This window comes from Cupressus sempervirens, chromosome 2 (genome assembly GCF_028749045.1).
Source record: "Cupressus sempervirens isolate cs-2001-9-10 chromosome 2, ASM2874904v1, whole genome shotgun sequence".
Taxonomy (NCBI): domain Eukaryota; kingdom Viridiplantae; phylum Streptophyta; class Pinopsida; order Cupressales; family Cupressaceae; genus Cupressus; species Cupressus sempervirens.
In genome coordinates this window covers 192,124,198-192,196,286 of record NC_143119.1, presented here as the reverse complement: position 1 = coordinate 192,196,286, position 72,089 = coordinate 192,124,198, and the positions used below count along the sequence as shown (strand labels likewise).

The window sequence follows — 72,089 nt, the reverse complement described above, 5'->3', positions numbered from 1 at the left end:
TAATTTCAAACTATCGGAATAGCCTTTGGATATACCATCATGTATTGTATGCAAGACATTGTTTGACTCTCGTGAATCAAGGCATCTAAGAATGTTTGTGTCAAAGGATTCTTTGTATATGATATCACTAATGATGATGTACTCAAAGGTTTTCTGGATAGAGATTTGATTTTTGGTGTTGGACAAGTTAGGTAGTAGGATTTGGGTATAAATAGTTGGATATAAGGAAGAGCTAGGATAATTGAGACCAATGACTTCCCACATGAAGGTTGATCAATAGAGCTCAAAAAGACTTCATGGCATCAGCTTTTACATTTTGTATCCTTGTGAGTTACTTAGATTTTTCTTTTTCACAGTCTAATGGTGCCTTTCTATTTTCACCAAGAGACCTATTCTTGTCTTGTTTTCCATATTTACTTTTGCTTTCAATTTTGTGACTATGAGATAGAGTTGATTCCCCAAAATATACCAATGTGTTTAATTTAGGAAAAACATATTCTATATGGTCATCAATTGTAATGCATTCATAGAGTTCAAAGACTTTTACAAGAGCACCATCATTATCAAATTGGTCAAAGATCGACAATCCATGCTGGTCCCAATCCAATAGCTCAAGATAACTTGAGGAAATGCCATCATCAATATTGAATAGGCTCTGGTTGAAGGTATATATATGAGTATTAGATTCAATAGTGTCATTGGGGTCATGTATAGAAGTTTAAGACTTGGATTCCAGAATGTTTTGATCCAAGGTGTAGAGTTGGTTTGAGAAATAGGTGGAGTTATAGTGATGTGTTTATTCTCCATATCTAGCCTATTAAGGTCAGCAAAGATAATTTAAAGTGTATAAGGGCTTTCAAAATTGTCAGTTGTAGGTTGGGTATACTTAGATGCCTTTTCATTGTTCAAAACATTCATAGTCTCACATGAGGGTACCTTAGTACTAAGAGGACCCATTTGCAATGGTTTGAATCCAATACCCAAACTAGGAGGTCATCCTTTTGTAGTGATAGGTTCAAATATTCCTTGTTTATGAGATCCAAGACCACTACATGCATAATAGCCTTATTTCTACATGATAGTAAACTTAGGTTCATACTTGTTAGGAGATATCAAAGTGGTTTCTTGTTCTACTTTTGCTTTCTCAATATAGACAAATGTATTCTCATAGATATGTTCTTCATGTAGGCTACCTCTACTAATGAAAATAATAGAAGTGGCATTTTGTGTACTGATCTTGGGTTGTTGTACTTGCAATAGTTGTGATTTACCAGAAGATTGGGGAGAAAGTGGTGACTCCCTAATGTGGAATATTTGAGACATAATGTATTCTCCACACCATTTGTCTTTAATCTTCATCTTTTCCTTGGTCTTACTAAGGAGTGTAATAGGGTCCACATATTTAGAGGAATCTATGGGTTATGTTTCATTGTTTGTTGGGACTTGGTATGCAGTAGCATCTATAAGACTAGCAAAAAATTGGAAGGGGTCTCAATCACCAGGAATAGTGACCTCTAAATTGTTATAGGAAAACTTGAGATATTGGTGATATGTAGAGGGCACCGCTTTCATAACATGAATCCAAGGACGTCTTAGTATCATGTTGTAATTTATTTTGATATCTAGGACCTGGAATAGTGTGTTCTTAGTAGTCAGACCCACTCGAATAGGTAATATGATAACACCTTTGGAGAAGCGATCACCATCATCATAGGATTTTATTGTGATTTTGTGAGAGGGATCCACATCCTCTTTAGAGTAACCAAGACCCTTGACAACTTTTAAGGTACAAATATTTAGTCCTACTCTACCATCTATCAAGACACATCTGACCTTGGAATTATGGATAAAGACCTTAAGATGAAGGGGATTTTTGTGATTAGATCTATCTTTAGGGACATCTTGAGGTGAAAAGGTGATATGTTGTGATGTGGATAAGTTCTCAACCATGGCCTAGAACTCGGCAACATCGATGTTATCTAGTACTATTGATTCTTTTAAGGCTTGGTCAATGATCTTTTGATCATGCTAGGGTGATGCACACATCAAATTTAGGATGGATATTTGTGCAAGAGTTTTGCCAATCTAGTCTACAAGCCTGTAATTAGAAGAATTATGAGCATTAGGTCTACTAGGGGATGTAGGTCTAGCAGGGGTAGTAGGTCTAGAAGGGGCTCCGGGCATGGTGATCTTGGTGCAATGTGTAGTGACAACATAATGAGGATCTTTGACTTTAAGGTGAATGTGGATATGTAGAAGTCAAACTCATGAAAACAATTGATGGTGTAGTCATATCCAATGCATGTGTAATTCACATTAGCTTGGGAATTTGAGTTTGAACTAGAGGCTTTCCCTTTGTCATGGTTTCCCAAAGGGTTTTTGAAAATAGTGTGAAAAGAATTGGATGCTAGTAGTGAAGGGTCGATAGTAATCACACCATCATTGATAAGGTCTTGGATTTCATGTTTAAGTTAGAAACATGAAGCAGTCTTGTGTCCTTTGGTGCGGTGGTAATCACAAAAATTTTTGTCATTCCACCAAGAGGGTTTATTTGATGGTTCATCCTTGACTATGGGTAAGTACAAGAAGTTATTGTTGAGTAATTTTTAAAGAGTAGTCTCGAGTGTTATCCCCTGGGGCATAAATTTTCTATCTTTATTTTTGGGTCGTCTTCATGGCCTTTCCTATGTGGAGTTCTCAGTTGTCTATTGTTGAGGTGGCATTTGGTTTGGAGTTTGTGAGTTTGTAGTAATTGCACCTTTAAGGGTCAGTTGAGGTTGTGTTGTGCTAATTGGTTGTGCATCCACAATACCATCATTGGTTACATTCTTATTCTTGGAGAAAAGCTTCACCTTGTCATTAGATGAGTTTATGTTGGTAGTTTCCTTGTTTGTTTTTAGGATGCCTTTACAAAAGAGGGCATCTTCAATACTACATCCCTTTTTCATTAACTTATAAATGGTGTTTGGACTTTTGATCTTAATTTCATACATTAAATTAGGGACTAGGTTTTTAATGCACAGATTGACTTGTTGTTCTTCGTGAATATCCAGTGAGCATTGGGTGACAAGGTTTCTCCAACACAATAAGAATATTATGAATGGTTCTCCTATCTTTTGTTTCATTGAGCATAAATTAGATAACACTAACTCATTTGTTATGTTGAAGTTAGAGTGGGATATGAATTTTTCTACTAATTCTAACCAAGATTTGATGTTACTAGGTAGTTTGGAGTACCATTCAAGTGTCGGCCCACCGAGAGAACAAGGGAATAGTCTCATAAGATATGTGGACTCATCACTGAGCTTGGTACAAGAGGCACATAGTTCTCTGATGTGATCAATTAGGTTGCCTTTTACTTGATATTTTCTGAATCTTGGTGCCTCAAAATGTTTTGGGAATGAAGACATATACAAACTTTTGTCAAAGGCATTAGGACATAAATCCTTTAAGTATATAGAACCTATTTCTTTTGGACTCCCAATGCCTCAACTTGTTTGGCCAATTGTTTGAATCGGTGTTGTAAATACTCATTAGGGTGTTGAGTGTTAATCCTTTCTTGGAGTCTTTTATATCTCCAAGTAGATCTTTTTCTATGGTGAGAATGATGTCTACTCAGTTCTGAAATTTATGTATCTAAACACTTAGGTGATGTGTTACTAGGGGGTGGGGGTATGTTGGCACCTCGAAGATAGAAAAGTCCTTGTTGTAGTACTTGTTGTGGCATTGATTGTGATTGTTGTACCATGGGTTGTGGTTGTTGTCATGCCATTTTTTGTGGTGGTTGTTGAAATACCTCTGTTGGTTGAATGAAAGGCCATGTATGCACATGTTGTTGTAGAGGTATTTGTTGATTTTGTTGCAGCACATGTTTTTGTTGTAACAATTATTGTTGATAGGAAATTTTTTTCTCTATTCATTTTTTATATTCCAATTCTTGTTTTAGTTGATCTTGTTGTTTAGAAAAAATTTCTTGAATTGTTGTTGTAATTTTTGTTGGTACATCACATGTAAGTCAAGTGAATTTAGACTATGTTGTGTATTAGAGATGTTGGATCCTTGTACCACTTGAGGTTCTTATTATTGTGAATGTTTGTAAGTTGTATGTGTGTTATGTGGATTTTGACTTGGTTGTGTGTTAGGGATGTTGGGTCCCTATACCACTTCAGGTTTTTGTTTTCTTGGAAGTTGATTATGTCCTTTGGAGGTGAACATTATGTTAGGATCCTTGTTTTGATATGTTTGGGAGTTGGATGCTTCACCTTGGGACATCGTATTAATTTGGCAATGGGCCATATTCCTTTGGAGAATGGGTGAAATACATAAGGAAACTCAGGTGTGGAAAAAACTTCCTACACTAATCCCTTAAGGAAAGTATTGTGCAAATTCCTATTAAATCCTTACAATTTCATATTCGATAGTATGTAGACAATAATATTGCAGTCAACCATGAATACAAAAAATAGACAGAAAGAAAATACATAAACACAAAGATATGCCAGTAGGGAAAAAAAATTCAATAAAATAACCCCACCCCTCCAAAACCTACACAATGTATTATCTTCAACACAAAAGTTATAACACACTTGCAATGCAAATTCTTTTAGGACACGAAAGTCTAATCCAGTAGCAACCAATAATAGACTTTTCACTCTCACCTATCTGTAACCCTAAAAATGCTTATATCATGTGCTTTCCATTTTAGGGAAACTTCCAAAGAATAATCATATTAGGGTTTTACCATTCTCTGGAAAAGTAGGAACCCAAATTTTTTTTTGGCATGATGCCTTGGACCCTGCATGCTAGATGAGGACTCTAGTGTACAATACTCAATGATCAATTGCCACATGTCTTCACGTCTTCACCCATCATCAAATCTTCAAAAGATAGCTCTTACGTGTCATAGGAATCCTTCATAACTATTTCAGTCATGATCTCCTTACACATAATTCAAGATGTTGACACATGCAAGTGGAGTGACACATCAACATGCCAACTAGACATGTGCACTCACACTTAATTACATTATTTGCAAAAAAAATACATATACAAAAAAAATAATAAGAATATGAATTATCCAAGGTTGAGACACCTTATTCCTAACAAAATATTGATAAGACTCTTCCTTTGTGTATCGATAGGGGTTCTTGTAATAAGTGTTGATGCTTCACATGATGTACTCATGGGGGCTTCATATTATTTGATGCCACAGTAGTTGGTAGAGTTAGGAGAAAGGGTTCACTTTTTTTATTTTACTCCAAATGAGGTATGTGTAGCATCCCTACAATGCAAGTCACCTTATATACTTCTTGTTGTTGTATCATTTTATTGAGTTCAATTCTTAGTGTCCTTTCGGGATACTTTGGAAGAGTCTTGTTGCTATTGATTATTGGGTGTTCATTGAACAAGGGGTTCATATTAATGTCTTCAAATGTACTTTGGAGAATCTCAATGGTTGATTCTTGGTGAGATCTCATAGGTTTTATCGTTGCCTTTGAAAATTCCAAAGGTTTTTCCCCTTGTCCAAGTCTAAATTAATCATAGGTTGTAGGTTTTTAAATGTGGGGTTATCTTGATATTTAGACTTAGGTCCTTCAAAATTTGGATTAAATTTGAAAATTTCTTGGACCCCAAGAGTTTAATATTTTTTCAAAAAGTTTTGTCTTGACAAGCCCTAGCCATTTCTTCATCAATGACACCATAGTTTGTGACAAAATTATCACTTAGGTGTAAAGTACCTTGTTGTATGTTTGAAACATTGAAGGTACTTGTGTTAGGTTTGTTGAATTCAAAGGAGTGGTTTTGTTCATCCTTAACTGTCATAGGTCAAATTCCACATCCAGGTGGTATAGGTACAAATATGGGTTCAAAATTGGAACTCCGCTCAACCATTATGTGTGTAGGGGAAGTGTTAAGAGGGAACTTCATGGAAGACATGTTATTAAGGGTTGGTTGTCTTGTGTCTTGAGGGTTTTTGTTTGGTGGATACATGTATTAGTTTGTGGTAACCGATTAGGAAAGTACTATACATACTTCATAAATTCTTTGGGGCTTGGGACATCTCCCTATTTTTTTTTTGGTACTATTTGTAGATTCACCATTCATAGATTCGCCACTAAAGTAATGGCTAATATTTGCCAATTTATGGCCAACATGTAGTAACCCTAAATTAGTTTAATACTTGTATAAAAGGGCTTAGAGTTAGGGATTGAATTAGTGTGGTGATGCAAAATAGGTTATTGTAGCGGTATTGAGCTGTAAGGGATTACAGATTGTAATCAAGTTGTAATCATTGGATTGTAATAATATTCGACTTGTTGTTTGGTGGACGTAGCCCAACGATTGGGTGAACCACATTAAATCTTGGTGCCTTGTGTTCTTTTTTGTGTGATTTATTATTTTCTGTTATTGGTTATATTTGCATGTAATTGTTATTTTCTGTCCGTGGTTTAATCCTAACAACATGTTTAGTGGGTCCATGAGTAAGGGTTGTGAAGTTTCAGTCTGATCCAACTCAAATGTTTGTGGAGGTTTCTTGATCTTCTTTTGTCTTGGATGTGCTTTAGGTTGTGTTTGTACTTTGAAAAACAAGGGTTGATATAGGTCTTCTAATCTCTAAGTTGATTATGTCCTTGTGAGTGCTAGCATGATACCTAAAGATGTAGATGCAATGGGCAAACCTCAAAATGGACTCTCTGTCTCCCAAATGCACACCTAAACTACCAACTATGCTCTAATAGTACCAAGTGCACCCTTGGGATGTGCACTTGGTAACCAAAAGGGTGCAGTTGGTAGAAGAGGTGTTTTGGGTGACAAAAATTTAGGGTATGAATGATCTAAGTATTTTTAGAGTTTTTTTAGGGTTTAGGGATGCAATGCAAGGTGTGAAAATATAGTTTTGGACTATGGAATCTAAGGTGAACTTTGTAGTTACCAAGTGCACTCTAAAACTACCAACTATGCTCTAAAATTACCAAGTGTGCACCTAAGGTGTGCAATTGGTAAAACATGGGTGTAGCTAATAAAATACGCCAAAACTTGATAATTTGGAAGTGGGTGTGCAAGATATGATTTTTTTTTTTGGATTTTTAGGGGTTTAGATGTGTTATGCAAGCTATGGAAGTGTAAGATGACCTAGGATTGTGATATGCAAGATGTAAATAACCTAAATTTATGGTGCACAAATGAAAATATGAGTGACATTTTGGACTTTGACTAAGGAGTATGAATATGATTCTAAGGTATGCAAAATGCAAATTGTGTTGGAGATGATGTTAAAGGTTGATGTATGCAAAGGTTGATGTATGCAACTTGAGGTTTTATTATGCAAGGGGTTATGCTAAGGTTAATAATTATGTTCAGGATATGCAAGATAGGAATGAGAGATCAAGAAAAGTGTTGGGTTTGACAAATGATTTGGACAAGTTGATTATTGGAGATGTTGATGGGATTTTGATATTTGGAAGAGATGCTATGGTTTTGGATAATGCAAGATGAAGTGATTATGTGACTAAGGTTAAGAAAAATAATGTTTAGGGAGACTAAGGATATGATAATGCCATGAAAAATATGTCGGCAATGTTTGAAATTAGGATAAAATATTTAAAAAGTAATAATCTAAGAGTTTAACCTTATGAAGATGGACTTTGGATCTTGACCAAAAGAGACAAAAATCAAAAATATCAAGTTGATAAAAATGGGAAGGTGAAATCCATTAAGACTTAGATAGATTTTGACCCAATAAAATGACAAAAAAATGACAAAAGGACTAAGGTCAAGATCCATCATCCATTGACATAAGGAGATACTCTAGGACTCATATTTTGTTATGATTTTTTACTAAGTTCAAAAGGGGTTTTAGGTTCAAAATGAGGTTTATAGAGGATCAAAATGATGAGTATTTGAATTGGATATGAAAGATGTAAGGATCCTAGGATGCAAAATGATGTTTAGGGTGCAAAATGATGTTCAAGGGTTATGATTAGAATGAGGAACGATACAGGCATCTAGAGGCAAAACTAGGGTCTCAATATGCAGTATGAAACCCAAAATTAATTGTTCTAGCAACCAAGTGCACTTAGAAAGCATGAAGTGCACTCTGTTAATACCAACTACACCTAGGGTATAGTTGGGTTTAGTTTAAGTGCAGTTGGTAGTTTCATAGCACAACTAGGAAGGTAGGTTGAAGGTTTGTTGATCCTGGACTAAGTGACTATCAAACTATTATGCCAGAGAGCTAGTTGACTAGGGATGATGTTGTGATCAGAATAGAGATGAAAAATGAGGGATAGGACATGAGAGATGAAGCCAAAGATATAAAAAATGAGGGTTAGGATTTACAAGAATGATGGTTAGGACATGATCAGAATGAGGGCCTATAGAAGAATCTAGTGGCATTCCTAGGGTCCCAAAATGCTATCTAGAAACCAAATTGGTTGTTCTGGCAACCAAGTGCACTCATACAAAGCCAACTATGCCTAGGGTATAGTTTGGGCTAGTTAGAGCGTAGTTGGTAGTTTTAGAGTGTAGTTGGTAAAGTGGGCTGAAACTTGAGTGATTGTAGACTTGGTGACTTCCAGACTATTATGCCAGAGAGTGATTTAACAAGGGATAATGCTATGATTAGAATGAGGATGAAAAGTGGGAGTTAGGACATGAGAAATGAAGACTATGACATGTAAAATAAGGATTAGGTCATGCAAGAATGCAAGTTGGGGGATGCAAGATAAAGATTAAGGGTTGAAAGTTGAAGACTATGAGAAGTAAAATGAAGCCTAAGGGATGCACTATGAAAGTTAAGGAATACAAAATAAAGACTAAAAGATGAAAAATGATGCCTAGAGGATGAAAGTGTGAGGCTCAAAAGATGACAATGTAGTGCTTTATTTAAACTAGTATGCAAAGAAACATTTAGAAATTTAACTAAACATGTATAGACTGGATAAAATTAAACATTACTTCATGATAAGTTGAAGGAAACATGTTTGAGGCAAGCAAACCAATAATGGTACGCTCCCCAAGTGTGATCTTGATCCTGTTGATGTGTCCTATGATTGAGGGATGTGTGCTCATGTATGCTCAAGCTCCAAGTGGTAAGCGATCATGTGTGGAGGTGGATGAAGTATTCAACAATGGAGGTGAGTATGGATTTTGACATGGTGAGGGTGTAAATGACTATGTTGTGGTGGTTGATGAGGCATTATAAGTTTTCATGGAAGTTGAGTATGAATTGTGAAGGGAAAGGGTTTCATTTAGAGGCTAAGGGGTGATGAGATGGAGGGTTAGGATGTGAGGATGGAGAAAAGGTGAGGGAAGGATAGGATGCAAGTAGAGGAGAGCACATGGATTGTGCTTCTTCAAATCCATAGCCTTGTGACACTGATTGGATAGTGGAAGAGGGTCAAGATGGGTGTTCAAAGAGATTTATGAGAGAGGATAAGGGAGGATGAGGAAGATGACTGTGGAAAATGGGTGTAAAAATAATTTAAGGATCCTTCAAGTCATGTAAGATCCTTTAAGGCTCTTGGATAGGAATGCAAGAGGGATGGGATAGAACTTTGGCTTTGGTTTGGTTTAGGACTTTCTTAACCCTTGGTTGAAGTTGTGCACATGCTTAGGGAAGGGATTAGGCTTAGCTTAGGAGGAAATTAAGGTGCAAGTGGCATGTTAGAGGGATGCAAGTGGGATAACACTTATGAGTTAGGTTAATTAGTTGGTTAAGTGGGGTTAACATGAGTCAATGGGTTGGATTTAGCTAATGCTGGGGATTTGGGTATAGTTAGGGGTTGGGAATTGGTTTAAAATTATTAATTAGATCAAAGGGGATTTTTGGGATTAAATTAAATAGTTTTATGCATTTATTTAATTTACTAGAAGAATATGGATTTAATTAATACTTAGACTTTGGACTTGTCATTTAATTTTATCAATTGGGCTATAATTGATTAATTGAATTAATTAACTAGGGGATGACAATAGATTAAATAAATATTAAATACTTAATTAATGATTCCTTAAAAGATGACTAAATAGGATTACTTAAGTGATATACTCAAATTTAGGTGTCTACAGACAAATGCAAGGGTATGCTATGCAAGGATGAAGCCTAAATCATGCCAAGGACTCCTAAGGTTATAAGTCTCCATATTTTCAAAGTCTCAAGTGTTTGACAAAAGGTTTGCAACGTTTTGTGATGAAGGGTACTCCCCTTAATACCATAAACTCATAGCAAAAATAAAGAAACAACAACAAATGCAAGAACAAAATATGGACTTCTTATTTGCACTACAAATGTGGTATTATAGAATTCACAAGTACAATATGCTAACCTACATGGGTGCCTTCATTACAATAATCTGCTAGAAAAGCTATAAACTCTCACTCAGAGTTGTCCTAGACAATGTTCAAACCTTTCTTAAATAGGCAATTTTATGCCACCTTAGAAGGTTCTAGACAATGAAACTTAATACCTAGGGCTGACAGACCCTAACAATACATATAGAGTTGGCCAAATACATTTTTGACAATTATTTTAGATATTTTGGGTAGCCCAACTTTGGAAGGCCATAAGTCTTGAACCGTTGGTCCGATTGGCTATTATAACCACTTTTTGAAAATACTAGCTCCTAATCTACATGCTTGGAACTATGCAAGCACCCTTCCATTGAGTTTTTGAACCTCCTCTGGGCACTCTAAGGCCTCCAATGGTGAGCCTAGAGATTTTTCTACAAAATTTTCCACCAAAAATCCACAATAACTTCTCTAATACTTAAGTTGGAGCAATGAGATTTTTATGGTAGGCTTATAACTCTAAAATGAACCTTCTTGTAGAAAATGAGAACATTCTGAGCTCATATGACAAACTTACTAAAAATAGCAAGTTCACATAAATAGTAACCACCCTATCTACTAGTCCTTGTTAAAATAGAAAAGACTAAAAAAAAATATTTTTGGGTGATGCGAGAATGCTCTTACACCCAGGATGCTCTTGCATCATTTTGGCAAGAGTTGTAATGTTTTGACAATAGTTGAAAGTGTCCAAGGTTCAAATGTGTTTGAGTAAATTTGGCATTATCTTGATTAATGTTATTCACACACACAAGATACAATAGACATGAATAGTTGTTGTTAAACTTGAAAGACACATCATAACCTAGGCTTCAAGTCTGTATCCATTAAATTCCCACTTGGACTGAAGTTCAACCATGCTTATCTAGAGTGGATAACCTACAATCTTGGAGCCACAGGCTCCCCCTTACAACACACTCACTTCTCGAGGCTACCAAGTTCTGCTTCCCAAGGGATTGTTGCCAATACTAAGGACCACGAGAATGTAGGATGTCTTCATAGGCATGGTTAGCCCCCTCAACTAGTGGATGAAAATGATTTTGGCAACTCAAACAAGGTGTTTAGTTTGGCCACTCTATTTGATAAGTGAATGATAAACTTCCTCAGAAGGTGTCCTAGTACCAGGAATCAAGGTTTGATGCACCACAAGGGTATTGGAGGAGAGCTATCATGTAGACATACCACTGATAGGGCATTAACTATATTAAGTTTGTTATAGCAACTAGAGTGTAGACCTGGCTTTGGCCCATTATTGCTTTGAGGTCGATCCATGGGATTCACCAAGTGGTGACTCTTCACTCCAAGGCAGGCCTCTCTAAAGGAATTGCACTTATTTCTTTTGCACCCAAGATCCACAAATGGTGAGGGGAGAGGATATTTCCATGCAAATCCTACAGCTCTAAACAATGTAGGGATGCCAAACAGAAAAGAAAGTTCATTTTATAGCACCAACCTAAGTGTTAGCTAATCTAAGAAAAACCACACACATAGTTTCAACAGACACATAAGTCTTGTCAGTGTCCTACACCAAATAATTAGTATTTTTTAATGGATATGTCTTCTCCCAATGAATGCCACATGTTGTAGATAGATTATCAGTAACATAAAAATCTCCACTCTAGGTCCTCGAATCAAAGTGAAACCCTAGATGTAGATTATGAATAAAACATGACCTTTTTGTGAACCAACAATGTCATGACAATGCAAACTATGCCACAAAAGGCTAGAAACACTTAGGAGGTTCCCAAGTGTGCTTAGATAGTGCCAACTATGCTCATAGTGTAGTTGGGGCCAGTTAGAGAATAGTTGGTAGTTTCATAGCATAGTTGGGAGGTTAGGTGTAGACTAGGGTGAAATGAGGTCAAAATGGCAAGCACATAATGTAAAGCTAAAATCTATACTACCAAGTGCACTATGACAGTGCCAAGTGTGCCCCTAGATTACTTGGGGCCCAAAAGGGTAGAATTGGTAGTTTTGGAGTACAATTGGTCGTGTGAGAACAACAAAAAAATGTTATATTGACTCCTAGGCCCTTAAAACAACTTCCTAAAGCCCCCAAGTGCACCCTAGTAGAGCCAAGTGGACACTTGAGATAGAGAGCTACAAAAATACATAAATGAAAGCCAAAAAACTTGTTACTAGGCCTCCTAATTAGACTAGGTGTGATAAAACTAATTAGACTAGGTGTCATAAAAATGATTAGACAAGCATTAAACTCCTTCAAATGAGCTCCTTCCTTGTACCTAAAAGCATTAAAAAAAGAAACCCAAGTTAGTAAGCATGATCTTTACGTCTGGTTCACCAATTGTAGGACTAGAAAATAGGTTAGAACCTAGAATACTATGAGCAACAACAAAAATCAATCAAAATACATTAAACCCTTATATTCTACCATGAAAATGAATCAAAATAAAGGAAGTAAACATAAGAAAAACCCCCTCTTCAATTGTAGTTCCCATGTCCTTGTTTCTTCTCCATTTGATGTAGCTCTAATTGACTATAGTACACACAATTGAAAGCAAAAGACTAATGATATGGTGATTCTATTGAGAGTACTAGAAGTGTGGCTTGGGTGTCATGCGAGAATAGAGATTCTAAGGATGTTCTTAAGGATAAAAAATGAGAGCAAGATGGCTCAATTTATAGACAAAGTGCAAGAGGTGAGACATGAATAAGGAGATGGACACTTTTAGACTCAAATGTGCAACTTGGAATGATATTCCTTAGAATATTTATGAAAAACATGACACAATATGCGAAATGTGGGATTCTATGACACACAAAAGTCAATATGGCTAAAAGTGGAGGAGAATTTGTGACATGCATATGACACCTCGAAGCCACTTGTAGACAAGAATCTATGATGAAGGTGGCTTATTATAGTCATGTGTAAGGATTCATATATGTGAAATATGACACATATTAGCCAAGTTTAGAGAGAGAATATATGATGTACGATGTCCATGTGTCAAGACTAGATAGAATATTTGAATTAAAAATCATAATTCCACATAAATGGGAATTAGTAAATAGAAATTAGAAGTGGAGAATAGGACTTAGGAATTGAGAATTCTCATGGTTTGTGAAGATGGATCAATTAATTAATAAACATCAATTAATTGAGAATGTAGGTTAGTAAGAATGATTAGTAATGTAGGATGAAAATGATTGAAAGGACATAGGAAATGATTATGGGTTATCTAATCCTATAGGAAAAATTAGTAAATGATTGGCCCATTTGATTAGATAATGCAAGATGAAATGTGATGATTATGCAGATTCATTAGGATGATGGTGGATAGATCAAAGTGATGATCAAATTGATTTATTGATTATAATTGATAACATGTCAAGGACACATGACATGGATTAAGAACATGTAACATATAACATGCATTATAAATATTATAGGATCGAAATTGATTGATAAGATCGATCATAATACCATTAACAGATATTGTCAGTGTCATTAAATTGATTGGATAAGGTCACAATTTGACACTGGGGGGCTCAAAAATGTTAATGATCGGATGAAGAGAATGACAAATTTGACCTAGCACTAAGGGACATGACAGTGCTAAGGTCAGAATTGATAGGTTTGATAGATTACCAAGGCACTTAGGGACATGACAATGCCTAGGGTTGGATACATGATGATTGATTTGAGATTTTTGACATGTTTTGGGTAGATTTAGGATGGTTCTGGGTTGATTTAGGATGGTTTTGGGTTGATGAGAGATGATTTTGAGTTGATTAGAAAGGATTATAATGATATTGAAATAGTTTTGGGTGGATCACATGAGATTTTGATAATGTTGAAATGATTTGGAGTCGATTTTGTAAAGTTTGGATGAAACAAGAACCAATTCTGAAATGATATGTAATTTTGCAAGTGGGTGTGAATAACGGAGGATATTGTCAAAATCTTCTCAAATGACAATCAAGTTGGCTAAAAGATCAAAATTAGTGCAATGAGAAAATGGGATCGATTAGTATGAAAATGTGATTAAATAATAGACATGAACCATTTTTGAGCATCTATAGGTTCATTTACCCAAAATGGTTTAGGAGAAAGAGTATTGTTTTTTACACTACAAGGATGCAAAATACCCAAGTCTAACAAACTATTATTCCCTTGTACTAATAACATGACTGATTATGAAGCATTTCTCATAGGACACAAAATGGTTGTATAATGGAAAATAATAGAGTTGAATATTTATGGAGACTTTGAATTGATCATTAATCATGTTAATGATGAATATCAAACCAAAGATGATAAGTTATTACCATATAAGTGCATGACAGATGAATTCAAACAATATTTCATAGTGATCACATTTAAGCAGATTCCTCGATAAGACAAAAAGTTGCAGATGCCATGGCAACAATTGCCTCTTTACTCGATATGGAAAACATACAAGCTCATTTTGTGTTCTTAGTAGAACCCTTATCTTATCCTTCTTATGATGATCCTTACTCTTCAATCATATGTCATTTTTTGAGTCAAGTTTTCCTAATTTATGGAAAAATCTATGCCTATCTAAAAGACAATATGCTACCAACTGATTTATCCCAAAACCAAAAGAGAAACTTCCTTTTCCAAACATCTTGTTACACCCTAGTTACTGATAAATTGTATTGATGAGGTCTTGATGGTACTCTCTTATGTTGTCTTGAATACGATGAGTCTCAAACTACTACACGAAAATTGCACAAGTGTATATGTGGGTCACACTTGACTGGTCTTCCTTTGACTAAGAAACTTGTGGTATGGGTTATTATTGGCCTACAATGGAGTCAGATTCCTTGCAATATGAAAAGTAATGAAAAAGTTCTTGATATGTGGGAATCTAATTCATGCACCATCTTAGGAGCTTCATCATTTCACAACAATATGTCCATTCAGCTAGTGGGGACTCGAACTCATTGGGGAAATTCATCTAGCTTCTTCCAATGGCCACTTATTTATCATTATAATAACCAAATATTTTACCAAATTGGTTGAGGCCATTCCACTCATAACCTCTGTAGGAAAACAAGTCTCCATGTCCATCCTTAACTATATCATTTGTCAATATGGGATTCCAATATCCATAATCACAGATCATGGTAAACAATTCCAAACTAAGGATATCAAAGAACTATGTGAGAAATTTTACATCACCCATCATTCTTCCTCCATATATTTACCACAAGGAAATGGTCAAGTTGAGGCATCTTAGAACAAAACTATTGTCAATGATGTTAATCATGACTATGTTCAACTCAATCCAGCAATGTTTCAAATCACACATTTATTTGCACACCCACTTGAGCCACTCCATATTCCCTTGTCTTTGACAATGAAGTGATACTTCCCCTTGAGGTTGAGTTACCATTTCTTAAAGTGTCATTAAGGGATCTTATTCTAGATGAATACTACATTATATCACACTTACAAGAATTGGAATTACTAGATGAAAAGAGATAAAATGTTTTTGATCATTTGAAAGCTTATCAATAGAGGATGTCTCGTTAATACAATAACAAAGTGAAACCTAGATAATTTCAAGTGGGTAACCTATTCCTAGGAGAAAATCCAAAAAATCAAGCTGACAGACAAAAGAAAGGAAAATTTGAAGCAGATTGGCTAGGTTCTTTTGTGATCACAACAATATTCAAATCTGAGGCATATCAATTATCAAGTTCTGATGGAGAGTTGTTGGATGAACCTATCAAAAACATATACCTTAAGAAATTATATGTCTAAAATCCTAGTGCAAGGGATGAAAGATAGCAAAAAAAAAAAAAAATGCAAAAATACAAAAAAAAAATTAAAAAAATGGTAAAAACTTGGCAATAGCCGTCATTTGTGATAAAACTAGCTCTTCGATCTATTAGGATTCTTTAGAGTTTTCTGTCACCTGGTATATATCCATCATCCATTTTATCCAAACTCATCATCTGTCATGTACATAACCATAATAAATTTTTGACCATTTACATATCCACAATAAAAGTTCCATCATAGCTTGGTTTTCTTTGATCTTCATCCATATCTCCTTTTGTGTCTTTCTTCATCAATAAGTCAGTGCAATACCTAACTAGCGGCATGCCCCCGACCTAGTTCTAGAAGTGGATCTTTGACAAAACCATGTCTCAAAAGAGGAAGAAAAAGGATTATGTTTTAACAATCTTTGGACAAACAAATGACAACCAAGTGGTCCTTATCAATTGATTCAAACTATTGACTCATAACTCATAATGCTTAATCAAACTATTACCTACATAAAAATCTTTGACTTATCCAAAAATCTACTCAAATCACATAAAAATAACATGATCTTTGGCAAGATATTTGCGCATCTAGTGACAATTTTGATTGATTATTATCTAGTAAATGCATTCATCAATTTGATTTCATTGTTATCATGCTCTTATGCTATTCCAAGATGTCTCACTCGTACAAGTTAATCACTCCCATTTACCACTGTGACTAGAATATCTAGGATAGAACATGATATTTTTCTTTGTTTTTTGTTTGTGGCATGTTTTCTTATTATACTCATTGAACATTTATTTTGGGGTATCGATACCTAATGACCTTAATGCATTTATTGAGCATTCCATGCTGATAACTTTGATTGTCACACCATTGTGTCAATCATGAAGAGTCACACATCTCTTTACCTCACATATTTGTTCATATGATGAATTGGAAAACATTCCTTGTCTGTTGATCACACAAATGTAACTTAGGTCATCTTGGTTCAATTATACCTAGATGCTTGTCAAGTTTACAATATTAAAATCCATGTAAGGAATGCTCTGGTCATCCTGGTCTAATTATATCATGATGCTTGTGTACTCTTACAACAATAAAGAGCCCAATGATGATAAAAAATCATGCTACCTTTAGAAATAATATGTTACAAGAAAACAAAGAATGTGAACTTTAGTGTTGCATTTATAGCTTGCATTTCACCTATCCATATTCATTTTCCATATTCATCCACATTCATTTCATTTGAATGTGTGAGGTTCCTTTTATAGATTATGAGTCATTTCTTCTAGGTCTTTATTTTTCTTTCATTAGGTCTCTGAGTACCATCATGTTGTCAATAAACTGAGATTGGCCTAGATCATGGGCCAATACATAGCATGATACAGTCTCCACGTGACAATCAAAATACAATCACTCTTACTCAACAATGGTCTCAAAGATTGTGTGTCCAGAAATATCTCCGTCAACATCAATATATCTAACAAGTCCTCCTACACACACTAATCCAAACATACAATCAACTATCTTGAATCATTATCATCCAGAATCGTGATCTACCTATTTTATCTTACAACTGGTTTTAGCACATGTTTAACGAAAACTATATCATTTGTCTAAGCCTAATGGGGTTTCTAGCTAATGTTGCTACAATGACACCTACATTAGTTTTCTTAGTTATCTTCATCAAATAGATTGGTTACTCTACCCTATCGAACATCTAATTGCGTCACTGCCTATTAGTCCTAGACCATTTCTTTTCATTGCTTATCGAAACATTGCTCAAAATAACAACCTGATCAATCTTTCAAGGGGGCATCTCATACAGCCTATGTCATTCCAAATTTTGGGGCCAGGGCAAAAGGGTCAAGTGCTAGCTATCTTTGAAATAATGTGTTGTCCACACATTATTCCAAAGAGGGGCAAAATGCATATACTAAAAAACTGTCAAGTCAATTAATTAAATATTTAAATAATAAAATTTCCTCTATTAACCTTAATAAATAATTTAATTTATTAAGTTAATTCAACTCTTTCTCAATTAATTATATATTTTAATATTTAATTAATATCATTCCTCTATTAGTATTAATAAATTATTAAATTTATTAAATTAACTCATTTAAGTCAGTTACACTATCCTAAGTCTTCTAAATAATCATATTAATTAGTTTATTTATATTACTTAATTATCCACTCACTCAAATGACTAAGTCTTCCAGTCCACCTAGTCAGTCCATGTCATGTGCCACCTCATAGTTGCACCAATAACTAATTTTAATTAATTATAAAAATTTCTATTTATCCTCACCCATGTGTCCTATTTTATGGGGCCAAAAGAGGAGATTTGGCCTTGTTAATTCAATCTCTGAGACACTTGTCTCTAGGTGACTAAGTCCTCTTCCTCTTCCTCTAACAACTTGGTGTCAGTCAATCCACCTCATGTAGTCAATAGGGGCTCATGAGAAACATGTCCACGGAGTCCTCTCTAAAGCCAAAGTCCTCTCAAGAGGTCTCAATGAGATGTCTAACAAGTGTCTTTCCACTTGTCATGTCCCCTTTTCAAATAATTACAAATAATAACTTTTGCTAAGGCTGGCAAGCTCAAAAAGTGAAGTTTCAGGAAAAGGGGATAATATTTGGAAACCAGTGGATTAATAAATGAAAATTATTATTAAAAGATGTATTATTGAGCCCTCTTGGTCATGAGTTAGGGTTATGCCCTCTTTTAAAGGGGTTTGGAGGCATTTGGGGCTCATTCTAGAACTTGATTTTTGCTCATTACTTTGTTGTTCTTCTGCCAAATATGTGGAGAAGGAGACCCAAGGATGAGAGTTTTAAATTTTCTAGGAAGGCTAAGGATGATATTTTAAGGCTATTCCATATCCAAGCTCATGCAGAGTTTTCCCTTGTGCTAAACAGTGCAAATTTGTGGGTTTTCGGGTGTGTTTCTTGTAACAGTTTGGTGTTTTCGATTGAGTATTTCATATCAGTTTGGTTTTCTTCTATATTGAAAACATTTAGATGTTAAATAGAGCTAAATATGTGTATTAGGTTGTTGTTATATTTCTATGATAGATTATTAGTGTTTTGTGGTGTTTCCGAGCTATTTTGTGTTGTTTTCGAGAGCCTGATGAGCATTATTTTTGTCCTCTATTTGGGAGCTGTTGTGTAAAATCTATATAGATCTAGAAATTTCATTTTGTAGGCTTTTATGCTATCAAAATCTCTATAAAAATTTCTACTTTCAAATTTATTAATAATATGTGAAGCTGTGAAGTTTTTGGCACTATTTCGAGCATACTTGATTTGGGTTTTGTTGAGAAATTGGTTGATCTTTTGAAATATTGGTTGTTTGATTCTAAAATTTGATTAGAGGCCTTAAATATCATATAAAATCAGAAAGGGAACATTACAGTGGTATCCAATATTTCAAAAATCAACCAATTTCTCAACAAAACCCAAATTGGGTATGCCCAAAATAGTGCCAAAACCTTCACAGCTTCACATGTTATTAATAAATTTGAAAGTAGAAATTTTTACAAAAAAAATTCTAGCATAGTGGCTTACAAAATGAAAATTTCAAATCTGTATAGATTTTACACAATAGCTCCCAAATGGAGGACAAAAACAATGCTCATTGGGCTCTCGAAAACAACACAAAATAGCTCGAAAACACCACAAAACACTAATAATCTATCACATAAGTATAACCATGACCCAATACATATATTCAGATCTATTTTAACATCTAAATGTCTACAATACAACAAAAAACCAAACTAATATGAAATACTCAACTAGAAACACCAAACTCTTACAAGAAACACACTCAAAAACCCACAAATTTGCACTGTTTAGCACAAGGGCAAACTCTGCATGAGCTTGCACATGGAATGGCCTTAAAATCCCATCCTTTACCTTCCTAGAAACCTAAAAACTCCTATTCTTGGGTCTCCTTCTCCACACATGGAAGAGTTTTCTCTTGTGCTTAACAGTGCAAATTTGTGAGTTTTCAGGTGTGTTTCTTGTAAGAGTTTGGCATTTTTGGTTGAGTATTTCATATTAGTTTGATTTTCTACTATATTTTAGACATTTATATGTTAAAATAGAGTTGAATATATGTATTGGGTCATGGTTATACTTCTATGACAGATTATTAGTGTTTTGTGGTGTTTTTGAGCTATTTTGTGTTGTTTTTAGGAGCCCGATGAGCATTGTTTTTGTCCTCTGTTTTGGAGCTGTTATGTAAACTCTATATAGATCTAGAATTTCATTTTCTAGGCCATTATGCTGGTGAAATTTTTATAAAAATGTCTACTTTCATATTGATTAATAATATGTGAAGCTATAAAGTTTTTGACACTATTTCAAGAATACCTGATTTGGATTTTATTGAGAAATTGGTTATCTTTTGAAATATTAGTTGTTTGATGAGTTACATGGTGTTGTATACTTCTCAAAAATTGACTTAAGATATGGGTACCATCAAATTCCCATGAGGAGGGAAGATGTGGAAAAGACCACTTTCAGATGTCACTATGGGCACTTTGAATTCCTTATTATGCCTTTTGGCCTCACTAATGCACCAACAACATTCCAATCTTGTATGAATAAGGTATTCAAAAAGCATCTTCAAAAAAAAAAATTGGTATTATTTGATGATATCTTGATTTATAGTAAAACATGGGAAGAGCATCTAAAGCACATAGACACTATTTTGGGAATCTTGGAATAGTAATCCTTCTATGTTAAGCTATCTAAATGTGAGTTTGGTTTAATAGAGATCCTATATTTGGGACATATTATAAGCTCTAAAGGAGTACAAGTTGATCAACAAAAAATCCAGGCAATTTTGGATTGGCCTCCACCTACTAATCTTGCACATTTGAGAGGTTTCTTCGAGTTGTGTAGCTACTATAGGAGATTTGCCAAGGGATTTTCTCAGCTTGGTTCCCCCTTGATTGATTTGACAAAGAAAGGAGCTTTTATTTGGACAAAAGAAGCACAAAAAATATTTGATAAGCTTAAGGAGGTAATGAGTTCATGCCTTGTGCTTGCAATTCTAGATTTCTCTTTACCTTTTGTTGTTGAATGTGATGCTTCTGGAGAAGGTATAGGGGCTGTCCTAACTAAAAGGGGACATCCAATAACATTTGAGAGTAGAAAACTAACTCAATCAGAGAAAGGTTACTCCATCTATGATAAGGAGATGTTGGCAATCATGCATGCATTTCATAAGTTTAGACAATATTTGGCATGTGGGAGATTCATTATAAAGACATACCATAATAGCCTTAGGTTCTTTAATAGCCTCAGGTTCTTCTTGAACCAAAGGGATTTGAATGATCGTTAACAAAAATGGGTAAACAAATTGAAAGCTTATGATTTTGATATTGAATACGCGAAAGGAAAGAATAATGTGGTTGTTGATGCTCTCTCAAGAAAGCCCACTTTGTGTTCCTTAACATCTATCTCTGATGATTGGAAAGTCTCCATAATTTTAGAGTATGCTAAAGATTCCTTTGCCACCAAGATTTTGGATAAGTTAGTGGATGATAATAGGTACAAGGTTGTTGATGAATTGATTTATTACAAGAATAGGATATTCTTAGTGACATGATCAAAAATTAAGGAGAGGATATTGAGGGCCTTTCATGACACACCTTTGGCTGGTCATCAAGGATACTTCAAGACATACATGCAACTTCAAGAGTGGTTTGCATGGAAGGGTATGAAGGAGGATGTCCTTAAACACATTAAGGAATGTATGGTATGCCAACAAAACAAGAGTGAGCAAATTTTTCCTATAGGGTTATTACAGCCACTTCCTATTCCTAAACAAAAATGGGAAAGTATTTCCATGAACTTCTTCACTAGGCTGCCCAAGATTCAAGGTAAGGATTGCATAGATGTGGTGGTAGATAGACTAAGTATGCAAGTTTCTTTCCCATCACACCTGATTTCAAGGCATCACAAGTGGTAGAATTGTTCTTCAAGGAAATTTTTAGGTTACATGGCTTGCCTAGAAACATTGTTAGTGACCGGGATAGTAGATTCCTCAGCTTTTTTTGGAAGGAGCTCTTTCATTTGGCAGGAACTAAACTCAGTCTCAGTACTAACCATCACCCTCAAATAGATGGACAAATAGAGATAGTTAATAAATGGATAGAGGGATATTTGAGGAGCTATGTTTCAAATCAACAACATACTTGGGTGAAATGGTTGCACCTAGGGGAGTATTGTTACAATACATGTCATCACTTGTCTATTGCTTGCCTCCTTTTTGTGCTCTTTATGGTTATGATGCCCTTTCCTTTGTTGATCTAGTACTTTCAGATAGCAGAGTACTTGCAGCAAGATTTTGTAAAGCAAATCCAAGACATAATAAGGTCCCTCAAGGATAATCTACAACATGCACAGAACCAATAGAAGTTGTATGCTGATAGGAAAAGGACTGAAAGATCTTTTGAGGTGGGAGATTTGGTATTTTTCAGGTTGCAGCCATATAAGCAAAGCACCTTGAAGAAGATTGGGGTAGAGAAGCTCAAGCCAAGGTTCTATGGGCCTTATAAGATCATTAGGAAGGTAGGAGAGGTAGCTTATGAATTGGAGCTCCCACCAAACAACAAAATACATAATGTTTTCCATATCTCTTGATTGAAGAAGGTTCGAGGCTAGAAAACCATAGTATCTACAGAATTACCACCTCTTAATGATGAAAGGAAATTAGTTTTGATACCAGAAGAGGTTTTGGATACAAGAGAGAAAATATTGAGAAATAGGAGCATCATAGAGCATTTGGTCAAATGGAAAGGATTACTATTGGAGGATGCAACTTTGGAAGGAGCACATCTTTTTGAGTATCCCAACCTTTATTTCTTGAGGACAAGCAATATTTGGGAAGGAGGACTTGTCATGTCCCCTTTTCAAATAATTAAAAATAATAACTTTTGCTAAGGCTGGCAGGCTCAAAAAGTGAAGTTTTGGGAAAGGGGGCTGATCTTTGGAAACCAATGAATTAATAAATAAAAATTATTATTGAAATATGTATTATTGACCCCTCTTGGTTGTGAGTTAGGGTTATGCCATCTTTTAAAGGGGTTTGGAGGCATTTTGGGCTCATTCTAAAACTTGATTTTTGCTCATTGCTTTGTTGTTCTTTAGAGGCTGCCAAACCCGTGGAGAAGGAGACCCAAGGATGGGAATTTTCAAGTTTTTAGGAAGGCTAAGGATGTAAATTTAAGGCCATTCCATGTGTAAGCTCATGCAGAGTTTGCCCTTGTGCTAAACAGTGCAAATTTGTGGGTTTTTGGGTGTGTTTCTTGTAAGAGTTTGGTGTTTTCGGTTGAGTATTTCATATCAATTTGGTTTGCTACAGTATTATAGATATTTAGATGTTAAAATAGAGCTAAATATATGTAATAGGTTGGGGTTATACTTCTTTGATAGATTATTAGTGTTTTGTGGTATTTTCAGGCTATTTTGTGTTGTTTTCAAGAGCCCAATGAGCATTATTTATGTCCTCCGTTTGGGAGCTGTTGTGTAAACTCTATAAAAATCCAGAAATGTGATTTTTTTAGCCTATTATGTTGGTGAAATTTTTATAAAAAATTCTACTTTTAGATTTATTAATAATATGTGAAGTTGTGAAGTTTTTGGCACTATTTCGGGCATACCCGATTTGGGTTTTATTGAGAAATTGGTTGATCTTTTGAAATATTGGTTGTTTGATTTTAAAATCTGATTAGAGGCTATAAATATCATATAAAATCAGAAAGGGAACATTACACCTCTCCCTAACTTCTTTCGCACAACTTAGCTAAATCCTTGATTTCCTCCATCTCTCCAGCCAAGTCAATCTCATCCATCCATGTATCCTTAATAATCTCTCCACCATTGGATGTTGCCACCTAGGTTAGAGTCTGCCAAGAGTCTATAAAAGGAACCTCTTTCTCCTCATTCCCATATTTAGAATCATACTCAAATTTAGAATTCGAGATTAGCATTAGAAGCATTCTCAAGTAATTAGTTCTCAATTCCATAGATCCATTTTGCATTTCAATCATTCATATCCACCTTCATTTAGCTATCCTAGGATCATTCCATTTGATCTCACATTGAAGTTCACAATCTCCAACACCTTGAAGCAATCTTGTAGAAGGGAGTTGATCACAATCGAAGGGCTCATGAAATCAAGATGACTCAAGGCTAGGAGGACAAAGGAGACACACTACATATGGTAAGGGAAGGTAAAGATCCCATTTTGATTTGTAATCCTTCACTGCGTATGAGTTTATTGACTTGGATTAGTTTATTAGGCATTGCCACATATTTCTGCATACATAACCCATTCATAATAAAACCATGCCTTTTATTTAATTCTCCATAATAATCATCATTGTTTACTTAAGAAAAATAATAATGGTATTATAATTTGATGTTATAATAGAAAACTCTTTAAAAAAAGAGAAAATAAACATATAATAAAACTATAATCAAATACTATTTAACATTTAAGAGTCATCATATTAAAATAACAATTAAATATTATTAAAATAAAATTAATTTAGAACTAAAATCAATTTAAAATTAAATATTAATTAAAAACTAAATATAATTAAGTTCATTTTGACCATATTAAAAATTTAATATAATTTTTAACCCCTTTATGATAGCTTATTTTCCTCATTCGGGTAATCTAAATGTAATGCCCCGCCAGGGAACCCAAAAAGAAATTAACCTAAAGTTTCACTAAGTTTGCCAAACTTTTTTAAAAAAATAGATAATAACTTAACAACAACATATATAATTTAGCAAAAGCATTAACATTCACATAAACACATACCATAAAACATATTACATTTCTCAAGGGTCCCATGATGTTAAATCATGTTGTTTAATTAATATTAAAACCAATATATAACACATCCACATTAAAGAATAATTTCAAGTACAAATCCATTTAAATAACATACAATTATAGGATGCCACTTGGCAATAAACAGAATGCACAATCATCCACTGTACAGGTCACAAGATATGAAAGGTTGAAATAATATACATCATGAAATAGATTACATCATCTCGTAAGATCTATGAAATCAAATACAATAAACTAAGAATAACCATCCAATAGAAATATAAGATCAGGAAAAAAAAGAAAAAAAAAGCATTTGTATAGACACATCCAGTAATGACATCCAATGTTTGGATCTCAATAGTATAAGAAAAAACACTATCACTCGACCTCATGGAACCCAAAAAGGTCCACTCTCACCGCATTGAGGAGATAGTCTCAAGTCTCAAACAGGATAACAAACTCAAAAGTCAAAACCAACATCTAGGTCAAGGAAACACCTAAAAGAATACTATCTCAAAGGGCACCAAGACACAAGTAACAACTAATCCTAGAGGCAACAAAGACATGTAAGAAATATACTATGTAATTGGGCAACTGTCATCGCATGAGCCAACTCTAAGGTTACCCTGACAGCCTCTTTGGACTCCAGCCCCTTAGTGTCTCTATGCGGCATCAATATCCTTTCTTACAAACAAGGCATACTAACAAGTCAACTCTAAGGTTACCCTAATAGTCTCTTAGGACTCTGGACCCCTAGTGACTTTATGTGGTACCATATCTTATTAATTCATTTTAAACCCATTTAATGAAACATAATCACTTATTAAAACAACCTACAATAGGTTACCTAGGCAACCTCTTTAGGGCTCCAACCTCCATTGCAAGCCACTTCCCAACATGACATACATATAACCTACCCTAAGCTCAACAAAAGAAAAAGATCTCAAATGACTATAAACCACACATTAGTTCTTAAACAAGCAATCGAAATGTACTAAAATATTACTGATCATAATCACAGATTCCACCAATAGGATCATCCTAATAGGACTGATCCAAAATCAAGTACAAATAAACCAAATCCATGTCATATCATGGCATCACCAAAAATAAATAATTTAATCACCTCATTCCTATACAAGCAATTGGGAAGCAATCATAGATAATTGATCAAAGACTCAAAAGGTTATACCAAAAAAGTCACACCATTCACTTCAGTTTTACACAAGAGATACTGGAAATCAATAACAACCATCTGAACAAATTTCTCATAGAATACACATGAAACATTACCATGGTCGGGTATAAAAGATTATAATGAAAATATTATCATGACATCATAGAACAAAACTCTCAAGCCTTTGGTAAACATCCTGACTAGTCAAAGCTAAGTCAACCCCAAAACCCAACACTAGTAAATCACACATCACATAAAGAGTACATACAAAAGTCATCTTCATAATTCATTAGGTTTTGAAAACACAACAGTTCAATTTTCACTTATAGGTTTTCAAGTTCTCATTCTCATTTTCAAGTATTGCAGTTCATAATGTTTTCGATCTCAAACAGGGTTTCAGTTTCCATTTCTCTAGTTTCCAAATTCACTATGGTTTCCAAGTTCACTATAATCCCAAATGATTCAACAATTCATATAAAGTCATTTAAACATTGTTTCATAGTTCAATTCGTTATCAAAACAAACAAGTTCAAGTTTTCATTTCTATGTTTTTGACTTTATAAAGTTTATAAATTTCCCCTATAATAGAACCCATTTCCACTTTTAAATTTGAACACCCAATTACCACTAACTCACAAAATTATCATCTCTATAGGATCAAATTTTTATTAAATAAGTTCCTTCTAATGTCCTATTAACAAATAAATAAATAAATTGCTAATAACATATATTTTAAAGAAACTACTTAATAAAATAACATACTTTAATAATTAAAAAGGAAATTATTAATCACAATAATAATTATTAAATATTAAATTATTCCAAAATAATAATTATAAAATTATTAATAAAATTATACCAATTTATTAATAACTATAATAATTATTTAATAATATAATAAAAATTAATTTAAAAAATACTCATTACATTTCATATTAATTAAATCAATTAATAATAATTAAAAATTATGTTAACTAAATTAATTAATTATAATATAAACTATATTATAAAATTAATAATTAATTTTTTAAATAAATTATAATTTAAAAAAAAACATTTAAAAGAAATACGTTTTAAGCATGTTGATTGACCCTTAAAAGGGGTTGCTACTGCAGCGGTCTATGATTGCAACAACAGTACTTGCTGCCACAACACCTACTGTGTGTAACCATAACTAGTACTATCATCGGGAGGGGAGGTGGGGTGTGGGACCCGCCTCCCTCCCTATATATATATATATATATATTAATATAAATTATTTTTAAAATAATTTAAAACAAGATCCCTGCCCCCCAATACTTTTTAAAAAAAAATATTGTGAATTTAATCTGATAGGGAAACCCAAATAAATCAATCAAATTTACATTCCAAATTTCAATTTTAAACAAAAACCCAACTGATTAAAATTTACAAGCATGAGGATTTTCCAAAAGATTCCATTCTTCAAAGACATATAACTTTGAAGGAAAATAAACTCAGATTCAAAATAGGGTTTCATTAAAGAAATCAAACAAATCAACAACTATTAGAGAATGGATCTATCCGGACATGAAGCAGACAGAAGATTGGAAAGCTGAAACTATTGCGAAATTAAATGCTAGATTCTACTTGAATCTGATGTTAACTTGCAAACACACAATCACACAAAGAATGCAGGAAAATCCCTTTTCTCTGGAAACTTCTTTCTGTGAAATCGCTTCTCCAAAATCTCCGGTTCTTGCAAATGAGCTCTCAATCTTTGATAAAAAGTTCTCCCCTAAATTTGGGGCCCTGATTGTGCAATCATGAGAGGGAACTCACTGATCAATTTCTTTTAATAATATATTATATTTTACATTTTCATGCACAACTCTTTTAGATATTTAATATCTTTATTTAAATAATTAGCTTTCTCTCTTTAATTAATTTTCAAAGCATTTTTTATAATATATTCATTAATTTAATTAATAACATTATTTAGAGTTTATTATTAAAATAAAACTCCTAAATAATTATCATTAAATTAAATAAATGTAACTACGCCATAATTAGAAGCATAACTTTATCTTTAAATTTCATTCTTTTATTTAATTAATTCATGAGACATTATTAATCATATATTTATTAACTTAATTAATAACATTATTTGGAGTTTTTTTTAAAATATTGGTAATATTTGTTTGTATTGATATTGATAAAGAGAGTACATTATGGCAATATGGCTTCGAGCCTTACATTTTAAGCTACCCTTGCCCTTACATATACCATTAGATAAACAAAACAAAAAATAGAGTATCAACACTCTAATAGTACTAACAACCACCAATACATTATCTGATCTTTATAACAAAAAGGAGCACCACCACCTTTGTTGTCAGCGACTCCTTGAACTAGTTTGTCGCTTCCCCGTGAGTAAAAGTTGGGGTTGCACGATCATCCCCCACCGATAATCCTTGACCCATCTTGCGGTGCTTTCCATTGCCTTTTCCCTCCTCCGGAAGTAGAGAAGCATCGACCTAAATTCCCTCTGTTATGGGTGCCCCTTCCTTCAACTGAGGTTTCTTCACAATCTGATGGTGAAGTTGTTGTCCAGGGGCCAAAGTGCTCTTCCTCGGTGTGACCTTCCTAAAACCTTGCCCCTCCTCCTTTGTCACCCAAATGTTCTTAGCTAGATATTCCATGATCATTTTCCATCCCTAATTTTCTTTGGGAATATGAATGCCCTATGGATTTGAAGACAACCACACCACCAATGGTTGAATGAAGGAGTCCCCACCTCCAATCAGCTGCCAGGGTTCAATACCCGTTTCAATTCCCACACCCTAAACAACTCACTCAATAATTTCATCTAGTCTTAGAAGCCATTGCATGTCAATCCTTGTAGTCACAACCCATCGAACCTCATCTTTCGATCCCCCAACCATCAAAGCAAGCACCACAAATAGTGATGCCACATCCAATTTTGACCTTCTCTTCTAGAAATCATGTAGATACTCTAGCTCGAATAACTAATGAACGCCTTTCAGAAAGCTCTGATCATCGATAACAAAGATGTATTTCAAGTGTCATATAGATATCTGGCCTTCATAGATCTGTATTTGCGAATTCAAACCAAGAGAAAAATTCACCTCCATTTTTGTCTCAGAGAAAAACAATGACCTTTCCCTACCTTCTGCCTGAATTTAACATCCTTATAACTCTATAGAACAAGGTACCAAAGCAAACCAAACACTAATTTGACAGCGCAAGGGACACATTGGTATCATGGAAATCTCTACTTACCCTGGGATGATTAATGTCACCATGAGTCAAAATCATGATGTCATTCCTTTCAGACTTCAAATTGAGGTACCATGAGTGGTTTATTAAATCTAATGACCATCAAATTTCCTCTCTTTATTTACTCTCTAAGGTGAATAAAGTCCTCAAAAATTTCATATTGAGGACCCAATGTTGAATTGGCATCTAAATTAGCTAGCTAATCTGCCACTCTATTTGCTTCTCTGAAGCAGTGTGAAACTTTAAAATCCTTGAAGTCTAGAAGCAACTCCTTGATTTGTCGTATACTTTGATCCATATACCATGCCTCCATCTTTCATTTCTTAATGCCATTGATAATGATTTCCAAGTATCCTTCCAAATGTATACGTTGACATCCAATTTTTACTCCTAACCCCAAAGCTTCCTTGGCAGTGAAACATTTTGCAATATTATTTGTGCCATCCAACAATTGTTTGGTTGTAAATGCAATTATGTTGCCTTTATGATCTCTTGCCACACATCTACACCCTGATACACCTGGGTTACCCCTTGTCGTCCTATCAAAATTAATTTTGATTTATCCCTCCTCTGGAGGTATCCATAACGCCTTCTTCCTTTTCGAGCTTGGATTAACCCCAATACACCCATGAACGAACAACATTATTTGGAGTTTATTATTAAAATAAAACTCCTAAATAATTGTCATTAAATTAAATAAATATAAATAAGTCAAAAATAATATAATATAATCTTTTAACTTTAATTCTTTTTGTTTAATTAATTTCTCAATTAAGTAAATATAATTAAATATTAAATTTTCTTTATAAAATTTTCATTAAATTAAATTGTTAAATTATCTTTTAATTAGATTTAATTATAACTAAAAAACATCACACACCCAAAAAACTGAATACGACAACTTAACTAAAGACAAAGAACATAATCAAACTCTAGGATCAAAATCACGAATTCATGTCACTTGACAAATTCAAACGGGTAAACTAACTCAAATACTTGTCCTACTTTCTAGGAAAAATAGCTTAGGTTAGGATTTGGACTCAAGAGTTATCTCCCCACTTATAACATTGAAATACTGTGATAGGGAATGCTCATCTTAGAAATTTAGGGAAGTCAATACCCAATACTTGTAATCTACATAAAATCCACAAATGTACATAATCATATATTCTAAAGTAAATAGATGATGACAGGAAGTGGTACATCACGTAGATCCCAACTAGCAGCTGACTACGACTCCCTCCCTCAATCACATCACAAACATCAATCATAAAGTAAAATAGGCACGTACACCATACACATGCAAAGATGGGGTAAGTAACCATAGAAACTACATGTAATCAATCCACCTATCTAACCATCATGAGATAAATGAAATCACTAACTGAACATATATATCATCATCAAAATAGTCATGAAATAGCTGAAATAATGAAGTAACTCATCACATATGTCAACTGAGTATAAAATAACATTTAATCAAATCCATTAACCAAGCACCAATAATCATAAAACATAATCAGAAAACTGACCTAAAAGAATTCAACAATATAATAGAAAAGTCAAGCAGGGGTAGGCATTACACTGAACTCCTAATACACTTATCCTCCTATATTCTTGATCTCAAATCCCTATCTGTGGCTTCCTCCTCCTTCCTTTCCCATCCTTCATCGAGCATCATATAGGAGTGATTACAATTGTCTCTTCTTTAAACTGTTTATGTTAGCATTAACTCCTTTGGGTTGTCTCTTCTCACATTGCAGGTCTATATGATTACTTGTACTAATATCTTGGGTTGTTAACTTCCAATTTTATATGCTAAGTTAATTAAGGTCAATTTAGTGGACCCACAAGAGATCATGGTTAGAGATTTAGTTGATTTTATTTGTTTATCACATGTTCTTCTTCTTTCCCCCCTTATAGTAATATATTTGGGTAAGAAGATTAAGCATCAATATAGGTTTGTGAGTTCTATATTAAGATGTAATTAGATTTTAATAAAGTGAAAAGTCTGAGCATATAGCTCAACTATTTTGGTTTGGTAGTCTCACTCAAGGAAGGGATTCAAGAAGGAGGCTATCATCTCTATATGAAAATATATATACAACCTATGATTTAGTAAAATTGTGTGGTTTTTTGTAAAGATAATCTAAGGTAAATCTAAGTGAATAGGGCTAGATTGAATTCATATCTTCATATCAAGACAACTAGTAAAACAAAAAGGATAAAAATACAAGCATTGGTACTAAATGGATATAAATAAGAAATTATTAATCGAGGCTATAAAGGTACAAGGTTAGCATATATTGAGATCACTATAATGGGAAGAAATTGGCATGAATCTTAACACCCGAGCAAAGAGGAAATGTAAATCCAAATACATGGCTATTAACTAAAGAACTCTAATTTAGAGATAGGCCAAAAACTAAAATTCATTAGCTTTAAGGATTTATTTAAAGATGGTAAGAGTAGTCATAATTATTGGTATTTAAGGCAATAAAGTATTATTTTCCTGCCCAGGTGGCTCCCTATTTTAAATTGCATTTCTTAGCCAACAATCCTCCAAGATTACACTCTTCTAAAAATTAGGTTGGCATAATTTAATCAAGATCTCCAAGACTTTACCCTTAATTCTTGGCTAGACCTCTATGACCATCCCCTATTTTCATAATTATGTCTATTCACCCACCTATTTAAATATTTTAGTCTACTAAGATACTAGGGAAACTCTATCTCTAACTTATGCTCTCTATACATAAAATCAGAATAGTCAAATATATTCATCACCTTTGTTCAAACCTATATGGGATTTACATAAAATTTCCCTCCATATTTTTCATTTATTGGAATATGCTTAATCTTCTTGATTATATTTCAAAGCTTTCCTCATATTCTCTAATTAAATTATTTAGAGTGCATTTATTCATTATCATTAGACAAATATGAATCTTAAGATCCTAACTAAACTAACATCGTTAATTTACTTATAGGTCATAACATTAAATTAAAGAGGTATTATGAATACATAACATTGAACATTCAAAGGAAAATGACCATGCTAATTCATAAGAACCAAAGGTTAATAAGGGTCAAATTCCTAGATAATAGAATGTATAATAGATTTTTGAGGACTAATGTGTATCTGTGAGCCTGGAGCAATCTTAAGTTGCAAAAGTCAGGAAGGAAATTTACATGAAAAGTGAAATTCACAATTGATATGACAAGAGCTTTACAAATGGCTACACTTCACAAATCCAAAATTGAAGTAATGTCAAACTAAAAATTCCTCTCAATTGTTTAAATGAAGATGTAAAGGAAGGAACACCTTCCTCAATTCCCAACTAGGTTGACGATGTACGTATATAAAGTTAAATAAAATAATGACATTATAGCATAATAGAATAATAATAGAATGAAGCATAAAACAAAAATTGTAAAGACTCAAACACATTGATTAACCACCATATTTTTTTGGGTTTTACAACACAAAATGAAGATAATGAAAATCAAATGTTAAATTTTCTTTTTCTTTTGAGTTCGTTTTATTTCTGATATTTTGAAAACAACAGGGAAGGATAGGCACTGGCTACTGCACCGGGCCCACTAGCAGTTCCGTCTTCGCCTTTGTCCCGTCTTTGCCGGTTTCATCTGACACATTCTTTCTATAGTGTATCATCAATTTATATATATATTATTGATTTTGATAAATTGTTAATAGATTTAAAATATTGTTATGACATGTTAGTTTAAAGTTTAAATATATATAAATTATATTTGATATATTCTTTTAGTACTCGTCAATATATTTATATTTTCAAACTAAGTTTAAAGTTCTGGGTTAGGATTTTACTGTAATAAATTATTAATACATTTAAAATGTTATTTATAATATAAATTGATATATGATTATTAATATTAGTATTTATTATTATTAAATGTTAAATTTTTATGATCATCTTTTCTTTTTAAAAAAATTATAACTAAAATTAAAATGTTGTTCTTTGATTAAAATTTTAAATTTTAAATTATTTAGGAGGTAGGGTATTTGAAATTATTATTTGTATTGTAAATTTTAAAATTAATTGTAGTGTAATTGTTTTTTCTAAATCTCTAGAAAATATATACTTACAAGTATTTAAAAAATCTAAATGCTCCCTCTAACAAAGTTGTAAAGTTTAAATATAAACTATTGAGATAAATTTTGTGGTGGATTTATCTTTAATTTTGAAATTAGTATTTATCCTTTTATTTTATTAAAAATTAATAAAAATAAAGCTCTTTTTAATAAGTTAATAAAAGCTATTATCTATAAATTCATAAGTTCAATTAGTTCGTTAATTTTTAAAATTAAATATTTGAATATTACTGATTTCATATTTTAAATAAAAGTAATTTAAATAAATGATGTATGTTTATTATAAGAATAAACATTTTCTTAAAAAAAGCTATTTGAGTTAGTTACATTAGAATAATATATATTAATTTAATTATTAATATCAATATTATTTTAATTAAAAAATAATATTATTATGAAAAATAAATAAATATAATTATTAAAAAATGATATTGTATCCATCCAAAAAAATTGATATCTATAATATTTATTAATAAAATTAATAATATCTTTAAAACAAGCTATTTAATGTTCTAATTTACGATTTAATAAAAAAATTGTAACTATATACTTTTATAAAGATTCAGTATTGATTTCAAAATTTATCATATAAATAATAATAATTTCAAATAACATTACCTCATTAAATTTAACTTTTATTAATAATAATAATCATTTATTACAATAATTAATTATAAAAATTATATTACAACATATCATAGCAATATTTTAAATATATTAACTATTTATCAAAATATAATACTTTAATTGTAACACAAAACTCTAACTTAATCAATAATATATATAAACATTAATTGATGACACAGTAGAGAAAGATTGTGTCAGATGAAACGGGCCAAGACGAAACACGTGCGGAAACGGAACTGTTATGATAAACGGCACAAGCTAGTAGCCGGTGCCGGGAAGGATAGCGGCGTCCTATGCCTACACTCCAGGCAAAGGTATCCGATCAACTTTTTATGCACGTGAAACAAATTATGGGAGATGCTTATGAATATCCAAGAGCCAACCCTATCGTTACAATCTCTGAAAAACAAAAACATAGATTTTCAAAAAAAGCAGAGAAAAAAAAGGATAAAGAACGCATCAAATTTTATGCCATCAATATCTTAGCATCGGGACTCGTGGGTGTATCCTGGCCAATATTCTTTCATCAACATATATTGTCATATTTGTGGCTTATTGCTGGTCTGGATCGACAAGGTAATTTCAGTAATGAAATGTGTTCTGGTTTCTTTCTTTCTTCTGGTATCTACATTTTATAAGGAAGGCCGGCTTCTCAGTTGAAAGATCAGGATCTTGCAATAGATGAGCAATCTAGAAGAGTTTAATGGTTTTATAGCAGCTATTGATATGAATTTTGAACTTGCAATCTTCGCATGTCTCTAGCTTATTGCGGCGTTATTTAATTTGGGTTAAAATTCTTGTTAATATGACTAGGAAGGGCACAATTTTGAAGGAAATTTGTTTCATCTTCATTTAAATTCTGCCATTAATCTATACGCGGTGTTTATCTATCATTTCTTTGTTGCCCAGGTTGTCTGAATTGTATTTAGTTTTGGGACCCTGATTTTATACATATAGCCATAAGTTGTTTTTCTAGTTTGGGTTGTTAACTTTTCAATAAAAGTGAAGGCTGTGGTTTTTCATCAGGTTGCCCTACTTGTAGAAGATCAAAAGGGTTTTCTTTACAACAGATTGTTACTCTATTGATAAAGTGAGTAAATCAACCTTATCAACCAATCCCTTTGCACCAGGCCGACCAGAGCTGGGATGCTATTGTTTGGTATTGCCAATATCCGTTACATTGTTGCTTAAAAAGTAGTTTAGTGTATATTTTATTTTTGGCTGTTCAAATTTGTCAGTCTCCCGCTACCTAGATTTTGCAAATTATTAATTACACATGCACGCACACATACACACAATAATTTAGTATCAGGCATTAGGTTTTTAAATGGGGCAACATATCTTCCAGCTTTTAGGCTCTTTGGAAATGTGGGATGTGTCCTTTTGGAATAGTAGATGTAATGCATTCTTTGCTTTTGCTTCTTGTTTTGAAGTTATAATACTCATCAGTTCTTAGGAAAATGACTTGTAATGTACAGATCTCACCAACAGTAGTAGTTGAGTCTAGCTCTCTAAAATGTAAAACCCAACAACTTTGGTGGATTTGAATTGTATACATATTGGTAGAAGCTAAACTCTTAGCTCCAGGATACTTTTGTAAGACATTCGCTATAACTGATCATCTGTTCAACTGATTGAGTAAATCTTGTTTGCATGTTAATAGGGTAATTTTGTGCCAGTGTTTCTTATATTAAACCTCATATAATTTCATGATTTTCAACATTTATCTGAGGGAATCTCCTTTTGCTCATGGATGCCTTGTTTGTTAATTCATGAAATTGATGCCAATGAATTCCTATCCACCGTTGTTTTCAACAGTGTTTTACTTTTAGGCATGACTGTCATGATTTTAACTAGATGTATTCTTTTGCTCACATCTTTTTTCTAAAACTTGCTCGGCATACAGCTGTTTTAAATATCTAGCAAGCAAATTGGATGAACATGAATTCTTTTGCTATAACATGGTTACGCATAATGACAAATGTAGCTGATTTAGAGCAAGCTATTCCATCAGTGCATAATTGTTATAGGGAACCATCATGGGAGTAAGGTATACCCATTTTGGGAATAGGCATTTGTGTCAGCCGTTTCAACAATATCAAGCTCTTAGTTTGAATAAAATAAATTTTAAATTTCACCTCAAGTACTTTAATGAACTGATTCTGTCTCCTTTCGTTATATCCCTCGCGAATGGAACAGAGTGGCGGATTGCCTGGCAAAGTGGGCTTCAGAGAATGTGGGTAGATGGGATATTAATGGTAGGAATGAGTTACCTTCTGAGTATTGTGAGATCATTGATCAGATGTTACTGGAGGATAGGAGTATGTAGTGTTGTTTTGGGCCTTTGGCCTTTGTTCTGTAACTTGGTTTTGATTGAATAAATTTTTACCCCTCTTTTTTTAAAAGTACTTTAATGAACTGATAGGATTTTCACTACTCTGTTGTATCAAGTACATCCCAGATGAAACTTCCCAGTGCATGCTCCAACAGTTCTTGTGTGAATCATTCTTTTAGTCATGTAGCATCACTGGAGTTCTTTATATTAGCATCAATATGTTCTGCATGCTACGAATGCAGTGGTGATACCATTGGGGCCTTTACCATTCACCAGGCCGTGATGATTACTCCTTTGATGGGGCAGGGATCACCTGCTTCCAGCTCCAGGTTTGTATCCTTCATGTGAGAATTTCTCTGCAGCCTTAGTTTTCAGCGCAGCTGCCCTAGCAAGTGTAAGTTTTAAGCAAGTCTGTCTTGTACTTAACTAGAGACTTGATTTCCTTCTTACCGCCCTATTTGATAACCTAAGATTCCATTAGGAGTTTATTGCAGAATATTATTCTAAGTTACCGATCTGGGATGTGGGATTTTTTTTCGGGTACAGATGCGTTTGGAAACTATATATATATATAGGAATTGGAAAATCCAGATGAAGATCTAATCAAACAAATCTGACTAGTCTAAACATTCCAGAACTAGTCAGAATTAGGGCAAAGAACAAAGAACAAAAACTCTTGTTGATCTTCTACAAAGAACAAAGAAAGCAAATATCCACAAATGACCAAAGTAGGTTGATGTGACTGGAATGTACAACTACTTACAATAGAGAAATTATCATCATAGCTAACTGGTAATGTGCAGGTAATTCTCAGAGTCTATCATTGATTCGTAAATAGTAAGTACTCTGCAGTGCCAAGTCCTTTTCTTCAAAATCAATATATTATCACTAAACAATTTCATATTTGACTTGATATGCATGGACATACATTTCTTGAGCCACTAGGAGATTCAAAACTATTGTAACTTTGAGCCCCTCAGATCCAAATTAAGGTCATATTTCAATTTAAGATGGTTAATTGTCATCTGTAGCAGTCATAAATGAAATGTGCTTAAATGATTGTAGAAAACTCAACAATCAAAGGACATGGATGCACATATAACAAGATCCTCATTTCAAATAATCAAATAGATTTCAATTCATCTGAGCAAGTTGTAATATTACCCTGTTCTGAGCCATCATAACAAATCTGAGACAATAAAATGAATTCTGATATAACTGGAGATAATGAGAAGACATACAGAACTGCTACAACAATGATTTGGAGATGTTGCCATGTTGGCATGACATGAACTAAAATAATTGAATATTCTCAAGGCTGGTAAGCATTGCTCAAATTGCAGATGCCCGGTAACAAGAAGGAGATGAGATCTTTCTTTGAGAAGATCAACTTTGTCTGGAGATGCATCAATGAATTTGCTGAAGTAGTGTAACCCCTGAATGAGATGATGAAAAGGGATGCCAACATAGAGTGGAGTCGGGAAGCAAAGGACGGGTTTGTCCAAATAAAAAATTCCATAGTGGAGGCACCAGTGCTCGCAAGCCCAGACTACACCCTCCCCTTTGACATTTAGTATTATGTAATATACATGAGTACTCCCAAGCAATGTGCTTTAATTTCAGCTTAGTTGCTGATTTAATAATATGATATCATGATATTTTACATATGTACATCATAATCTATCCAGGAATTCTCATTTTCCCTTAAATATGCTTGTAGACTTCAACCAATGCATATAAAGTAATCAAGCACTGTAACCACCTTCGAGTGAACTCAACTTCCCAGGTGGGATTTGAGTGCATGCCTCAGCAGAAACCTTATCCATGGCATCTGTACTGACACCTTTATTACAGATATTTGCTAGAGAACGCATGTGTTTCATTCCATACTGAGAAAGTGACCCACAGTGGGATTCAAAAGTGCGTACCTGTCACATACAAGTAGCATAGACAAAAATTATTAGATTCTGTATTGTGTAGAATTCGGAGGATACAGCTACACTTTCACAGTAAGTAGTAGTTTATTTTTTAATTTCAAACAACACAATCAAGGGACATGATTTTTTTTTCTGATTCTATATAATGCCGCAGTTGGGACCAGATAAGGTAAAATAAATATTTAGGATTGAAACCATTACCATTTTTTTAAGGCAGTCCCAGTTATCAACCAAAGAATGCCCTTGTGGTCGTACAAAATTCAATACGGAAGGGCCCATATCTGATCCAAACAAGAGGTTACCAATAAGTTTTATGCTCTTGTCCAAATGCATGCGATGCGACATGGTCTCAACCAATTCTTTTGCAGCCTCCAGCTTTTCAAAGGAATCATCCTTGGATCTTTTATACTGTTAAGTGGGCAAATAAACCAACTGATGTTATTCACTATTCAGAGAATGACGATGCATCAATAGAATATCTACCATATTTTTCTTTTCATCGTATTTGCATCACTGACGACAAACAATTTTCTTTTGATGCATAAACTAAAGACAATGATTTGATTTGGAATATCTTCTCAAGGCTTTGACTAGTGTAAAAAAAATTGAAGAGGGCAAAGAGAGGCTAAGATTAGCCCAACTGCCATAAAATCATTTTTTTTTAATATACCAACCTTTTGCCACATGTAAAGAAGATCTGCATCCCTCTGATTTATAGCTGTTGTATCTTTATCTTTAAGATGTGGTAAATTGTTCTCTAAGGTAGCATTAGCATTGGAAGGGTCAAAGCCCATGTAGAGGGACAAAGATTCCTTGCTAAGAGGTATGTCGCCGTATTGCATCACATGGGAGCCCTTTTCAAATGTATGGTGGTTTGATGTCCTTTCTTTCACCTGTAAAATGTTTACCCCATGAATACCAAACCAATAATGTATAATAATAACATGTGAATCAAATGTCAATAATTAAGTGCAATATAAAATGAGTTGATGTTGCTTGAAAACATGATCTTAAAATTGCTACTTATTTGAGATTGTATGATACACTGCAAAAACCTCTGATTATGAGCCTGTCATGTAATGATTAAAGGCAATGCTAGTTGTTATGATATATGTGCAAATTTAACTAGTTAGTATGCTCATGAAACTGAACCTTTTTTCATGGTTGAAATGGAAAAGGCAAAGATGTCCTGCTTTAAAGACAAATATTTTTTTGGAAAATGTATAGTGTAAATGTAGAGTCTCTTATTTCTCATACAAGAAGTACTGACTATGGTGTTTTGGTGATGTAATATCTCTGCAGGTAAAGTATATCTGGAGGACTAATAGAATTTGGCATCCTCTAACCATTAACCAAACAGTCTGACCACATATAAGGAAAAAAAAAATCAAATTCTTGATAAATTATAAGAACTACAATTTTGTAATAACATGAAATATAGACAGCTGCAAAATCATTATAAAATTTGAGTTGGTCTATATACACAAACAGGCTAACAATAGTGAGAATTGGGTGCAGTCTATATTCACCAATAGATACTGATGGTTTAATGTTTCCTCCATCATATTGTGCGCTTCGCTGTAAGCACCAAAAGCAAATATTCAGTAAAGAAATTGCAAACGAATATTTTTATTGGATTTTTGGTAAGATAGTATAACAAACCTGTCTTCCATCCAAGCTACACTGTACAGATCTCCAAGGCAAGTGTAGTATCCAGAGGGAGGAGAAGGGTCCATTCCAGGACAGTAAGTGCCCCAACTACTTTCTATTGAATTTGATGCTGTGGTAACATATATGTTTGTTCCCTCTGGCAGTAAACCTTCAACAATGCTTCCACTTTCACATGCTTCAATATAAATTACCTGAATGATGAAATGCCTTCCATTAATTTCCAAGAAAAATACAATAGAGCTCAAAAAGTTCTCTAAAATCGAACTCTAAAGGGCAGTAGATTCGAAGCAAACAGAAGACAAGTAACAATTTCAGGGGCAAAGCATATGCATCCAATCTTAAACTCTATTATTGAGGGAAAGTAGCCAAAAATTAACTGTCAGCAAGAATCACACACCATTTTTTTGTAGGAGCTAGTGGCATGCTTCTTCTTCAAGACATCTACAAAATCTACTGCAAAAAGATAAGGACCCGAAGGCATTCCTGCAAGTCACGACACCATTCATATAAATAGGTCTCCAAGGGCATCAAACTTAATATGGAACACTGATAATATAATCTCCAAAATTGCATATATAGTTTAAGTCATGGATAATAGTATTATGAAGGCTTGTATCAAGCATACTTTTCAATTTTATGAAAACAAAAATTCAGACTATTTAGCAGAGAAAAGAGTAGGAAAGAAATCACTGGAGATGAACTCTGTTTTAGACTCCAAACAATAGTTACAATTCTGTCTATGTTCAATGAACTTATTAAATTATTTGAATACTCATTTTATAACAATTATAAAGATTTGTCTGGTCATCAGTTACTGTTGTTTTCCAAGTTTAAGACCATACAGTCCATCCTGTTTTCAGTTTAAGTTGCAAGTCATCTTATAGGAATTTGCCTAACAGTTGATTTGAAATCAAACACACTCTGAAGTGCCCTCATCAAAGTTATTTTTGTTATTCTTGTGAGAGGTGGTCTTTCTTGTTTTGAGAGCACAACTCATTCTGTAATCACATTAAAACATGGCAAAGGTTCCCTGCATATAACTCTTTTCATGTGTTTGGTGTCTTAGAAATTCAGATCTAATTGTGTTAGTAGCCCCCACAAATAGACAACTGGAAAATTTCTCTTTTTCTAAAGGTGGAGAGCTCAAGAATGATCACTTCACTATCTTATACTGCACACTATGTTTTCCTAGTGCACCTTTTCCCCTTTTCATGGAGTTGTACTAATGAGGTTTTTCTTTTTTCAGTTGCTTTGTGACCAAGCTCTTGGAAGCCTCATAAAGTTTGCATATTTTGATTCAAAAGACTAAGAAATAACACGAACAAAGTTGTAAACATAGTGTGATTTGATTTAGCAATTTAGTAAGTAGTAAACTCACCAAGAACCCCTGGTCCTCCATGGTCACTGTAGAAAATGAAGATATGGTCATTAGGGCCACTATTAATGACCTTCCCACTCCCACCTTTTACAGAGTCCTTATCTCCAAGGATAACAGCAAACAAGTTCTCTACGTTCACATCCCTTCCTGTGTAGTCCTGAATGAAATGAAAACAGACAATTAGAGAAAGTGGTCTTAAATAGTAAGTCACATGGGTGAACCTTGGAAGATAGTCTCATCAGGAACAAGTGCAATTATATTATCAAGTCACATGGGTAGACTTATGAGATAGTCTTAAGAAATTGAACAATAAAGTAAACTTGTAAAAGTAGATCACCTTAGGGACACCTGCATAAACATCTTGACCTTCAGGATGGTTGATGATAATCCCCGGCCGAGGATTAATAATATTATTTGCTATGTCATCGTACATGAACACAACAATATTCTCCTCCTTTAGTCCCCCCTTTGTAAGAACTTGATATGCATGGCAAACATCAGCCTGCAAAACCAATCATTCAATTCTCAGCATAATAATTATGGTAGGTTCATAGTATGATTTTTGGCTAACTTAAAAATAAAAACTACTATAACCCTTATTATTGAGTATATTAGGCATATACCGATCTGCTATTTCTAATGTGATATAAAGTATAATTGCCTGAGATGTATGATTGGATTTATATATCAAATCCTAAGAATGGATTTAAAGCCTGCGGACCAAGGAAGTATCTACCTTTATAGCCACCGACTAAAGTGTATTGGGTAGCAAATATACTATCATAGAAAGTGAGATAGGAAATCTAGATCTATATGCATGATTCTGAAATGCCCGTATTGCCACATCTCTTTAATTCTTGTGCTATTTTGTTACCTATAATTAAATCTGTGCTTGTCATTAATTGACCAGCAGATTCATGTGAAACAAGAAAAAAGATGCCTTAGTTGCATCACTATTCCATGCAACCAATAGTACTGTTATTTCACGTAGATGTATCTCTTTTTTACCAATAGATATACGAGCAAATCTGTAGATCTATTGGATATTATCTAGTTCTATCTCGCTTTATACAATACTGCCTCCTAAAGGCCAACTGGACTGCAAGATATTCAATAAAAAGAAGATAAGGAGTCCAAGCTCTATTTCCAACCAAAACAGAGAAAGAACAATCTTAGCCTAAAGTTGGAAACCAGTTTAACAGGGAAGCATCAGACCAGACAGGGAACAAGCAAAGTCAAAGGAAACAAAAGCTTCACTGAAGGAGACGAATTGCTTTGCTCTGGAGAAGCACTCTTAACTAGATATTGAACTCCCCAGGAACTACTGCCTGTGCCTGAGCCTAGATGATGCTTCTTAAAAAATACTTTTTACAAAAAAATAAATATATTTTTGGTATGCTATCTCTTGCTCATTGGCATCCTGATGATGGATCACAAAGTGTGATCTCAAACGTTGACGTTAAAAAACCCATACACAATCAAAACCAGAAGCTACTAATTCAAAACTACTGCCTGAGTCTAGAATGATGCTTGTGCAATCTATTCCTCGTCAAGTATGAGAGAGCTGAAGGCAGGAAGTAATTAGCCTAGTACATGGACTCTAGGGCACTGATTCTCTAGAGAGGGCCAAAGAGAAAAGGGGGGAGAATTCCCTGGTCATCACAAGCATTAGAAGCCTGGATTAAGAAGCAGAGATAGATAAATATGATATGGCTATGGAAGAGGGATTTGCACAAAAATCACCTGATGTCTGTAGTTCGAAAATCCGGCAGAGCCAGCAACAAGAACAGCCCATTTAGTCCCAGCAGATTCATCTGCACTCTCTGAAGGCAACTGAATTTTTCTATCAAAATGGACTCTAGCCGCCTCTGCAACTCTACTGAAATCTAGAAAGCATAACAACAGCATAAGGACGCCCACAAACCACTTGACAATACCCATGCCCATCCCAACTGCCCAACTACCTTTCAAAGATTCACTGGTCTCCAACTACAATTCAGAATCTTTAACCTTAAATGTTGGGGTGCATTGGCACCAATTATATACAACTTTTTCTACCGATGTGGTCCAAACTAGGACTGTTCATTTAATAGTAAAAAATGTGATTAATGAATTCTTACAAAATACGGGTTCACAAGGTTACTTACTGTTTCGCACTCAATTCGTCTATTTCTGAAGATACTTTGGGATTCCAACAGGTCTTCAAGATTCCAACAAGTACTCGCAATGTGGGCTCCTTATACAGTTGTCACGGCAAAATCTTCTGCCTCTTCCCTGTCATGTTTCGTTAGGTTTTGAAATTTCTTAATCAAGCAAACAGATTATACCGACTAATTACAAAGAAGTATTAGGAAATGTTGCCGGTCACAGAAAATTATTACATGTTTGTGTCTACATACAATGCATTATCACATGATTCCATACGATTCCTTCACCCTGGAGCTTTATGACCCCACACGATTCTTTCACCGAATTCACACATTCATGGTCAAAAAGGGAAAACAGACAAATGTTTGCACCTTCCAATGAAATTACAAAAACTCGGAATCTTGAATCAGTAAAGCTGTTGAGACTAAAAGAGAAGTGGTTTCCAAATCAGATTCTTCTTCATAAAATCTAAAAAGTCCAACAGGAATTGAAAAACGCATCTATAGGTACTGAAAATCTGATTGGGTATGCGAGGACACGCATAAATCCAAAAAATTCTCCACAGAATCAAGGTCAGCAGTCGGCTGGAGACGGATGTATAGACACCGGAAATCTGATTATCGGGTCAAGTGGGAACCAGCAGAGTCTGACACTAATTGCGGAATCCAAATACAATTGGATTTGGTCCGGGACGAGGGTCTTGGGCCTGGAAATTGACGGTCACCCCTGCCTGTCATATGTATTTTTTTCTGGTCATGTTAACACTTTTTATTTTACGTTTAAAATAAATATTGAAAGTCAAAAATCAATACAATATATTTATACTTTAGTAATATTTTAAAAATCTTATATCTTTAAGTTTCTAAATTCATATTTTTTTAAAATTATACAAAATTTTAGAAAGTAATTATAAATTAAGCTTAAAAAAACTTTTGAAGTTTATAAATTCATATGTTTTTAAAAATTATATAAACTATTAGAAAGTAATTATAAATTAGCAATAAATCTCAACTTAAAAAAAGTTTCTAAGTTCATATTATGTATACTAATATTTTAAATTAGTAAAACGAGTTTATATAGTATGTTTTAAAATTATAACTTTGACGTTTTATTGATAAACTTAAGTATCATATTGATAGTTGTCCAAAAATTGAACTTGTCAATCAATACGACCCTAGTAATATACATCTCAAAAGTGGAAAAACGGCTAATACGACCATCAAATTCCAAGTGTGGTCTAAAGGATTCTTTTATTCAGAAATCAATATTTCAACATTTTAATCTTCTAAATTGAAGAAGAAATTAATTCAAGGCCTCAACGTTGATGCCGTCTATTCACATGATGCATACATAGTAAATCGCTTTGTCAACAAGAGGTGCAAGCGCCAAAGTTCTTGCTTTTGGTGGTGTTGTTGGCATGAGAACATTGAAAGAAGGTTTTGGTGTTGGGCTTTAATTTATAAATAGAAATTAAGCATGACATGTTATTTTCTTATATATATGAGTACAAGTTTGAAGGGGAAAGAATAGAATTTGTGTATGTATAATCCTTTTTTGAATTTTTAGGAGAACTATTGAAAATTTGAAGGACGTTTTCATCTAATCGTAGAAGGTTGTATTTGATAATAAAAATTATTTAACTAAAAATATTTTAAAATGTGAAGAATATTTAACTAAAAGAATTGAGAAGATTATATATTTTAAATAATTTGAATTAATATATTACAACTAAAATTTATATTTAATGACTCAATAATATAATTATACTCATTTAGATGGAAAAATAGGTACATTTCATTAAAAGATAATATTTTTTTAATAGTTCTCAATATACTAATCATAAATCTTTTTAAAAGAGTAATAAAATACAAAATATCATTAGTAATTAGCATTGTAAGTCAAGTTCAACTAAAATATGAGAAATAAAAATTTAAAAAAATTTAAAAATGAAAAAAGTAAAAGTAAAATGAAATATATTAGAAAATAAGAAAATAAATGACATTTTAAAAGAAATATAATAATTGTAGATAATAATTAGAATTTAAAAACATAAATAATTTTTATAGATAATCTTACATTAAAAGAAAAGGCAAATTATATATTTTTTAATAAATTTAAATTTAAAGTAAGAATATTTTTTCAATAAATAAATAAATATTGTTTTAAAGAAACAATTGATAATTATAAATTACCAAATATAAAATTAAAAAATGTCTTACTGATAATTGAAATGATGTTAATGACGTAGCTATACCTATGTTGTATTAAAATGTCATTTACAATCAACATTTTTCATGCGCACATTACAAGTGGCTCCATGAATTAATTTTTAAAAATTACATAAATATTTTGACACAAAACTAATGGCCCGCTTTCCCACTAAAATAAAAGGAACTTGAACATCCGTCCATTTTGAGTTAATACGAAACCCACTAATGGCCCACTTTCACATTTAATACAAAAGCACATCTGTCCTTGTTATTAATTTCTTTGTAATTTTAGCTTAGAAATTGGATTTTTTTCATTGCCTTTATTGGAGACAGCCAAGATAAATAACTTTTTGCAAATTTGAAAAATAGATTAAAGTACTCAACTATGCAAAAAAAGTTTATAGATAGAGTAGTTCTCAAATCCTATTGGTGAAAACTAATTAGCTTCAAAAGTGAACAATTCCATAAGATTTCCTGCCGTAGGCAAGAACTAATAATTACAATTTTGTCATACTTTGTACTTTTCGCAGAGAAGACTATTTAAAAAAAAAAAAAATTGCTGCTCACTTATCTTTTACTCTATTTTAAAAAATCTAAATGTGAGTTTAATTCAAATTTTATTGTCTATTTAACATTTTCTATTTTATTTTAAAATCTATTAAATATTTTATGATTTATAAATAATAATATTTAAATAGTTTTTAAACTTTCAATATATTCAAATATATATAAAATATAGTATATGTTATTTAATATGTATTAAGTACACTATTTTTTTACAATCTTATCTTTTTTTATTTTAAAATTGTTCTTTATATTTTTGTTACTCGGATATCAAATTGCCTCAATTCCTACCTTTTTGATGCTATGGTTATTTTCGAAATATGCCTCATTTCAAGCATTACAATGGCCACTTTCCCTCAATTTTTTTTGAGAAATTTCACCCTTCGAATTCTCCAGCTCATTCCCAGCTCTACCCAGCACTTCAAATTTTCAAAATCCAGCTTCTGAGTCAAAAGTTGTCACAGGTTAATGAAGGAACCGAAAATACGTATTTTCAATTGCATCATTGACCATTAACCTCTCCCTCAAAAGGTTAAGATATGCTTGAAAAGTTAACCTTTTAAAAGGTTAAGGTTAATATCCAAAATACGTATTTTGGAGGTGGTTAATTAACCTCTCTAACTAAGTTGATAAAGGTTGGAGATTGAAAGATGAGTCATATTTGTGTGAAAACATGACAAAATTATAGTGACATCTACTGGAAAATCTTGAGAAATAAAGCTGGAAGGAATATGAAACCATAGAACTATAAAACAATAATCAGTTGTGATTGAACCAAAATCTTTTGCCTTGGCATCAAATGCACATCCACTCTTCCTCTGCTAGAGTATGAAGTTAGAGAAGTCAATGCCAAACAATGGAAAATGAAGAATGCGCACAGGCGGATGGAGTGTTTCTCACCACCGTAACAGGATAATTTTATTAATGTGAAGCTCAGGCTTTTGAAATATGTATGCTAAATGAAGAATACTAGGCAACGTGATTGTTTAGCAAGAATCTTGTGTGAACTTGCAAAGCTTTATATCTAATCTATGCACATGAATTGTTCGATGAAATACCTCTAGCTCATACTGCACATAGTATGAAGGGAACATGACACTTATCGAATCAAGCATATGTGTAAAGGGAGTTGTATGTTTATTACGATTTCTCAAAGGAATAATAGCATGGTTAAGTGATTGGAGATAAGGGAATTGAAATAGAGCTTGGACATCCTTTGAAATACACGAGTATTGAGATTTTTGCTTGCGCTCATTTGCAAACTTTGTAACCAGTTGTGAACGTTCCCCATCGAGCCATGGGCTAGCATGCAAACTGTTTTCTACTTCGAGCTATGGCTTGTTGGTAGCAACCATAGACAAAGCACGTGATCCGTACCCATACTCCCAACCACAGCCTGCCTTCTTCTCCTAACCTACGACACTTGGTGGCAACCATTGACCAAACCTGCAAATTGTTTAACAAAATGTTGATTTCGAAGGCATTTCTGGCAGCATGGCAAGCAACCTGTAACAATGTCAACTCGGCAATATTACACATTCCTATTGACCATCGTTTTCTTGTTGGACCTCTCACCTTCTTAGGACCCTACAAATCGAACATCTTATTTCAGGTTGATGGAAGCGTTATTGCATCGGTGAACTCAGGGATGTGGGCATCTAAACTGATGGAATGGATAAAATTATCTAAAATTGAATGGTATTGCTATAGTAGACAAGGGCAGTTTTGACGGACAAGGGGCAACATGGTGGAAGCAGCTAGATGGGGATGGCAGCAATGCAAGGAAGCAATTGCAACATCATCGAGAATGCACCAATCAAATTCTCAAGGCAGCTATGGCAATTAATAATCAAGTCTTGTCAGAAATGGAGGTTCCTAGCAGTTATTTAGAAACTCTCCCAAAGAATGGGAAGGCTAGCCTCAGTGATATCATGTATTGGTACATAGTAGCACGATAAGATAGAAATGCCTTCACTAATAAAGTGATGTAATTTGGATAAATGATCTAAAGATCACAAGGGGATCAATAAAGATTGATTATTCAGTCTTCTTATCAAAATATGTAAGGTCTAAGTTTCAGGTCATATAGGTTAATTTTGTAGAGGTTAATTAATCCCTCCCAAAACACGTAATTGGGAGGTAGTTATTAACCATGAAGAGGTAGTTCTTAACCTCTGTATCTATATAAGGAGTCATTTTTGGCTTTGTAAGGGGACTTTTTGGACTTTAGAAAAAGGGAGCACTATGCTAAAATTTTGATTAGAAGATGATATTTGGAAAGTATGTACAAATTTTGTCTTTGTAATAAAAAATTCCTCTTATATTCTTGGTGCAAGAAAATAAAGGAACGTGCAATTTGAGTTCTCTTCTTTGAATCTAAATTGTTAAAAATGTTGATTCTCTTTGCAGTGAGTATTCTCAAAGTATTGTGCAGATGTTTATGAATCTTTGGATTAACATTATGCTGGTAATAGTTCTCAAGCGTAGCTCTTGATTGTTGTTATTAGTAGTTTATGTTAAATTCAAGGAACTTGTGAAGTCGTATGGTGCATTCATCATCATCAGCTTTCTCATCTTTTAATTTTTGATTTCATATTTATTCGAGAGAAAGGAGAGGGGGGGACGAGAAAGACTAGAAAGGAGATGGTGAATAAAGAGAGAGAGTGAAAGAACAGGAAGGGAAAGAAGGGAGAAATGATTTAATGTTTAGATCTTTTGTTATAGGTTGTATGACTTATGGATTAGGTCTTGGATTTTAGGGTTTACAAAGGCTAAGGGGGAGGTGGAGAAGAGGGAGAGAGTGAGAGAGGGAAATAAATATGGAAAAGGGAGAATGTATTTAGGGTTTAGGGATAATAATTATAGGGTTTAGGTATTAGGGAAAGAGAGATAAGGAAGAGGGAGACCTAAGATTAAAAGGACTCAATTTAGGGTTTGGTACTACACAAAGGGTTGGACACCCAAGACCTAAAAAATCTTTTAGATCTTCCAAAAGGGTACTTAGAATGGTAATTTTTTGATGAGGTCATTTGGCAAAAATTTTAATTAAATCCCACCAACCCAAAATATAAGGTTAATTTGTGTCCTAAAAGGCTAATAGGCCTTTAAAGACTTAACTAGAAGATTGATAAGACTAAGTAATTTTGGATTGGATCCAAGGTTTCTAAGTAGATTTTGAAGCCTTTACACTCTTGCATGATAGTCTTGAAAAATATTGGTGTTTATTTGACAAGCATGTAATGATGAATTTGTAGATAAGATTGAACAACCTTATGAATTGATTTAGAAAATCTACTAGAGAGTGTTTCTATTAACCTAACCACTTTAATCTTGAAGAATTATTCCTTAGGATGGTCTTGTAGGATCCGAGATCAAGAAATTGATTAAGAAAACCAAACAAATGATCTAGGAAATGAGTGGAAAGAGGGGTGGGACATAAAATAGAGAGAGTAGAGGAAATATTATATCTCTACCAATTGTACCACTTTATTTTATACCTCTACCAATTGTACCATCAATATTAGCTTAAACATAGATGAATATGGGAGGAAGAAACCTAGGTATGGAAGGGAGGGAGAAGAGGAGAGACAACAACACAAAGATAGATAGAGGAGTAAAAACAAAGAAGAAAGAAAAATAATAAAATTATGAGTATAAATTTTTTTTTTTTAATCTTTCCCATCTCCATAAGACTATCTCTCTTACCCCTATCTCACTCTCTCTCCCATATCACTCACTTCATTTTTTATCTCTATCAATTGTACTATCAACAAGGGCATGAGAGATAGATATGGAGACAGCTTAAAGGGGGGAAGAAAGATAGATATGAAAGGAAGGGAGAAGATAAGAGAAAAAGGACCAAATATTAGTAGAGGAGTAAGAAGATACTAAAGGATAGGTGAGAGATCAAGGGAGAGACAACTAAGGTTATGGTTATAGATACAATAACCATATCACACTCTCTTTCTCTCTACCCCACCTCCTTATCACTAACTCACTCTGTCCCCTATTTTCTTACTACTTTATTTTCATCAATCTTTCCATATGTAATAGAGAAAGAGAGGTAATGAGGGTGGAGTAGATATATAGGGGGAGAGGAATAAGGTAGGAGGAATCCTATTTCTTACTATTTAATATTTTCCCTTTCCTCTTATCTATCTCTATATCTATAACTCTCTCCCTCTCTTCCTTTCCCTAACCTCTCACCCTCTTTCCCCCATCATCCTACCATACTCTCTCTCTCTTTCCTTAATGATCCCTTTCCCCTCTTTCTTTACCCATCTCTCACTTTCACCCCCATCATCCTACCCTAGACTCACTCTTTCCTTGAAGGTCCGTTTACCATATTTCTTTTCCCTCTCTGACCTTTAATTTGAGATATCCTAGTGATTTGAGGCTTTCTCTTCTTTGGCACTTTCAACCAATGTCTTTAACTTGATCTCTTTATATTTATCATCTCTCCATTATTATATTTCCCTCTCTTTATTTGTATTTTGTATATATCTTTCCCTCTCTTTATTTGTATTTCTCTTTATCTAAATCTATTTCCCTACATCTCTCTATCACTCCATATATATCTTTATCTCTTTAGTATACTTCTCTCTCTCTCTCTCTCTCTCTCTCTCTCTCTCTCTCTCTCTCTCTCTCTCTCTCACACACACACACACACACACACACACACACACACACACACACACAACTCCATTTCCCCTATCTTCTCCCTTTATCAGTATCTACTTCTCCCCCCCTCTCCCCCTCACTCCTACATAACTCTAAAATATAGACATTCTCTCTTTCTAGCAAGCTTCATATATATTATCTTTTCCCTTCTCCCACTCTTTCCCCCATGCAATTATTGAATTCATTATTTGATACAAAAAGAGTAGTTTTTCCCTTTAACCACCCACTCCCTCTCTCTCCATTCTCTATTTCTTCCCTCTTCCTCCCCCTCTCTTCATTCTTACTCTGTCTACCTTCTCCCCCACCCCCCTCCATGTTGTCTTACTGTTAAGGATTAAGGTGAAGAAAAGAAAGAGAGAAGTTGGATATTACAACCTCCTACTATTATATTATATGTTGATTATAATATATTAAAATATAGTGAAAATGGAAGAGGAGACAAGGGGATATGGAAAGGAATTTATAGGGGGTGGATAGAGAGTCCAAATAAACCTAGTGAGAGAGAACTAGAGAGCGAGTGGATAGAGACATGAGAGACCAAATGGGCCTTCCAAAAAGACTCTAATCGCAAGCCCAAGATTGGGTAAATCACAAGCCCAAAGGCTCTTTATTTTGTGGATGTAGCCTAGGATTGTGTAAACCAAGATTAGGTAAACCACAAGCCTAAAATCTCTCTATTTTGTGGATGTAGACTATGATTGGGTAAATCATTTTTAATCTTTGTGTCTTCTATTTTATTTTAGAGTGATTTAGTCCTTTGTAGTATTGGTTATAATTGCATATAACTAAGACGATATTTACTCCAAGAATAAGGTAGTTGTAGAAGTTAATGTATTACATCATCATAGAACTACATTTGTGTATCTTAAAATACAGGAGATGTAGTTCATCCTAGTACTTCATACTTATAACCAAACCCTATCAAGGTACACTTACATCTTTTAACTAAAGAGGAAGGTTTTGATATCCAACTTTCAATGTAATAATATCTTTAGCTACGAAGGTCCACCCCTCTCTCTAAACCCTAAATGTACATAAGCCCAAAACCCAAAACCCCATAACCATAATCCCTAAAATACATGTCATTTCGAATGGGTGACACTCAAATGTCTTGTCCAAGTTTAGGTTTACATGATTTTAGGTTAAAGGTGTCTACTTATACCCCTTTTTTATACACCATCTTGGTGCACTTACCCCTTTATCCTCCTATATCTCTCTCTATCAATACTTCTCTCCCTTTCCCTTCCCATATATCTTTATCTCCCTCTCTTGTTCTTCATATTTATTGTCTTTCCTCGAAAGTCTTTCTAGTGATTTGGGGCTTTCTCTTCTTTGGCACTTTCAACCAATGTATTTAACTTGATTTTTTCATATTTATCATATCTCCATTTTATCTTTCCCTCTCTTTATTTGTATTGAGCTATGTTTCCTCTCTCTCCCACTCTACGTCTCCTTTTCAATAGATTGAGCTTTGTTTCCCTTTGAGTGCGTGTGTGTGTGTGTATTTATACTTATTTATGTTTTCATATTCCTCTACCCATCTCTTGCTTCAAATACTCTCCATATCTTGCACCATTGATCTTGCACTCTAAACCATATCAAGTGGGGGTGAGTGAGATATACCGAGGTGATCAAAACGAGAAGAGGAGGCTATGAGAAGGGTTTAGGGGAGGGAGGTTGAGTGGACTAGGAGGAATTCTACTTATTCCATGAAGCTAACCCCACCCTACTCAAGGGATTATGAATACTAAAAGAGATTATTCTAGATAAAACATGAGAGAGAGATAGAGAGAGATTTATGATTACGGTTTGTTATTATGGATATTTAAAATTTTCAATTATTTTAGTTGTTCTTTGATTTATTTTTAAGTTTCTTCATCTTTAAAAACTTCAAATTTCCAATGGTAGAGTCTAGATAGGCAACTTAATCTTCCCTTCTTTGTTTACCCAAATTGATTCAGTTTATTTGGTAATTTTGAGGAATAATTTCTTTATCATATTTATTTATAATTTTTAGGGTAATGATTGGGGTTAAGATCATGACTATGGATAGGGCAACAAATGAGTTTAGAATAAGTATTATGGCTGGGTTAAGGGCCTACATTATGGTTAAGCTATCTCAAATTGGAGGATTTTTTTTTTGTGTTCTAGAAACCTTGTACCATTTATCTTGCACCCTAAACAATATCAAGAGGGGTAAGTGAGATATACAAAGGTGATTAGAATGAGAAGAGGAGGCTATGAGAAGGGTTTAGAGGAGAGAGGTTGAGTGGACTAGGAGGGTTTCTATTTATGCCATGGATCTAGTCCCTCCGCACTCAAGGGATTAGGAATGTTAAAATTGTTAAGAGAGTATTCTAGATGAAACATTAAGATGTAATTACAAAGATGACATTTACTCCAATAATAAGATGGATGTAGAAGTCAACACCTTACATCATCATAGAACTAAATTTGTGTATCTTGGAAGACATAAGATGTAGTTCACCCTAGTAATTAATGTCAATATGCATTCTACAATGGCAGAATGAGGGAGTGGGATGGTGTGAGTGTGTTAATGTTAACTTTTATTCTTCTAGATTAAATTTGACAACCATCTACATGTCAAAAGTTTAAATCTTATTATAAATAGAATATACTTTTAAAAATAATTTAATAAATAGAACATAAAATATCTGTTTAAAATAATATTTGTAGATATAAATCATCCACTTTTTAAGAAATTCAAATAAAAAGCTTAAATTAGTAAAAGTTAAATAAATGGAGATAAAGGAAATATAAATAATTTTAGATGTAGTAAATCAAATTATAATTATTTTGTAGTGGATATCTATCGACATTTCTTTAGATAGATTTATTTAAGATATCTATACTAGTTTATATTTTACAACCAAACCTTATTGAGGTGCACATACCTCTTTTACCTAAAGAGGAAGTTTGTGATATCCAACTTTTAATATGAGTTAATATCAAATGAGTAGAAAAAGTACATATTACCAACCAAGGAATAAGTTTGGGTATGATGAAAAGTATATCTTGGAGTTTAATCAAGAACTTCATATAAATAATGAAATCATGTCAAGGTATGTATATCCCTTTTCCTTGAAGATAAGTGGTGTAATATCTAACGTTTAATTTGAGAAATCCTAGCGATTTGGGGTTTTCTATGCTTTGGTACTTTCAACCAAGGTTGGGAATATTATAAAAGATTTTATATATCCAAAACCCTATAACCATAATTCCTAAAATCTAATTCATTTCTCCCTCTTTCCCATCACTCTCCATATCTCTCACTATTTCCCTCTTTGACTCATCTCTATACCCCCTTCTCTCTCTATCTCTCTCTTTCTCTCTTTCTCTAAACTACACGTCCTAAACTATAAACCCCTCTCTCTCTCTCTCTCTCTCTCTCTCTCTCTCTCTCTCTCTCTCTCTCACACACACACACACACACACACACACACACACACACACACCCACACACACACACATTTCCCTCTATCCCTCTCCCTAACCTCTTTTTCTCACACATCTCTATTAGGTTGAGGGTTTTCATTAGGGTTGAAAAAAGATTGGGATTAAGATTGGGATTATGGTTAGGATAAGGAATGAAATTGGAATTAGGATTTTTGTTAAGGTAAGGGCCTATAGTATGGTTAGGCTATCTAAAATTATAGCATTATTTATATGACCTAAACCTTGTACCATGGATCTTGTGCCCTAAAATATATGAAGATAAGGTGAAGGGGTATAAAGAAATGATGAGATATAGAAGAGGAGGATAGGTGTAAGGGTTTTTAGGAGGGAGGTCTAGATAGAGGGAGAGAAACAGGGAGGGGGTAGATGGAGAAGAAACTACATGGATCTATCCATCTCTTTCCCCCTCTCCCACTCTTTCCCTACTTTCCTTCTCTTCCTCTTCTCTGTATCTTTCTCCCTCACTCCTTCTCCCTAACCTCCCTTTCTCTCTCATCCATCATCCTATCATACTCTCTCTTTTATCCAAGATCCATTTCCCCTCTTTCTTTCTCCCTCTCTCCCCCTCTCACTCTCTTCCCCCTTTCTCACTTTGTCCTTGATCTCCCTACCACTTTACTTTCTCTAATAACTAATTGTACCTTCTATTGGAATAGAGAATATAGAGAATAGAGAGAGAGAGAGAGAGAAAGAGAGAGAGAGAACTATTGTCGGGGGGATATAATGGGAGAGAGGAATACGAGGTAAAAAATTATAGATGGAAGGGAGGGAGGAGATGAGAGAGAAAATAATAAAGAGAGATAAAGATTAATATGAGATGGAGGAGAGGTGAAATTAGAAAAAGTGATAGACCTAGGGAAAATACGATAAATTGGAAGCAAAATGACATAACTATGGGAGATATAGGTGATATAGGGTTTCAATAAGGAATGGAAATATATTTATGGATAGGGAAGTCAATAGAAGGACATACCTAGCTAAATTATAGAGAAGAGAGAGAGGGGAAAGAGAGAAATAGAGGAAAGTATCAACACTATAAATACCATTAAACTTATTTAACCCAATTCATGGACCATAAATATTGTATCCTAAAACCTATGTAGAGAGAGGGATAAAGAGATAGAGATTTCATTAAAAAAGAGAAGAGGAGGAGAGAGATAAGTGGGAGGGGAAGATATCAAGGGAAAAGAAAATAACCCAAGATGGGGTGGATAAAGAGGAGAAAAACTTATAGGGGATAGAGACATGAGAGACTTATATAGGAATCCCTAAGATACCCATTTATGTTCTTTTGGGAGGGGGAAGTTGATCTTCCTACTACTTTATATTATCTCTCTACTAATTGTACCATCAATTTTTTCATATATAATGGGGATAGAGAGAGAGGTAAGGAGAGTGGTGGAAATAAAGAGGGAGAGAGGAATAAGGGAGGAAGAATCCCTATTTATCAATATTTTATTTTGCCCCTTTCCTTTTATCTATCTCTCTATTTTTATCATTGTCCATATCTATACCTTTCTTTATTTCCCTTTCCACATGTCGTTAACTTGATCTCTTTATATTTATCATCTCTCCATTTTTATCTTTCCCTCTCTTTATTTGTATTTGTCTATATCTACAACTTTATGCTTTTTTCAAAATTGATCTTCTTAACGATATGTTGTTGTAGGGTTATGATCTAATTTCATTATATATAGGATAGGTTGTTGGTGTTTTGGCATTCTTTTGTTTTCTTTTGTTTCACTCTCACCCATTCTAGAGAGGGAGAAAAAGGTTAGATGTATTTTAAAGAAGGGAGGGGGAGATATATAGGAATATGGGAAAAAAGAGAAGAAGAGACATACGTAGATTATAAAGAAGAGGTAGGGAGAGGAATAGAAAGATGTTGTAATGCCTCGCTTGGAGATCCTTGTCCAACAAGGATAAATAAAAGACAAGATTTTTTTTTAAAAACAAGTATGGATGCACATGACAATCAACATACCAGGATCACAAAGATTGTAATGGAAGACTTAACCAACAATCCCAATAACCAACGAATCTCCAAAGCCACTACCAACTGACATGCTCAAACAGAAGAAGAAATCCAAAAATGACAATAGAACATAAAATATCTAATCTGTCGAAGCATGGAAATACAAGCAACTCAAAAAGGTACTCAAATTGCCAAAATGCGTTCCCCAAAAAACAAAAGAGAGCGAGAAAATCCCAACAGCTACTTTTGCATGAGGAATTACAACATGCCACATGAGAAATTACCCTTTTATGCGAAGAACTATCTAGCCTAGCAACTAAAACCCACTGCACTAATGTTAAGGTTCGCCCAAGAACCATGCGAAGATATGCAAGATTGTATGTGAGGAAACACCAAGTCTCACATAGGAGAGAGTACAATCTTGTGTAGGAGAGAATACAATCTCACGCAAGGATTCACAATAGCAAGAAAGGTAAACACTAACGAGAAGAAAGGGAAAATAATTCCTCCACACTAGGTAGTATCAGATCCATAAATTAAGGCTTAGACACATAAACACAATAATTGCAAGATGAAACTACATCCAACCATTTGAAACATAGGAGTAAAGGAAATGTATTGAAAGCAACATCACAATGAACAATCATAACAAAAATCATGTGCACTTTCTCCCAACCATAATAGCATCATGAGACCTCGAAGGTCCTAGCAATCCCTCATGTGTAACATCCCATACTGCTAACTAGATAGTCAGAGCTATCTTATGAGGGTGTCACTACTAAAGTGTAATAACATCATAAGAACAAGAACATCTAATCATGCTATAACAACATAAGCAATAGATATTCCAACTAGGTAAATCACATCATATAAACATATGCTAAACATCATAATACATGAATGCATCAAATAAATGAACATCTAAAAATTATATCCAAGCATTCCAATGAAAGCATAAATCACAAGGAAGCATACTCTGAAACTTGAAGTACCAAGTGAACATCAAGCACTGATTGCACTAGAACAATAGACCATCTCTGTACATCAATCCCCAATAGTGGTATAGGTAGCTGTCATGCCCAAACTAAGAGGGCAAAACACACACAACCTTTTTTTTTTTTTTATATATAAATAATATTAAACATGCTCTACGTTTGATATGACTAAGATAGAAGTTTTAGTACAAGTTACCTACATTGCATCCTAAGATTTTAAACAAGAGGACGATAACATCGTTAAAATTTTGCAACTTTCGTTATTAGATTAATAGTGATAAATTTATGATGTTGCATTAATTTATAATGATATGCAATCAAAATTACTTAAATAACAATGTACCTGAATTCGGAATTAAAATTACTTGCAATATCGAATCAATCAAACCTACATTAAAACTTATTTTAATAGCCAATTAATCGATAAATTTAATCTACTTAATGGTTAAAACAATTAGAGTACATTTGGATCAAAACTAACTAAATTGGTATTTACAAAATCAAGCATAACTAAATAACTAAAATTATTAACAATTACGACAAATGTCCTGAATCAAAACATGACATAACCTTAAACTTTATTAAATCAACTAACTATACTTTAATCAATTTAAATTTTCTTCTTAAACATAAAATACTAACTTAATTTAAAATTTTAACTATATTACATTTAATATTAAACTAACTTTAAACCAAATACTTTAAAATGATACGACTATTCTAACATGATCTTTTACTAATTTTATTAACAATTTAAACAAACAAAAATAAATAACATATACCTAAACTAACATACTAATTCAATACTAAATCTAAAACTCAATAAATTAATAAAATCTAACTATAAAGAATATACATTAACCACTAATTTATTTAAACATTTAACTAAAACCCAAAGTAAATAATAAACTAACTAACATATTTTAACATTAAACTTAACACTTAAAACAATTTAAATCTATTAAACACTAAAACTAACCTCAAATTAATCTACCCTATCCTAAACTCCCTACACCTCCTATTGCCTAGGCCTAGTCTTTCCCCCCCTCCCTGCGCGCGCTCTGCCCGAGGTCTGCATCCGGCAGGTCGGGCCTATGCAGGTCAGGCCTCCCTATGTCCCGCGTGGGCGGCGGCTGCACAGTCCGGAACGGACGCGTGAGGTGGCGTCCATCACAGAGACAGCGACATGTCCCAAGCCCACGCGTGAATGAGCCTCCCCAAGTGGGTTTGAGCTCTCAGCACATGAAGGAGGGAGGATGGGATGTGCGCTGGCAGGAGGTCAGTTTTTAAAGAAAATACATAAGCCTTACAACATTTAAACCACATGATGCGCAAAACAGGGAGGTGGATTTTGGGGATGGGAGGTGGAGACAGGTGACGTCACCCTCCCATCCAGTCTTTTTGAAAAGCCATTTGTTTATTACAAACTATCTTTTTTAATAGGCCTTCCAAATCTGACGCCCAAGGAAGGTGGTTAGAGAATTTAAGAGGTAAAGTTTTATAGGTGAAAATAAGATATTTATTATATTAGTTTAAAACTATATATGCACCATTTTTAAATATCATTATTATTCCAATTTAATTATTCAAGCTTTAACATATGTTTTTAAAAGAGGATCTTTACAAGAATATTCTCTGTTCCAAAACTTTTAAATTTTAAGCCCATACAAAAGGTAGAGAGTTTTCTTACTCTCTTGGGCCCCCTTTTTTTTTGAAAAATTTCTAAGTATAGGATTACAACAATGCATGAATATTTTTTTTTTTTGTCTATAAAATTGGAATAGAATTAAAACATTGATTCAACCATTTACTCAATAATGTAAGTTAGATTTATATCCAATAATCATAAAACCATTTTTACATGAATGAACATAAATTTCCATTTCCAACATATATGGACAACTTGATATAATGCCAAACTGAACATCATCAATTCCATCCAAATTCTAAAATTCATCCATCTAAACTTAAATTTCACAATTACATCACATGACAACCAATTATACCCAACACAAATTTTATTGGCCAACCTGATTCAAAGGCTCAACCGGGAAAGAATCAGGAAGAAAACTCGGCTTCATTGCCATTTACAATAAGGTTTAAAAAAATACAATTTCATAGGATATCAATCCCAATTACAAAAATTTTATCCAATTTTCTTCGTGATCATAATCAAGGATTTTGTAATGTTTTCTGAATCTCATTTCAAGAGCCCTGGAGGAAACCAATATCTGATCGGGTGACAACCAAGCAGAACCAAAAGAACATCAAGCATGCATAATCATACATGGTTTACACAATAGGATTCACCATGAATCAAGACTAGGGAGAGGTGGATTCTTCCAACTGGAGAAGTCAAGCACAACACCAATTCAGATGCCCAATCGGGGCCAATAACCAAGAACTTCCGTTCTTCCATTTAAACTTGCCATACTCATACCAGGTTTGTGCTAACGGGTAGGGGCCCATAACACCCTACCCTTTATCCCTCTTCTCATCCTGAGAAGAGACTCTACACAGGTTGGAGTCTAACTAAACAGACCTCTCCCAAAATTGGTCACTTTTGCCCTCTCCTAGGGTGAGTAATACCATAACACCCATGCAAGGAAAACTCAAAATTTCAAACATAAACAAGAAAGGAAAACAACCAAAATAACATGGTTTACAAATCTTTCCAACATACCCACAACCATACAACAGTGAAACAACAACAAAGTAACAAGAACATGAAACAAAACATAAAAACTGAATAAGGGAGATGGGAGTTTCCTACCTTCACAAAGAGGTAATGGCAATGAACCAGTTTGAGTATAGTATCCCTCCTTCCTTCAAGCTTCAAGCAAATCCTCTCTAAATGTAGAGATTGGGTAACAAAACAACTAGTCCAAGGAAGGCCTCTAATAAGCCTCCAACCCAACCACCCAAAAGGAGCAATAACTATCTCCACCCACTAGCCACTCTAGAAACTCCTAACACAACCTAAACCATGGTTAAACCCTAAAAGGAGGTGGGGTAAGACAACTCATGAAAACCACTTGCAATTTTCGCACAAAGGCAAAAAGGGGACTTTTGAGTGACCTCAAAAGTCAAAAAAAAGGGCTTAGGGGTTGGAAAAGACTCTTAACCCATACCCATACCCTTTGGTTGGAATAAAAACATGATAAAAGCCTAAGGAAAGAGGTTTAGAGACAAATAAAATCTAGGAATGAGATAGGTCCATCTAACAACTCTAACTTGCAAAAAAAAAAAAAAAACACTAATCCGAATTAGGGATGACTAACCCTAATTAAGAACCTAATAGAAAATTGACACTAACTTGAATCCAAAGGTTAAACAATTAACCCTAAACAACACACCGAGGCACATAACATTTTACGAGTGTCAAGCGACACTGAAAGAACATAATTATGAACATTAACATTTACTGAGCAACGAAGATGCATACATACATCACACAATACAATTACGTGATTTATGAACAACAGGGTTTTCAAAATTAGCACATGGAGATCAGTTCTGTTCCTCCGTACGATTTCTTGGCTAAATATCTGCACACTCATTGCACACATCAGTAGTCTCGTAAAATCACATGTACATAAATGTATACGTATTCAGAATTCACATAAATTAAAACATACATCAATAAAGTTTCTTCATCCTACATAATTCTTAACCATTTGAAATATCTTAAATCAAATCTCAAACCTACATTTACTGATTTTGTCAACATATATATACATGAACATTAAATGACAATCATCAAATATATCTGCAAATGACATCACACAACAGGAAATAATAAAATATGTTCTAAGCATCAGATACTGTCTCGACATCTCGAGTCATGAATAACAAAATAAGAGTAATGTATCTCTATGCTATGATGGGTCGGGGCGAGGCCTCACAGTAGCTATGCCTCCCAATCATGTGAAACCCATAGGTCTAGTCTCATTATGCTGATGGAGATAATGACCCAACAATAAACACACATAAAGAAAACATTCATGGCTAACACTCATGTTAGATAGTAAGATGACTGAAACCAAGATCATGAGACAATGCAAGTACTACATGTCTTGGTTAGGTTCTCAATGGATAACTATGTAGGGGCTCACTGCATGGAGAGTTGCTTGGCATAAAAAAGCCTAAGCTCGGTGCTATGTGGACTCAACTTCCCAACGGAAGGCTCTCACACTATGTCCTTTTTATTATCTTGGTTTTATTAGCTAATATTTTATTTAGTTATCACTTGTTAGAAATTCTTGACACCAACCCACTGGGAAATGGTCACTAGGCTACAAGATAGAAGCCATCTCCATGGTACTACCCTACCCTACCCATGCTCATCCAATGATGAGTTCCCATAGGCATGCATATTCCCAACCCAACCCCAAATGATCATAACTCCATCGAAGTACAAACAAGATTTTGGGCCTCATAAGTTACCCGAAAAATATACTTGCATGTGCTTGTGTGTGACACACCACCATTATGAAGATCATAACACAAGGAATGGATGAGAACTCAAGAAAAATAACACTCAATTGAATACAAATTTAGGAGGAAGGATGTGCATCCCAATGCAACATAAAATTACAAAAATGGTTTGATTGACATCCTACAGATAATCCATGTCCATGACCAACATCATACCAAGAAAACCTAAGATAATTAGGTGGCACACAAATTGAGGTAAAACCTCAAAATTCAAAAACTTTGAAATTAAAACCCATTTGATATTTGGGCACAAAAGCCACAAAAATCCAATAAAATTCAAGTTTAGACACCATATACAAAAATGACCAACATAACAACATGAAACCTCAAACCCTTATCCTAAAAATTGAGAAAATATTCATACTAAACCAACTGAGTAGAACTAGCAATCAGAAATGAAGGGGAACACTAGTTCTCAGCCTCCTAACAAATAACTACTAGAAATGGAAACAAAAATGGAGCCGAAACACTAAAATGGGAGAGCCATACCTGACAACCAAAAGGGCTAAAATAAAAAATAGGTAGATTAATCAAATCTCTTGTAGAAGCTTTTAAAAGTCACGAGAAAGCAAGGTCTCCCCAAGTTGGATCCAACGAGACCGATCTCATGAAGATCTCACACCCGTAGCTCTCACAATGAACAAAAATATAATCCTCCAAAAGAGGATTTCAGAAAAAGCTCTCAAATTTATAATTTCCAAAAGTAAGAAGTGAGGAATTAATTTCCTATTTGGATACTTATTCAGTTTTTGAGTGAATAATTGATTAGGACAAATAACTAGGAAACCTAGTTAAATCCTAAATCAACCCAAAAAAAAATAGGCTATTCCAAGTAATTGGAATTCATCTATTTCAAAGCTGTTAGAAATTAAAAATAATTAAAATAAATCTTAAAAACCCAAAATCAGTGAAATTCCTAAATAGCTTTCATGACAATGCGAAACTCTAAATGCACAGACATGTTCATAGGTCTAATCACATAATGCGAATGAGTCTAGATTTATAAAATCACCGGAAGGTTTAATTTAAACATTTAAATAAGATAGGTTGACCATAAAGGGATGACATTGGTAAAATATTAACAAATGAATCACTAACTCCATGTGCCACTACTAGGGATAAATCCTACACACTAAAACCATGATCAAGTGCAATTGCATATATTAACTTAGATGAAGCAATAAATGCATTAAATACCTAATTTAACCATTTATTCAAATGTATTCAAATAATCCATTTACATCAGTCATGTTTGCATAAAGCATAACAAAGCAAGAATGAAGTAAATCACTATAGTAATAAATCCACATCTAACAAAATTAGAGATATGCCCAAATACCAAATAACCAGATATCATCATAAAACATACTATCATCTCAAAATGGCATCATCATGCAAATATAATCAACTAAACAACATAGTAGTCTAACATCAATGAAACTGAAATCAAAGTATAATATCTAATGCTTAGGTCATCTCACATGTAAAAATAACATGAGTACAAGTATCTCTCAAATCAAAATATAACAAGGTACAAACTGCAAATCTGAGAGGTACTACATCCTCCCCCACTAGGGATAGGCTTACCCTTGGAAGCTTGCAAAAAGATAGGGGTACAAATCTCTCAAATGTGTAGCATCTTCCCAAGTAGTAGAGGTCTCATCGCTTAGGTCCCATTGGACCCTTGCTCTATGTTCTTACCTATCAAATTCGGTCTCCAATGCTAAATGATACAAATAGGCTCCAAAGAAAGCTACCCATCCTCCACCTGCAAAGCATCCCAATCAAGAACATGGGTCACATCAAGAATATACTATCTCAAAATAGAAACATCAAAAACATCATGGATGAATGATAGGACAGGTGGCAATGCTAGTCAATAAGAAACAAGATTGATCCTCTCGAGGATCTCAAATGGTCCAACAAATGTGGTGCCAACTTAGATTCTTTCCCATAATGGATGAGGCTCTTCCTTAGATGCCCTCTCAAAAACATCCTATCACTAATAGAAAAGTGATGATCCAACCTATGGGCATCTGTATACTTCTTCTGCCTGTCTTAATCAATAACCAAATTCTCTCTAATATTAACAACCTGTTGCTCCACATCTTGAAACATCTCTAGACCTAGAAGTACTCAGTTCTCCAAATGACCCCAACTCAAAGGGGTATGGAATGGTCTACCATGCAAGGCTTGAAAAGGTGACATGCCAAGAGAACTATGATACTTGTTGTTATAAGAAAATTCAACAAGGTATAAATAATCCTCCCACTTCACCTGTCTGTCCATCACATACATGTGAAGCATGTCTTCTAGAAGCTAGTTCACTCTCTTAGTCTGACCATCAGTCTCTAGGTGATAAGCCATACTAAAATTAAGCTACATGCCCAAAGCATTCTAGAGAGATGTCCAGAGTGCTGAAGTACACAATGGATCTCTATTCAAAATAACCAATGAGGGATCCCATGCAAATGAACAATATCCTCCAAGAAAACATGCACTACAAAAGAAGTTGTGTAGGATGTCCTCATGGGTGAAAAATGTGCTACCTTGGAAAACTTTTCCACTATCACCATAATACAATCATGTCATCATGATGACATAGGAAACCTCATGATAAAATTAATAGATATCATATCCCACTTCCACTTTGGAATGGTATGTGGCTACAAAAGACCGGTCAGGTGCTGATGCCCTACCTTTACTCTCTGGCACTCGAGACATCGAGCAACAAAAAAAAAACATCACGCCTCATCCCTACCCAAAAGTATAACTATTTAAGATCAACATGCATCTTCTTGATGTTGGGATGTGTGAAATATGGTGCACAATGTGCTTCCAACAAAACCAAGGTATGAAGATCACCTGACATTGATACATAGATATGTCCCAAGTGCCATAGTAGTCCATTGGACTCAAGAAAATAACCTAAAAACCTCCCCTCAAGGATACTTCCAAACTCAGTCTCTGCCCTCACCTCTTGGTACCATGTGTCACTAGGCAAAGCCTCCAAGATTTTATTTCCCTTTAATGTAGTGAACATCAAAGTCATATTCACACAGAAACTCTATCCAACGATGTTGTCATGCATTCAAGTTTGGCTGAGTAAAGACATATTGTAAGCTCCTATGATCACTATGCAACTCAAATTTGTTTCCCAAAAGGAAGTGCCTCCAATGAACAAGAGCATGCACCACGACCTCAAGTTCCAAATCATGAGTTGGGTAGTTAAGCTCATGGTCCTGGAGCTTTCTAGACTCATAAGCAATTACTCGACCATCCTGCATCAATATTGCACCCACACCTTCCAACGAAGCATCTATGCAAACCATGAAATTGCCTATAGGAATAGGTACTACAAGGACTAGTGCACTAGTCAAACACACCTTAAGATCATTAAGTGTTAGCTCACACTGGTTTGACCAAACATACTTCTTCCCTTTTAACTATAGAGATATGATGGGACGAGCCACATGTGAGAAATCCTTCATGAAGTGACAATAATAACCTACCAATCCCATGAAACTATGAACCTCAAAAACATTAGTGGGTACTGGCCAATCCATGATAGCTCAGATTTTCTCTGGATCCACAACAATACCATCACTAGTGATGATATGCCCCAAATACTTAATCTCAGACTAGAAGAAACCACATCTACCCAAGTTCCCATACAATGATGATCTCTCGAGCAATGCAATACATGGCATAAATGGACCTCATGTTCCTTAATAGTCTTTGAATAGACCAATATGCTATCCAAGAATACAATGACACACTAGTCAAGATATATGAAAAATACTCCATTAATAAAACTCATGAACATCGATGCCGTATTGGATAACCCAAAGGATACAACCATGAACTCATAATGCCCATATCATGTATGAAAAGTGGTTTGATGAATGTTGCCCTCCTAAATATGAAGCTGATGAATGATGCCCATATCTTCAAGAACACTCACACTCCCTTCATTTTATCAAACAAGTCATCTATCATGAGCAAAGGATATTAGTTCTTCACCATCACCTTATTCAACTATTGGAAGTCAATGCATAAAACCAATGATCCATCTTTTTTCTTCACGAAGATGACTGGTGCACCCCACGTGGATACACTAGGATGAATATGGCCCTTGGCCAACAATTCCTCCAACTACAATCTGAGCTCACTCAACTCCTGAGTAGTCATGCAGTAACGAGCTCGTGAAATCAGCTTTGCTCCTAGTATGAGATCAATCTGAAACTCAATGTGACCCTACGGTGGCATACCAGGTATCTCATCAAGAAACACATCTGCATACTCATGAAGGAGTGGGTGATCATCAAGTGTCACTGTAAAACTCTCGACTTCCTCAAGATCACAGACAAAAACTATAAACATCTGACATCCCTTTCGCATACTCTACTTCAGTTGATTAGCTGAGATCATCTAAAGTAAGACTAGTCTTTGGAACCCTAAAAGTTCCACCTACCCACCTGTGTCATCAATACACTGTACTGACTTATGATGAATATCTATATTCACCTAATGGGTGGCTAATCAATCCACACCCAACACAATGCCATACGATCCTAATGGTAGGATGTGAAGATCCACTATGGTGGTGAAGGTGCCCAAATTCAAACTACAACTATTGACCAAGGAGTCTACAACCAATTTTGATCTTGTGGCTAACTCAACTTGCCACCTATCAACCTGACGTGTTGCCACTAGCCCACATTGCTAAACAAGAGATAATCAAATAAAAAAATATAAAGCACCTGAGTCAAATAATATTGAAGATGAAATACCATGCAATGTCCTTGTAGCCTTGACTATAGTACCTTGATGCTTAACTTGATAGTTATGAATCGCTATAAAGACTCGATGACTTCTACCTACATCTGTCATAGTAGGCTCTGATCTAGTTGCACCTCTACTAGGTCTTGAAGAAGGTTTAATAGGACATCCCAATGCTTTATGGTTGAGCTAGCCACAAGAATAATAGTTCCACAACCACACTGAGTAGCACTAGAATATGGTGCACTTCCCTTGCTAGAGTTTTGCTGACTATTTTGAGGAGTACGATCCTACTAAGACTTCTTTTCATGGCTTTGACCATCCCCTTTCTTCCCTGAGGTACCTGAATACTATACACCCTTGGTCCAAAACCCTTTCTACCAATTTCCATGATGATGCCCACCTTGAGAGGGTATTGATTGGGCTTGGCCCTTCCCTGTGGACTAAGGAGCCTAAACATCATGCCCTAAATTTTGTGCACTCAAGCTCTAAGAGCCTTCTTTGCTACTGAACCCCCTAGCCACATTGCTCTCAATAATTCTTGTCTTCTCCATGGAAAGTGTAAGCATCCTCAGCTGGTGAACACATACATCTCCAATGATAGAGTCCCTAAAGCCCCTAAAACAATATTGGGTAAGGAGTGCTTCATCATGACAGTAACTCGAATATTGCCTCAACCCAAGAAACCACTTCTCATACTAGTCCACTGACATATTTCCTTGCTTAAGCTCATGGAATTCATCAGTATGGGCCTCATGGTACTGTGGAGATAAGAATTTATCCTTGAACCTCTGCTCGAACATCTCCCAAGTGAGATCCACCACATCAATACGAAGCTTCTCACTCTCCATATCCCACCATATAGATCCATGGTCTCTCAGCTATGTGATGGCACAATGGGCCTTCATGTTGCTTCCATATGGTAATATGGATAAGCAATGTCCTATATCTAGTAACTAGATCTCATCCTTGAGCCCCAGCCCTTGGCCATCAAATAGTGGTGGTTTAGACCTTTGGAGTTCCTACATCATCTCCACTTGGGTGAATTCATCATCATCCTGGCTACAACCCCTCCATCGCTGCCCTCTACCACTAGCTAGTGTACGCGAATGTTCACACTCTTGGTCATGCTCCTCTTTTCTATGTTCAGACCTATTGGAGTCCCCATGATGAGATTCCTCTTCTTGACGTTGGTTATGTTGGTTCTCCTCCACCAACTTGATGTTCTTCCTCTTGGTGCTCTTCTTCATGGCTATTTCGTTGGTTGCTACCCCAACCACCAAGTCTATGTGCAGGAGGAATCACTATGGAAGAAACAAGATAAGGTCAGAAACACACATCACAATCATAAAGTCACAAGCATGAACTCCAAAAACATGTCAAATAACAAACATAAGATACTAACCTACACATTGAAAAACCCCATAGTGGAAGCATAACACATAGATCCTAATGTTGCAACATGGGTTTTGATACTAGATGTAATGCCTCGCTCAGAGATCCTTGGAACAAGGATAAATAAAAGCCAAGATATTATTTTAAAACAAGTATGGATGCACACGAAAATCAACATACAAAGATCATAAAGATCGCAACAAAAGACTTAACCAACAATCCCGAAAACCAATCAATCTCCAAACACCACTATCAACAAACACGCTCAAACAAAAGACAAAATCCAAAGACAACAATAGAACATAAAATCTTTGATCTGTCAAATCATGGAAATACAAGCAACTCAAAAGGGTACTCAAATTGCTAAAATGTGTTCCCCAAAAAATAGCAAAGGCGTTCCCTATTTTCTATGCGAGAAAATCCCAACAGATAGCTTTGCGCAAGGAAGTACAACATGCCATGCGAGAGACTACCCTTTCAAGTGAAGAACTACCTAGCCCAACAACCAAAACCCACTACACTAATGTTGAGGTTTGCATAAGGAAGTATTGGGAACCACGTGAAGGAATGCAAGACTATACATGAGGAAACACTAACTCTCGCACAAGAGAGAGTACAATCTCGCACTGGAGAGAATACAATATCCCACAAGGATTCACAATAGAAAGAAAGGTAAACATTAACAAGAAGAAAGGGAAAATAATTCCTCCACACTAGGGAGTATTAGATCCACAAATCAAGACTTGGACACTCAAACACAATAACAACAAGACATAAAATACATCTAACCATTTGAAACATAGTAGTAAAGGAAATATACTGAAAGAAACATCGCAATGAATGATCATAACAAAACTCATGCATGGTTCCTCCCAACCATAATAACATCATGAGACCTCAAAGGTCTTATCCATCCCCCATGCGTAACATCCCAAACTACCAACTAGATAGTCAGAGCTATCTTATGAGGGTGTCACTACTAGAGCATAATAACATCATAACAATAAGAACATCTAATCATGCTACAACAACATAAGCAGTAGATATTCCAACTAGGTAAATCACATCATCTAAACATATGCTAAACATCATAATACATGAATGCATCAAATAAACTAACAACATGTAAACATCACAACCAAGCATTCTAATGAAATCATAAATCACAACCAAGCATTCTTCAGAACCTGAAGTACCAAGTGAACATCAAGTACCGGTCACACTAGAATAATAGACTGCCTTTGTACACTGGTCCCCAATAGTGATATAAGAAGCTATGCCTGTCAACCATATGAAACCCATAGGTCCACTCCCATTATGCTGATGGAGATAATGATCCAACCACAAACACACATAATGAAAACATTCATGGCTAACACTCACATGAGACAATAAGATGATTGAAACCAAGATCATGAGGCAATGCAAGTACAACAAGTCTTGGTTAGACTATCAATGGATAACTATGTAGGGGCTCACTGCATGGAGAGTTACTTGGCATTAGAAAGCCCAAGCTTGGTACTATGCAGACTTAACTTCCCAATGGAAGGCTCTCACACTTTGTCCTTTTTATTATCTTGGTTTTATTACCCAATATTTTATTTAGTTATCACTTTTTAGAACTTCTTCACACCAACCCATTGGGCAGCCACCTGGCTGTGAGATAGAAGCCCCCTCCATGGTACTACCCTAGCCTACCCATGCTCATCCAATGATGAGTGCCCCTAGGCATGCATATTCCTAACCCAACCCCAAATGATCAAAACTCCACCGAAGTACAAATGGGAGTTTAGGCCTTAGAAGTCACCCAACAAATGCATGCACATGTGCTCGTGTGTGCTGCACCACCATCACGAAGATCATAACACAAGGATTGGATGGGAACTTAAGCAAAATAATACTCAATAGAATACTAGCTCAAGAGGATAGGTGTGGCTCACATCCCAATGCAACATAAAAGTGTAACAATCGTTCGATTGACATCCTATGAATAATCCAAGTCCATGACCAAAATCATGCCAAGAAAACCTAAGAAAATTGGGCAGTGTTGTGGTATTCACAACACACGCCCCATTCCTCACCTAGAATGGGGACCCCCTACTTTTTTTCAACTCCCAAACTCCAAATTTGAGAGTCGGAAAAGAGAAAATTAGTTTATAAGTTGCGTCAAAAATTCGAAAAAACACAAAAAAATAAAAAAAGGTTGAAAAAAAAAGAAAAAGGAGAGGAAATAGTCAAAACAATTATAAAATAAAAAATAAAAAATAATAATAATAAAATAAGTATTTAGATAAAAATGAATAAGTCCCCAAGTGGGACATTTTTTTTTCTTGCTTTTGTTTTTCTCGCTATCCGATGACTAGTCATATTTTCATTCTTGTGATGCGTAGGTAACATAATAAAATGGCATCCACATCTGGGTCAGCAGTGAAACCAGTTGTTTACAAATTTCAAGGCGTGACCCCAAAATCAATATTACATGATGAGTACATTGAGATCAAAGATACTAACCTCAAACACATAGACTTAGGAGAATTCCTGAGTGTATGCAACAATCTGACATAGAGGTCAACCTTGGTGTCCACATTGATTCGATCCGGATTAGTGAATGCAGTGTCACATCCTATGTTGATACAGTCAGCTGAGTTGATCATGACCTTATCTCAGCATTTTATTCTTGATGAGAGGGTAGTTAAGAGCATTGCCAGAGAAGTGATCTTAGATTTGTGACCTAACAACATTGAGAGAGTATTTCATCTGCCTAGAGCCGATCAGTTCATCAAACTCTCATATTAGGCAGCTAAGAGATGGTATAAAGATCACCACCAGGAGGCCATTGACATCATACATTCCTTATACTTCATTGAGAGGCCACCTCAGGGAAAGACAATCAACAAAGTGGATATGACATGGGGATACATGAAGGATGACATTAGATACTCTATTATTCTCCTAAGCAGAGTCATGGCCTTACATGTAGTAGGTTATCTTGCTCCTTTCATGGTCAACTTCATTGAGACCATCAAACATGTGAAGATGCCACTCGATTGGGCCACCACACTTAGTGAAAACTTGTGTGAGCAACTGAGGATGGTAAAGGACAAGAAGAAGTTCTATATGACTTCTTATGTGGTGTACCTACTTGTAGCGAGGGAAACCAACTATCCTGGGTTGTATAAGAAGGGTAGTATGCATGACCTTAATGCATAGCCATATATAGTTTATCCTCAGTTCGTGAAGAAGAAGCTCTCGCCACAGAGCAAAGAGTACAAGATTGTAAATGATGCATTCATCTTTGCCATCATTTGATTCATCAAGGGAGACTATGGGATGAGATTGTCCAAGGAAGCTAAGGCACAGATCATAGCTCTCAAAGCATATTTCATCTAGTTCTAGACATTTACATACATTCAAGTAGGTGGTGCATCTATCAATCTGAAGAAACTCCCAAGGTACCCAAGTGACAAGTTGGTCCTAATGGAAATATCCTGACAGATTGAGTCAGCTTATGAGAGGATCAAAAGACAATAGAGACCTTGTTGGGATTGGCCTTTTGTAGTAGGAGCATATCGGGTGAAGAGAAAAGAGGATATCCTAACTTTCAAGTGGGAATGGGAGAACTACCCTCTTGAAGAGTATAACTCTCCTTGGCCATTCTTTGACAATAATGGTAAAGTGGAAAACCTAGCAAGAAAGGAGTTCTATCATGAGGATGCCATTGAAGATCATTGGATGAATGACACAAACAACTATGATGTTTGCATCAGAGACTATTGTATGATGACTTTGTATCTAGCAGAAAAGGCTCTCCATTTGATCATCCCTGATGAGATAAGGCTACAAGACTCCAAGGAACTACTGGATCTCTTATTCA

General features: G+C 34.5%; 2 protein-coding genes across 6 annotated transcripts; one reads left to right on the top strand and one right to left on the bottom strand.

The window, feature by feature from the left end:
* Nucleotides 1-34,385: 34,385 nt before the first annotated feature.
* LOC149571729 (uncharacterized) lies at nucleotides 34,386-40,080 on the top strand. Of its 3 annotated transcripts, none has more exons than XR_016359871.1 (3): nucleotides 34,386-34,747; nucleotides 35,198-35,330; nucleotides 39,746-40,080. XR_016359871.1 is itself a non-coding variant. In XM_089813137.1 (3 exons), the coding sequence occupies exons 1-3, from the start codon at nucleotides 34,465-34,467 to the stop codon at nucleotides 39,747-39,749; spliced, it is 351 nt and encodes a 116-aa protein (XP_089669263.1). In that variant the 5' UTR covers nucleotides 34,393-34,464; the 3' UTR covers nucleotides 39,750-40,080. The 3 variants fall into 3 exon arrangements, 2 of the variants coding, with proteins under 2 accessions (XP_089669263.1, XP_089669264.1); XM_089813137.1 differs by having other exon boundaries at nucleotides 34,393-34,747; nucleotides 35,198-35,261; XM_089813138.1 differs by lacking the exon at nucleotides 35,198-35,330 and having other exon boundaries at nucleotides 34,397-34,747.
* LOC149571728 (vacuolar-processing enzyme gamma-isozyme-like) lies at nucleotides 37,700-44,307 on the bottom strand. 3 transcript variants are annotated; one of them, XM_089813136.1, is made up of 10 exons: nucleotides 43,892-44,209; nucleotides 43,640-43,766; nucleotides 41,830-41,994; nucleotides 41,493-41,649; nucleotides 40,512-40,597; nucleotides 40,106-40,305; nucleotides 39,973-40,021; nucleotides 39,118-39,336; nucleotides 38,645-38,851; nucleotides 37,700-38,434 (listed from the first exon to the last, which is right to left on the bottom strand). In XM_089813136.1, exons 3-10 carry the CDS (start codon nucleotides 41,923-41,925, stop codon nucleotides 38,252-38,254), a joined length of 1,197 nt encoding a protein of 398 aa, XP_089669262.1. In that variant the 5' UTR covers nucleotides 41,926-41,994; nucleotides 43,640-43,766; nucleotides 43,892-44,209; the 3' UTR covers nucleotides 37,700-38,251. The 3 variants fall into 3 exon arrangements, with proteins under 3 accessions (XP_089669262.1, XP_089669261.1, XP_089669260.1); XM_089813135.1 differs by having other exon boundaries at nucleotides 43,640-44,307; XM_089813134.1 differs by lacking the exons at nucleotides 43,640-43,766; nucleotides 43,892-44,209 and adding an exon at nucleotides 43,236-43,505.
* Nucleotides 44,308-72,089: the final 27,782 nt, after the last annotated feature.

Coding starts and splice junctions, on each gene's coding strand:
- LOC149571729 (XM_089813137.1), top strand. CDS start 34,465: ATGCCTACACTCCAGGCAAAGGTATCCGATCAACTTTTTATGCACGTG. Junction 34,748..35,197: donor TGCTGGTCTGGATCGACAAG/GTAATTTCAGTA, acceptor GTTTTTCATCAG/GTTGCCCTACTTGTAGAAGA.
- LOC149571728 (XM_089813134.1), bottom strand. CDS start 43,439: ATGGGCATGGGTATTGTCAAGTGGTTTGTGGGCGTCCTTATGCTGTTG. Junction 38,852..39,117: donor TTCTTTACATGTGGCAAAAG/GTTGGTATATTA, acceptor CCCACTTAACAG/TATAAAAGATCCAAGGATGA. Junction 38,435..38,644: donor GGGACTGCCTTAAAAAAATG/GTAATGGTTTCA, acceptor TGTATGTGACAG/GTACGCACTTTTGAATCCCA.